We start from the raw sequence: 72,089 nt of genomic DNA, 5'->3' as shown, positions 1-72,089 counted from the left end.
ACTGCTTACTCAGAATGATGAGGTATTTGAGCAAGGGGCCTCAGAAGACCGGGTAAAACTAGTTGGCAAACGGCGGTGTCAGAACCCCCAGAGGGAAAAACTTGATTATCGAGGTCAATTCGAAAGATTTCAAAATTATACAGAAAAACAGCTATGTATACTTGTCTAAAGTGCCAATTCTCTTAGTCTTACGTAACATTGCGAAACGCTGGAAGGTTGCAAAGATTGTCTGGCCCCAAAAACCTGGGAACAATGGCGTTCGCAATAATAATACCAAGATTATTACATACGGATAGATTATTAGTTTTACAGAGTAGAGAAAAGACAGAGAAAATAGGAATAACCATATATAAGACAGAGTTGGAACTACACGGAAAACAATAAGCTAACCGACAAGCGCAGTGGACAAGCAAAGTTTTTTTTTTGTGGCGGCCACTATCTCCCCACATAACCGCCACGTGGCAAACACGTGGTTGTATGTGGTCCAAACACGTGGTTGGAACGTGACTGCCACCATGACAGTGTTTCCCATTTTGGTAATGGCCATGTGATACAACCATGGTAATTACGTGGCAGTAACTTTGGCAATTCACTTTCAAGTTTTTTGAATCGTGGCTACCCACTAAAAATGTTGCTTGGGAGGATGCTTCTAGTTCTAGTGAAGACAAACATATCACATATATAAGTACTAAAAATTCAATGTAGGTACCCATGCGCAATGTCAATTTGATTATTTATAGACATATTTTTTTTAAATGTTAACCATAGGTAACTGGTTCTAGTCTGATCCAAAGTTTGAAATTTTTACAATCAATGGTATCAAGTAGAATCACTATGGTTCACTTGGTTTTCAAAAAAGATGACTTCGTTACCAATAATTTGATACCACACACAACTTGACCGCATTTTAAATGATTCAAGGCACTCTAGTTTAATCAAACGATAAAAAAATTGACCATTAGACATAAAAGGGACAAGGTGGGGTATTGATTTACTCAGACTGCCATTTTGTATCAAAATAAATAACCAAAATTCAAAGTGTTCCATTTAAAAATCAAAATTTAAACCAATTTCTGGCTAAACGGGCAGTGACAAAAAACATTGAACAAAATCTAATCTTCAATTTTCATTTCTTTATGTTAAAAGCCAGGTTTGAAAACCACCCATGTATGGGCATGGCAAATCCGTGGTGCCATAGCTGGGGCTGGCTGAGTGCTAGCCATTGCTTCATCTACTGTAGCAGATTGTGGCCTTGAAATAGGCAGTCTGCAATCGAGGGTCTTGGCCTGAACTAAGATGAGGCAACCTCAATTAAAAAAACCCAAAGTTCCAAGATATAAGGTAGATCCAGGACCCAGCCGCCTTGAGCATGACCTAAAGATATAGATTTTGCTTTAATCAAAGAACCCTGAGCCCACCAGGTCAAAGGCTTAGGTGAATCTGGACGATTGTCTTGGCAGCCAGTTGTCCTGATCCTTTTAAGATACTCTTGAATATGCTAGAAAGATGAGGAAAGCTCTGGAAAGCGTTCTAAACGTTTCTAGGGCCTTAAAGGGCACTCCAGAACATTCTGTTACTCTTCCTAGGATCCTTCTACCAATTTCAAAACCCAGGAAACCACCTAATTCTGAGTGCTTCCACAGGCTTCTAGCCTTTTACATCCTTTCAAGTAGCATTGATGAAAAAATGAAGCAGGTCTTTGTCGTTGTGCGTCCTAATAAATTTGAAAAAGAAGACATGAGCACAACAATGTAGACCCCTCTCAATGTATCTAAGCCCAACCTTCATTTTTCTAAATACTGAAAAACCGCGAACCTGCAAATTCAGGCTTTAAAGTGCGAGTACAAATTAAAATACACATGGGGCCCCTCTATACCTTCGTACACGAGATAGCAGCATGAAGACATAGAGGATCTCATAGACTCACATGTTATTTCGTCAGTCTTCATCTCTGTCAAGCCAGCATAGGAACAAGTTCGTGAGCTGTTCTGATTTTTAAAGTGAGGTAATGTGTCACAGTCTGGAAGTTGAAAATGCCCTTTAGATTTAAACGTAATATTACGCTGCTTATTGTCTTCTATCAGTGCCCAATCAATATGGCAAAATTGTTGTTTGACGGCGATACAATCTTCGTAGCATAACGGCAATCCAACTTCTCTATTATTTTGCATGGAACACTCGGGAAAGGCATATAGGCATAGCAGCTTCTGCAAGCAGAGAAGAGTCAGTGTCGGGGAAAAAAGGGATTACACTACCTCGGCCGCACTCCGACACGGTTCCTTCAAACCGACAATCATTTGATCCCATAGCTTGGTAGTAATCTGCTCGTTTAACCAACCACCTGTATTATCCTTGGTTGCGTTGTACCACACAAATCCGGTATTATTCAAGTAACTGCTGCAAATTTTCCCATTGTATGAAGCGCAATAGCCATCAATTTCGGATTTACAAACTGTAATTATCAATAAAAGTATCACAAAGGCGGTAATCATAATTTAAATAATGCCGCATCGATGGCTCCCTTTTCAGTTTGTTAAACTTTCCAACTTGGAAGAAATGGGTTTCGTTTAGTTAGTTGAAAGAGCAGCATTTTTTACCCCAATTTTTAATTCTTATTAGAAATTATTGATAAAAATTTCTGACTAAACATGACAACAGAAAACTGCTGCCAGATTACAACAAACAAACCAAACCTACAAAGCATAGGGGTACGCAAGGGGCGCTTATTGTATTATGCCATGATGCTGCCTACGCCAATGAGATCAAAAGATGCATTTTAGCGGCGAGACCGTTATCTTATGCTTTCTCCCAATCATCCGATCGCTCGACCATTCACTCACTCACTCGATGGCTTCATGTCCCAACGATTTAAAAGAGTACAGGTGAACCAATTACGATGAAATTTTGAAGGTGGAATTATTTATCCAATTTATAAATCAGAGTTCGTGAATTGCAAATGTAGTCCACAAAATAAGGAACGCCCTTTTGACATCTCCGTTAGTTATGAACAGAATTACCCGAAATGTTGTATGTCGGCACCTTGAATAAAAGCAAAACTAATGCCAAATCAAAAAATTTGTTTTGCGCATGCGCAATCCGTTTTTTTGAAGATATTTGAATAACACGTCTTTATTTTTTCGACCTGACAGCTAAAATTATAGCTCCAAAATGCAAGAAGACAAAAATGGATAGAACGAAGTTAAACAACAAATTGCCCCACGAGGATAGAGCATGCAGCTCAGAATTGTGGGATGCTCTAAGAACCCAACCCACTGTACATTTACATATATCCATGCCCAAATCCGGATTCAGTCTTTTTTAGTACCGCAGTCGCGCTTTCACACCACTGCACCACACATATTAAAAAGAATACAAAAGAATAAGACGCTGCCTTATGGATTCGGGGTTGGGGGTGAGAATATAGTTTCGATTTCAAGCTCTAGACATAGTATAGGCTATAGAAAAAAGAATTAAAATGAGGGTTGCCCCTTATATTTTAGGCTCATGTGAACTTATTTATGGACAGGGGTTTGAACCCATACGAATTATATAGGTTCCGGTTCCGCACTACTTTGGTAGCAATATTTTTTTTAATTAAACACAATCAAATTGCTTGTATAGCAAACAAAAAACTTCTAGAGAATTCTCGAAACAGTATATCATATTTCATGGAAAGAATAAGTCACATCCGTTTTCATTTCTTATCTCTCTAGAAAATTCGCTACAATATCTACTCTGTCGATGGTAATTTCTATTTGAAATGTTATAGGGCATCGGGATATTTCACAGGTACACCATAAATAAAAATTGAAATATTAATTATATAAGTAATTAATGTTTATTCTAAAATTTTAATCAATTTGGAAAGTTAGCCTTAATTTTAATGTACAAAAGGTATTTAACGCGAAACATGAGGTTGTTTTTTTGAGCAAAGGTGGTCCAAACTTGGGGCAATCATTGACAGAATTGCTCTCATTTCTTTGTTGTTCGTCCTCACACGTTCTCTCTTTTGTGTTTTTAACGTACTATAACAGAAATTTAATTACGTGAATTATTATGTACATTTAATAAATTTATAACATGTAGTCTACATGCTGGTACGTGATAAATCTACATGATGTACATTTATCTCGAGCGCGAAATCACTACTAAAAAAAATCTAGGAGTATCATATTTCAAGGATGGAATGCGTCGCATCCTTTCATTTTTTATCGCCTTCATGGCGCCCCGATGCCTGGGATACTCGCTATAGTAACAGTGGAAAATCAAGTGATTCGCTGCTGCTTTGTAATAAAAACTTAGCGCACAGCTACTTTTATAGAGACAGAAGTGTCAAACTGACAAATACACAGAATTTAATTTTAGGATAAATAGGATTAGATAAATTTATATAATAGGGTGATTTGCAACGGCGTAGCGAACCAACGAAGAGCGTGAATAAAGGGCGGCAAACATTCTCTCAGCCCCGGGCGCCACGAACCTACGCTACCCCGCTGTTGATTTGGTTTAAATTTTAAATGCTTATCTTAAGCGGAAATGTGTGTAACGTATGTTTGTCTGCTTAAAGTTGTATATATGTCGTAGGCATATTGTAAAATCCGTCATTTTATAATACGCCTAGGCAGTTTTATGTCGTAGGCATTTTGTAAAATCCGTCATTTCTAAATTGCGGAGTCATTTCGTGAAATGCTGACCTGTGGGGTTGGGGTAGTTTTCCTTCCCCTTCTAGATGCGTAAGGGATCGCTCTTGAAGAGGGAAGGGAACCAATCGCTTACCTCTAGAAAGTACACTGCCCGCGTTTTATAAACTGCGTATTATAAAATGACGGATTTTACAATATGCCTACGACATATACACTGTGTGTCTGTGTCCAAGATAAGGATGTCTATCATGGGGATCTTGGAAACCATAGAAGATACAAAGATGGTCAACTTAGGGCAAAATTGAGTAATTAAAGAGTTATTACTATGGGGTAAAGAAAATCAAAAAATTGCAATTACTTCGGCAGGTATTCCAGAAAAACTGAAATTGCCGATTTTGTTTTTATTTTTTTCTGATGTTATTTAAACAGATACCAAAAAATAAAAACACTTTCTCATTGCTACTATTTGAGCTGTAAAAGACAGCGTCGAGATTTTCAATACAACGATTCGACAAAAAACACTATATTGAGTAGCATTTTTTACTACGGATTGGCACACAAAAAAAAACAAAAGAAACTGTTTCAACAAAACCTGCGCACAACGCCCTAATACTTAGAGAATACCTATTGTAAATTTTTCCCTTAATTTGACCATGTTCGTATTCTCTATATTACACATTCATATCTTGAACGCAGTTATACAGGGTGAAAAACCTCTAAGAAGTAGGCACTTTCCAAATTATGTGACACACGATTTAACAAACTTTATAACAAATATAAACAAAAAAACATAAAAATATTAATTTATTTAATCTATTTATTATATTAAAAGCAGCCTAATTTTCGTTGTCAAACACACTTAATATATACAGTGCACCTACAAACAAGTTAAAAGATTTGTACAATCAAACCACAAGTATGGATTTTTAAATTATTGCTAATCACTAATTTACAGTATTGTAATATAGAGTTCGGTTTGGCAAATTTTGAGTTCCACTATAATCGCGTACTTGAAAATCGAAACAACTTTTCAATCATTCCGCACTTTTTTGAGGTATAAAACTTAAAGCTAATACTACAATCACAAGCAATTCAAGAAGTACGTTTATTGCCAAAGTTTGGCGTATTGCGAGAAGTCGATTATCCTCTTATCTGCTTATCAAGTGGCTAGAAATGGAAGACTACTTATGGGCGGAATGTTTCGAAATGGAATAATTTGAAATGTAATCACAACTCTTTCATTTACAGATTTAGAATTTTTACATTACAGAGCATTTCCGAACATAACCTGTTTAGGGTATGCCGCTTTACTTTCTTATGTACCCAAATATCCACTTACTATTATATCTACTTTTCGGGACAATAAATTTGGGGAGTATGTAATTTATTAAATAATAAAAGTTAGCAAGTGGACATTTTGGTACACATCCAGTTTTTATTTCCAGATCCTGGGACCATACCTAGTTTATGGTAAAAAAAGACCTTGTTAATGAATTACTCTGTATAAAACGCTTTGGCAATACACTGTTATTACTAAAATTGTATCCCAACAAAACAAAATTGTTGTTATCCTATTGCACAAAGAATTTAATAGTACCATTCGTAACACAAGTCGTATACAACATAAGGCTAATTTTGACCTACCTATAGTAGCAGTACTATACAAAAACACCGACATCCATACCAAATTCTACGTAATGAAGGTAAGAGCTTATTTATCTTAACTATTGCTTTCATTTTACAACCGCGGTAACAATGCAACCTACGATTTCATCCCCGTACAATACCTAAACTACAAAATTTACAAGGTTAAATAATACTAAAAAATTTGGTACGAAGATGTAACAAGGATGACTGCACGCAAATGAACACACGTTGTATTGAAAATTTAACACCGGAACTAAATGCTTACATCACTTGTAAAATTTGGCTCGCCTCAAATGCGGTACCTGGCAGAAGAATCACAGGACTGGAAACGTGCCCGGCTTCGACGCATACCATATTCGGATACTCGTCGTCACCGAAATCGGCCATATCTTTGGCATGATCCACCCAAGGATTCCAGACCACGGTGTCCGGAAAGTTATACTTCTGTATGCGCATCTTTCTACCCGACACGACATTAGTTATAATATGTTCTTGGGGCGTATTTTGATAGATACGATCGGTCCACTCGCCGATTGTAACCACATCGCGTCCCTCTTGGTACACAGTGTTCTCGCGCGTTTTATCTATGAAAGTACAGCCATGTAAACCAGTTATTTGGCACCTTCGAACGTCAGGAACTTTAAAATACGTATGCAGTAACATGTTGAAGCTGAACGTCAGATCCTTATTCGGATTATAAACTGCTATGTTAAAGTGTAGCTCTTTCTCTCTCAAGATAAGGCGATAGGTTAACCTGAAACTAAAAATTGAACACATTAGGAAACGATCTACACGCAAATCAACAAAATGATTAATTCAAAAGTGTGGTGGGTAAAACAACATCCACGACGCATATTCCAGTTTTCCTGTGGTTAGTACAGATATCACCCGCACACCTGCACTTGCGCGATTCTGCCCAAAAGCTTTTCAGGTTTCCCATTTATGTCTAAGAAAAGGTATACCAAATTTGGTTCCAATCAGTTCAGCTGGTTAGAAATGAGAGTTTGACACACTTGCGCGATTCTGTCAAAAAGCTTTACAACTCTTCCTTTTATCTGAGAATTGCGTACCAAATTTGGTTCTTTGATTCAAACTCCTGGTGCTTCCAAACGCGCATTTCCATTCCAGTAGTTCCTAACACAATTTCTCAATCTTGATTTTAACTTCTTTTGTATTAAAAAATGCAAAAAAGATTTTCGCTTTGAGGCGAGCAACTTTAGCGCATTTTCCATGAATTGATGAGTACTTCTCAAAGGTCATCTAAATGTAACTGACTATTTATGTACACAAAGGAAACTATGGAATAAATATTCTTATATAATAACATTGCGCAGCCTGTAAACCTGATGTTTAAAATATGCGGTATGCTTGTCTTTATAGAAGCACCTGTGGTTACAATTAAATCTTGTAGCTAAACAAGTATTTTTAGCTTCCTAGGTCTAGCTAGGTGGCTATTGCGATCACGGTTTTTTTTTGACATGTTAAGATTTCATCAAATGATCATTTTAAGTATCTTTCAGAGAATACAAATTTTGTCCGTCTGTACGTATGTACAGGCTGTCCTCTTAATAAAGGTCATAGCATAGGCCATATCTATAGCACTGTTAACTGCACGGGTTGGGGAAAAAAATTTTGTTAACAAAAGCGGCTCAAAGAAATCGCTCCTAAGTTTGCCGCTAGAGGGCGCACAATTCATGGTTAAGTAAAACAATAATTTTTTCCCTACAATATACGCAACAAGCGTGCATTAAATAATACATGCTTCACAATCTTGTATGAATTTTGCATCATTTTGATGCAGCACATATTGCCCTAGCTTACTTTTTAAACAAAGGGCCACAGAATAAAGTATCCAATAACTATGTTTTGTATAGTATTTTTCAACTTAATAAAAAACAAAACATTTTATTCTAAAGAAAATAAACAGCGTCATTAAAATTAAATATTTCGTTATATTACTTTATTTGTTTAATTACCAGAGGTTCCCTCTCAATTCACCGTAACTTTTCTGATAGGTAACATTTTCATTCATTGAATATGCATTTACGTAACTAATTTAAATCCGTTGACCAATCACATTCATAGCAATAAGCAATTGGAGTTGTACTGGTGGAACCAGAAATTGAGATTGGGATGGGGACAAAAAGCAAAGGTATTTCATATTATTATTTTTCTATAACCTCCCTAAAAATGAGATTATAAAGTATAAATTAGAGGTATGATATAGTACTCATTACGTACACGCGTGCGTAATGAGAAAATTAGAATAGATCATGTACGTTTGTAAGTGATAATTATCCACAAATGTCAAAACTGTCAACAGACATCGTTTTGAGTTTTGCCTTATTTTCATTTCGAAATTCACAGAGGTCGAAGAAAAAGTATGGTACGTAATTCGGTTGTAATTTGCGTATTACAGGTTCATAGAATTGCCGCACTCTGCCGCATTTTTCTACTCACCTATAATACACACTATTACAACCTTATGACAGAATATTTGCCTAATTTATCAAATATTTTAAACAACATATGGATTAAATTAATTTTGTTTTCCAACGTACCACAAGGCTCTGTTTTAGGGCCTTTTGTTTTTCTCTATATAGAATGTGCTCAATTATTGTCCTGTAATTGAATGTTATATCTGTTGGGCAATTAAATGTTATTATTATTATTAAGACAAGAAAAATCTTTTTACTAAAAAATGTGATATGTGCGTTCTATTTATGACAAAGCCAATGTAAAACAATTTCATTCATGGCAATAAACTATTATTAAGCAGGCGAAAAAAAGAAACGTCAACCGTACTTAATAGCATGTTCCAATAGAAAAAATATTAAGTAGCTCATGTTTCAAAAACTAAAAATGTTATACATAAATTGTATATAGAATTGACAAATAATGCCAAAAATGAAATAATATATAGGTGTTCCATTTAAAAGGTTGGCATCAACTTCACCCGGAAGTACCACCAACTTGAAAATATTTACATAAATTCCTTTGACAGTAGCACATAACCAAATATTCCAATATTTCCTTTTTAATGACAGCCGGCAGTCGTCGAGGGACACCCTGTGCATTGAAGGTTGCACTTCACAGCTTTTTCGGATATTCCCATTTTTTGTACTGGCAAAAAGAAAATTCTGATCTGGACAAAATCTTAAGCTGAAGATAATGAACTTGAAAATATGAAAAAAATTAAACCAAGTGAAGGTGACGAACTACACCACCTTCACCTTTATGCACATGCACTTGAGATAGGAAAAGGTTACAGTGGAGAGATAATAAACAAAAAATGGTTTCCTTCAGACGCGCGTAACCTTCATCTAACCTAATTACGCAAAGACTTACGGATAATTCCACATTGAACGTGTGAAATCGTTGTCCATAATTGAAAAGATAGCCTCGACGTCGCCGCTTGCGAGCCTTTCGGGTGCTTTTTCTAAACTCCATCGCACTATTCGAGCAAAACCGTGCTGGGGACCAAAAGTCCAAGGTCCGAATTGAGCTGATAACAGAGTGTTAATCTTACATAATAAGTGAAGATTTCACTTACGAAATACAAAAGGAATTCCTCCACGAATGGCCTTCTTTCCGTCAAAAACTGCTTGCTTACTAAAACAGGCAGAAAATGGAACGTTTTTGACACAGAAAATAAACTATTCTTACCTCACAAACAGCTGTTCTTGATTGTTAACCCTCCAAGACACAACAGTAGCGCCTAAAATTCAAATTGTTATATGTACACAAAAAGTTTGGTTAAGTATTCAAACGATAAGTGAAATGCATGAAGGAGTAATTTGACAAAGAGACGATAGAAATAAATTACCGTGTAAATTAATTGTGCAGGTCGTATTATTTCCTCTGTCAAGAACCACAACACTGGTAGCGGCCATGACAAATTTCCAAGAGACGGCCTGAAGCCGGTGACGCGCCTTCGGTTGTCAGTTGCGTTGCCGCAAAAAGTTCACTTTTTCAATTTCACTACCTGCGCTCTTACTTCACAGGTGCTAAGTCCCTCTATTGGTCGTTAAAAAATTGTCGGATAATCATAAATTGAGCACAGCTTCGACCGACGACGCGACTATTATAATGTGCGCATTAACAGATCGTCTATCAAGAAGAAAGGACGCAACTAGTTTTTCATTCATCTTTACAAAAAACGAAATTATTCCTGGTCTGGGCGGAATCGAGGACCGCAGTTCGTATGCTGCCATCTTTAGATAGACGGAGATACCTCTCCATAGAGATCTGCATGAATGCTACCACATTGAAAATGTATTATACAGGATGAGACAACCATAATGAAAGTACTGAAATGAAAATACGTAACGACCAAGGACGTTAAGGTATTTTTAACCACTGCTTTCCTGCTGTGCATCCAAAGCACCATCTCACCTCAGCCCCTTGGTCGATGCAATGTACTTTTACACACTCAACTGCAGAATACCCAATCACCAATGGAGTACACGACATGGACTATCCCGATCTCAGATCACTTTGAATCGTCTCTGCCTGGGCCACACTCGAGCTACCCATCTCCATCATATTCTCTTCAGCTCCACCTGTCAGACACCAGTAACAGTACATCATATTCTTCTGGACAGTCGTGCCTCTTTATCACCCAAAGACAGAACTGGACTGGGATCATCACTTGTTGAAGTTCTGGGCAACACTTCAAACAATGGGAAGAAAGTGATACAATACCTCAAGATACATACCATCGAATGATATTCGTATTTTTAGTTATCATCACTTGTACCATAATTCACATTCTCCTTTACTGTTTTACATATTGTATCTTAAAAGTTCCATAATAACCCACAAGATTGATGCTTAAGTATCTTTAAATAAAAAAAAGTTGGACAACGTTTCTCGAAATGGATAAAAATTGCCCAGTATGATACTGTCATCATAGGCAAGTCATAGATCTTCTGATGCTACGCACTGCTGTTGGTTCTTTCAAAAAGAATGTCTATTTCCAGAACAGTGCAAAGAGTAACAGCCCTACTGTTGTATTGTGTTGGAAAGAAGAAGCTCAGGCAGATGTGTAGCAAGAACCCTAGCCTTTCAGAGATGTACTAACCCACTCCTCCCTCTTGCACGAAAGGTGTATGAAAAAGACGTGTCAATGGATCCCGGCAAAGATGACGACAGAAAAGATCAGGCAGCCTCCAAGTGCTCCGAGGTTTTCGTAATTAATAATAACATATAAATATGCTATTAATTATGTTTTTTTTTTGTAAATAAATGTTATACCTTAATTCTTGGTTTTAAAGTACTCGTATACTTTGTGCGTGCAACGTAAATGTTTTTGGTGTGAGATAGAGTTTCTAAAAATGCACGTTTTTCACGTTAGAGAGAGGGGGGTCATAAATGTTCCAAGATGAGTGATTAAGATAATTAACATCGAAATGATGGTAATATAGCAGAGCTGGGCAGTATTCGATTTTGTAAATACTTTTTAGTATTCATATCCTTTAAAGTATTCAAATACTTTGTAATTAAATACCTACTTTTATGGAAGCAGTATTTGTTTTTGTAACTCAAATACTTTCACAAATATTTAGTATTCGAATACTTCGCAAAGTATTTAGATACTTCGTAAAATTTCGAAAGAAAATTCAAAGGGCTGTAACTTTTGAACTAGTACCCCAATCTTGGAACTGTTTGAAATTATGGATTCTACAGGCCACATTCTATAACAAAAATTTTCCGGGTCGATCTGAGACAATTTTTTTTCAGGCCTCAGAAAAAGGCAGTGTATAACCTTCCTTTTTTACAAAAAATCGATTACACCAAAATTTCTCGGGAAAACACTTCTTCTTATTAATTTTGGTACGTAAAATCCAAAACAATTCGTACTTTTTCGATTGGACTTCTCTATCAAAAGTTATGGACTAGAAACCAATTTCGAAAGAAAATTCAAAGGCCTGTAACTTTTGAACTAGTAGCCCAATCAAGGAACTGTTTGAAATTATGGATTCTACAGGCCATATTCTATAAGAAAAATTTGTTTCCGGGTCGATCTGAGAATTTTTTTTCGCGCCTCAAAAAAAGGCAGTGTATAACCTTCCTTTTTTACCAAAAAACGACTGCACCAAAATTTCCCGGGAAAACACTTTTTCTTATTAATTTTGGTGCGTAGAATCCAAAACAATTCGTACTTTTTCGATCAGACTTCTCAATCAAAAGTTATAGACTAGAAACCAATTTCGAAAGAAAATTTAAAGGGCTGTAACTTTTGAACTAGTAGCCCAATCTTGGAACTGTTTGAAATTATGGATTCTACAGACCACATTCTATAAGAAAATTTTTTTCCGGGTCGATCTGAGACAATTTTTTTTTCGGGGCTCAAAAAAAGGCAGTGTATAACCTTCCTTTTTTACCAAAAATCGACTGCACCAAACTTTCTCGGGAAAACACTTTTTCTTATTAATTTTGGTGCGTAGAATCCAAAACAATTCGTACTTTTTCGATTAAACTTCTCAATCAAAAGTTATAGACTAGAAACCAATTTCGAAAAAAAATTCAAAGGGCTGTAACTTTTGATCTAGTAGCCCAATCTTCAAACTGTTTGAAATTATGGACTCTCGATCGATCTCGATCTCAGACAATTTTTTTTCCGGCCTCAAAAAAAGGCAGTACTTTTAAGTTATTCAAATATTTGAGAACAATTTAGAAATGTTTAGGGAAAGTTTCTATTGTCACAAAATCAAATATAAAAATCCGATACATCTGAATACCGAACTCGATAGTCTACGTAACTTAAAAACAATAGGGACCTTTCTTATATCCTTAAAACCATGTGTACCAATTTTCAAAGCGATCGCACGTTTCTAAACAAGTTATCATGCACATGGACAAACGGATGGTCAAAAATGGATCTGTTCCAAAATCGCTAGGATTTCAGAAATACTTTTGAAAGTATTCGAATACATTCTAAAGTATTTGAATACTTATTTTTTTAAGTATTTGAATACTTTTCAATGTATTTGTATCTAGTATTCGCTTGTGCTGGACGTAAAAGTATTTAGTATTCAAATACCTTTGATTTGTGTAAAGTATTTACTATTTAGTATTCAAATACTTTTTGAAAGTATTCTGTCCAGCTCTGTAATATAGTTATAGACCCAAAACCTTCATTTTTCGGCAATTTTTTTTACATTTTGAGAGACTTTGTCTAACTTTGATCAGCTGTATTTAGGTTAATATTGGGTCTAAAAATTCCATCCTAGTGTACTCCCAACAACTTGTAAAAATTCCATCAACTTTGAAATACTGTCCAGATAAAAAGTGGATATCGACTGGACTAATTATCATTAGGGGAAGGACGGGTGCAAAAAAAGTGTTTTCGTTCATAATTGTTAGTGTATTTTTGTATTAAAAAATACGCTATTATATTCGTTATGGCTGGCTGGTTGAGATCTCAGCAATTACAACAGCTAGAGACTTCAAATTTTCACTAAAAGCTCTCTGCTATAGTGTAGATGTGCAGGCTCTAGTCTATTTTGGGTTAGATTACGAATGAGATAGATAATTTTAAACTTCGCTAATAAAATACTGATCGGTATTACCAAAAATACGCTTTCATCATGCATATGCTGATTTACAACTTGTTTTATTAATTTAAAATGAAACAAACATTTTATAATATGGATATTGTTACCTACTGATTAAATTATTAAAGCATAAACAATTTAAATTAAACACGGTAAAATCTAAAAAAAGTTGCAAATGACCCCTAAGCAGCATTCGACCAGTGAAGGGGAAACTTTTGGCCATGCACAGACAATTAATAAAAAATTTAAAATTCGCATCATTTGAGAAAAAAAGTATTAAAATTATAACAGAAATGAATATATGATGCTGTTCTTGTTGTTCCATTCTTTGGAGGAGGTTTTAGTTTGTTTATAATGTCATCCATAGCAACTTCAGGTAGGTATGCCATCAATTGGTGGAAAATAAATTGTGGGTTAGTTTTCTTTTATTTTAGCTACTTTAAATTTCACTAAAACAAAATCCTCATCGTTAAGAGCATATTTGTTAAATTGTTTTCAAATTCATCACTTAAATCTTCATCAGATTACTCGTCTAGAGACAATGCTATGCTCTAAGACTAAGATGATGATTAATCATTGTGGTCTTCTACTTTAAATACCTTCTTGGATTTTTTATTTTCTTTTATTTCCATCTTATACTCAAATAGTTTTCTCTCTTTTCTTTTTATTTTCTTTCTCTGGCTCTGCTACGTCTAACCTCTCTTTTTCAGGAGTGTATATACTCGTAAAATTCTCGCTTATAGAAATTGTATGGATAAACCATTTTTGAGTTATAGTTGAAAAACCGAAAACAAGTGCCAAAATTTCGAGGTTTTTCGCTTTCCAAAAAAGCTAAAGCCGGTGGTTTCGAGTTGGCAAACTTAGATTCACCATGTCTATACCGTCCTTTGACATATAAAAAAATAAAATTCTTAGGGACAATTAATGCAAGGTGCAACTCCTCTCAGAAGTGGTCAGAGATGATACCTTTATGTGCCTTTAAAGTGGGGTTTGTGTATCATGTAAGCAAAATTAAGAAAGAAAATATTCTGTGTACTAAAAAATGACATAGGTACATCACTTACAAGCAACAATAGATCAATTGTTATGTCAAAATGACAAACATTTATAATTTATGAAGTGGGGAAGGGTTATTACTTTTAGGTGCTCTAAAAGGGTGTAGACAATAGCAAACAAGGAACAAAGATGTTTGACATACCACAAAAAATTACAGTCCTTACATTGAACGGAATGTTATTTGAAAGTCAGTTTTCTTTGAAACCGATAAGGATTACACTTTTACGCTTTTGTTGCTCTTGGGTATCAAATCAACCAAGGAAGTATCATAAAAATACAGCCCTTACAGTCAGTTTTCATAAAAAATTATAATTTTTGAAACTGGGGTGGGATATATGTTTATGTGCACTTAAAGGATGGCTTGTGGACCTTGTGAACAAAATCAAACAGGGAAATAATAAAATGACATGATGCTTTTTGAAGCGGGGGATCCTGTAAACAATATCAAACAAAGAAACCCAAATGCTTGAAGTATCACAAAAATTACAACCCTTGCAATAGACCGATAATTATATGTAAAGATTAATCTTCATAAAAAAATTGTAATGTTTGAAACGGGAAAGGGTTCACGTCTGTTTGCACTTAAAGGGTGCCCTGTGGACCCTGTAAACAAAAATGTTTGAAATACCATAAAAAATGACAACCCTCACAATAGACGAATCGTTATGTAAAAGTGGGTGATTATAAAAAATGTATAATTTTTATTTAGGTACATTTAAAAGGTAAAGTGTGGACCCTATGAACAAGATCATACACTAGAGCTAGACGAATCGTTACCTATCTATGTAAAAGTGTAGATTCAGAGACTGGTAAGATTAGTGATCTTATTAAACATAACCACATGAAGAATTATAAACCGATACGATAGAGTTACTGGTTGAAGGAAAAAATGGTTAAACGTTAAAAGCGAATTATTTGGAACACAAAAAGTAACTACCTACCTACCGTTCCGGTAATTAGATTATCGGTATAATTGCACAGGTATGTATCACAGTATAGTGCCACTTTTTTGCCTTTTATGTTATGTGCTTTACAACAATGTTGAAGTAGGTATAAACATACCCGGCGGGAATGCAAAATTTATGCGGCCTGTGAATATCCATAACTTAATTTAAATAATACATTTAGTTACATATATAAAGCAAACGCAAATATACAGTACTGCCTTGCCTGATACTTTTGTGAAGTGTTATACCGTTGATTTCCATGGAATCCTTAGAATTTGTGCCACGTCCAGAAACTGACAAAAGTGAAATTGTATTCACGTTCCACGCAAATTGCCATGATACTTCGAAGGGGATTTTGCATAGGTACGTAAATGAGTTCAATTGTGTTTTATTGATCACCTTCGGCATACTTATCGTGAGAGTCTCTCATTGAAACTTCGGACACTATCATTAAAATTGAAATCAAAGGAAATACGTTACTTTTTAACCAAATCGTATATGTATGCGCAAATCAAGATCAAGGTTAAAGTTTGCAAGTTCATAGTTGTGCTGATTAATTATTGATCATATCATAAATTTGTTGCTAAAATTATTACGTCTGTATAGGTGTACGAAATTTCGATTATATAAGACACCTCATTGCAGCTTGGTTGGATGCTTTATGTTATAAAATGATCATCCTAAAATCCTAAAACATATCGAAAGTATAAAAATGAATAAACGTGTAAACAAATATAGAAAACGAGCTCCTGTGTATGGCTACAGCATGTGCAAAACCAAATTTTGAACTTGGTGTTAGTTTTGATTTTATTTAAAGTGTATGTGTATGACATTTCATTTAATTGCTTCCATAAATCAGAAAATTGGCACTGCACATCATTCAAGTTATTATTTAATTTTTATTAGCATCTTAAAATTTATTGCAATTTAAAGATTACTTTGGGGCGCATATCTTTCGGTGTGCCTAGGGGTGCAAAAAATTTAAATCCGCCACTGCGGCTGAGAACAATGACAACTGAACGGATCGTGTAAAAACAAACCATTTTCGAACTTAATACTGAAGTGAAACGAGAACGAAACTGAAATTGAACTGACAACTAATATGACCGTGTAAAAGGCCCTTTACAGTGATCTATGACATGTTAATGTGTTAATAGTCATAGACACGTTTATAAGAAGCAACATCTACGCCTACATATACGAGGGTGGCGTTTTGTATATATTTCTTTTGTATTTGAATCACTTTATTAACAAGCGATTAGTATACTATTGATGCTTTTATTGTGTTCGTGTGTCCGTCCGCCCGTCTTTGCGCTCAATAACTCGAGAACGAACGCGAATTTTCGAATTCTGTTTGCGGTAAAGAATAGGGGTAAAAGGACGCTTGGCGTACACGTACTTACGCGGGTATATTTACTTAAATCATTACTCAGCTGCTTTATATGTTCAAGTGTATTTACAGTTGTCAAATGTAGCTCTAATTGGGGAACAAACGCAACATTTAAAGTAACATCATACATTAAGTGAGGTGGGAAAATGCCATGCCTTCAGTATAAAATGATCTCAAAGGATTTATTTAAAAATGGATCTGTTTAACCATTGCAATTATAGAGGTCAGAAATGGATGGGAATTTTTTTATTGGGCTGAGCATAAGTATATAAGTTTTATTTAGATGTGCGGTGAATAATTTAGAACCGAGGGTAAGATTGTGCTGATGACTATAAATGTATAGTCTTTTGAAGATATCTAGAGGATTTTCTAAAATATTTGTTCTCGAACACCCTAATCGGACCAAGCGTTTAAATAAAATAATAAGTGCGTGAGCGCAATCAGTGTCATTGCTTCATTTTGATTCAACTAGTAAGGGCGTAAATTTACTTGTACCGATGCAACGGCCTACTACACCAAATGCATAAAAATACGAGTACATGTGAATACTTTGTCATTTTTATTTGGCACACTGGATTCATAAGTGCACAGTGCGACAAAATTGTACAGGTAGGTACACTTCGTCATTTTTTAAAAATATAATTAATATACGATCTACAATATTATTAGCGTTAGTTACACAAGGAAGTGATTGTATATTTATAGTTGAAGCTAATGAGATATGCTTGAATGTATAAATAACGTATACCTAGGGTGTGCTCATTACAAAGTTAATTAGTATAGTTTTGCAAGATAATTACGAAACCGTAACTGATCTTGTATGCGTTTGAGACTAATTTTTGAGGTTTTATTCTTTTCTCAAGCCCTTGTGGTTTCATACTACGAATTTTTTTAAATTGAAATTGAATGACTTTGCTTGAATGAATAGTATTGTCGGGTAGGCGACAGCGGACCGATGTGGACAATAGCTTTAATTCCAAAATTTCAACTCCCAAATGTCAACAGTAATGGTGGTACAAATTGTATTTACTATTATTGTAGCTCTTTCATACATTTACGGATTTGTTCTTCTATCCTATCGGAGGATAGACATTTCTCTGATTTTTTTGATTGGCGACTGGACCAGTGTTCAAGAGTTCGCGTCAGAAAAATAAAGTTTACAAAACTGGGGTTTGCAGTTGGATCAGTGAGGTTTTCCAAAAAAGTGAGTCAAAAATAAAATTTGAAGGGTTTCGTTTTTGCGATTAGACCAAGCTAGGTCGTCCAAAAGCGCGCCAAAGTTTTAAACCGCGTGTTGAGGATTATGTAAAATTCGAGTTAAAAGTTTGCGAAAGAAAGTGAATCTCAGGAATATACATCCGAATCCTAGACAGTTACATGGAAATTTACTTGTGATGTCAAAGAAACCAAGGAAGCTTCAGTTGCGAGCATTTTACAATGAAAAATTAATTTACTTTTATTGTTCAGGGGAGCAGACGTTGCAAATAGACGTAGATACCTACTTCGAAACTTGTGTTGCACTAGTGTAATTAATGACTCATAATCAAAATTTTGTTGTAGCTTTTCTTTTGTAATCTCGTGTAATGGATACACAATTGATATCCTCGATTGTTTAGCGCATTTTTGCAAACTTATTTGTAAAAAGTAGCTTTTAATCTCACTTTGGCTGGCTGGCTGGTCGGCTGGCCGGCTGGCTGGCAGCAAATGTGGGCGCGTAGAAGAACTCTTGTAGAAAGGCAACGGGTGTACGTGTATCTACAAGGCCGTGTAATTTGTAAACCTTGGGACAGGGCTACATGATGTGGGGTTGGCGACATCTGGGCGTCATCCTCGAGCGTAGTATACTAACGTGAAGGTTTTTCAGTTTTTTCCTATCTTCTACTACAGTTTTGGTCCGATTCTTTTCAAATTGGTGTCGTCGGAAAGATGTTGTAAACGCGCACAACTCCTGCGTGGCGGAATTTTGTTTTTTGGCCTAGGGGCGAAATTAACGACCTTTTGCAAGGCGCGCGCGCGCGTCTTCGAGAGGTAGTCAACTTCGGGCACCTTTTACCTTCCGTTGCGAATTCTGTCACGCGTTTTAACGTTTCGTAAATCTCGAATGGCTGTCTCTCTTTCTCGTGTCGCCAATAGAAGCTCGAGCAATGAGAAGTGCCCCCCAAAAATTAAGTACTATCTTGTGGAAGGTTTTTAGCGAGATCCACCAAAATGTGGGTGTAATATAAGTATGCACCGAAAAAGGAAATGTGGTAGCCTCCGACAAGATCTAACTGATGGTGGAGAAAAATCTTCAAACGCGAATTGCGGGTGAACGGGACGTCGGAAGTGGGTACCGTCAAAGGGAATGTGGTAGCCCCCGACATGATCTTACTGATGGTGGAGTCAAATCTTCAAACGCGAATTGCGGGTGAACGGGACCACGGAAGTGTGTACCGTCAAAGGTGGTATCCTTCGACAAGCTCCTTTATTCATGGTTGAGTCAAAAGTGGCTAATAGAATACTGATCTGCCACACAAAAATGCGCTGAAGTCCCTTCGATCTCACACGAGGACTTTGATAATTTTTTTATCCTCATGTGGTTCGCCTTTGAATTTTTTTAAACTATGATTATGCAACTTAGAATGCACTAAGATGTAGTGTAAGTTGCCATAAGTTTATACAAATTGATGGTGGTATTTCCGTCTGCAATAATTTTAAGTGGTGAAATTTAGCTCGTTATTAATATCGCGATAAATTGTAAATTTATGCTAATTAAATCTTTGTGTCTATTTGTTAAACAAAATGTCTATACAAAGTAATACAATATCAAATTATGTGCATATTAATGCTACAAAGATTTGCATGTTGGTATCAACTTTCAATATTCAAAAATATGTCTGTAGACTTACTTACATACCATCCATATATTCATATGAACAGTAAATTATACTTGGGTATTTTTAAATTTACTACCCAAACTTTCACATTTTTTAAGATTTTCGTGTAGTAACAGTAACCTGACACTTCCTTTTAATTTCAGTGGACATTCTTATGAATCTATTGTGATATTATGATTGATGATCGAATGTCAAGTATGGCGCCGGGAGGAGTAACGTCGGACTCGCTCTCCGCCAATCCGTGTAAATATTGCAAAAGTGTGCCAAAAAACGGCCCTAAATGTATAAAATGCGGACTGACAATTCACCCGGGGTGTGTTAAATATCTAAAAAGCGCGAAAATAATTGACGAGAATCACCTAATTTGTTGTGAAAGTGAACAATTTAGCCTAAACGCATGCACGATAAGTGACCGTGAACTCGTTATCGACGATTCGGACAATGGAAAGTCCGTTGCCGCTTATAAAACCGAAATTATTTACTTGAAGGAAATTGTTAGTAGTAAAGATTATATAATTAATAATCAACAAGACCTAATAAAGTCCCTAAAAGACCAAATAGAGCTTTTAAAGCAAGTGAAACTAGTATCCCAAACTGAACGAAAAGAAGATTCCACGCCTACAAGAGCAAATCCAAAAATGCAGCTGCGAACCAATAATAAACCTTCTGAATCCCAAAAGACGACATACAGTAGCGTAACAGCAAATGCCAACATCCAGACGGGAAAAAATAAGCCGATCAACACCGAATCAAAACAACTCCAAGTTATGAAGGACATTATAAATTTGAATAGTGACACAAACGTCACACAGGAAAATTCATCGAACGATGGATTTGTATCGGTATCCCATAAAAAATCCAGTAAGAAAAAAAGCAATGATACAATCTTAGGCACACGTTCGCAGTGTGAAATTTCTGCTGTAGTCAGCAGAAGAACCGTCTTCATTTCGCGTCTCCATCCGGACACCACATCCAATCAGCTGACAGAATACATTAAAAAATGTGACATTAAACTACTGACCGCTGAGAAACTTGAAATTCAATCCAACTCGATCTCCGCATTCAAAATTGTAATTCCAACTACAGAAATGGAAAAGGTTTTCAAACCGGACACCTGGCCCCAGTATACAATCGTTCGTCCGTACCGAGAACCCAAGCGAAATTTTCAAACTGCGAATCTAGCACAAAATCCAACTTAACCTCGCCAACTCAAAACAATCGGGTATTCTCATTGTGCCACATAAACATACAATGCCTATCGAATAAAATAAACTCAATCGGCGTTCTGTGTAACGACTACCAACCAACTGTTTTGTGTGTTAGTGAACATTGGATAACGGACACAGATTTTTTTGAGTTTGAGCACATCCCCGGCTACAAGTGCCTTGCTCACTATTGTAGAAACTCGCGCGCGCACGGCGGTGTTGCAATATTCGTAAATAATACATTTGCCCAAAACTGCAAAATTATCAAATGCACATCGCAGTTTTCGTGTGACTTGGACATCGAGTGTGCCGCTATAGAATTTGGTAAGGGCACTATGTGTGTTGTGGTAATATATCGTTCGCCAAATGGTGATCTCAGCTCATTCTTTAATAACCTGTCTAACCTACTATTAATATTAAACGATAGGTACAAGACAATCCTCTTATGTGGAGACTTGAACGTGGATGCTTTGTCGCCGACAAGTAACTCCAAGAGATTAATCGACATAATTGAATCCTACAATTTACACTCTTTAGTTAATGTACCCACCAGAATTACCAACTCCACAAAAAGTGCACTTGACTACATTATAACAAACCTACCCTCCGCTTCTTTAATGGAATGCTTGGTATTTGATCCCGCTCTATCTGATCACACAGCACAAATATGTTCCTGGACCATAAATAACGATACTACGAATGGGAGACAAGCGCTCTTCATGAGTGAGCGTAGGTTTTCAAAATCGGCCCTAATGGAATTTCATGCCTTATTTACTAGGGCTCACATAAACATAAAAAATGACAACGACATCGACCTTGTCTTCGCGAAGTTTTGGAGCTCCTTTGAATGGTGCTTTAGTACTGCGTTTCCTATAAAAACTTGGTCAACACAATCTAAAAATCATTCAACAAACAAATTCGTATACTCCAATCATCTGCAAACTGCCGTGAAGCATCTCAAGCATTTGAATTGGATCCGTAAAGTTTCGACGCACCCTAATTTTAATGTAAGTTACCAACAGCTCAAGAAAGAAGTAGAACGGAAAATCAAACAGGAGAGAATTAACTTTTATTCGAAAGTCATAAATATGTCTGACAATAAAACAAAAACTCTGTGGAATAAAGTGCGCGGGAGATCTATCTACTCCCCTAACAAAAATATTCACATCCGTAGTAGTCACGGACAGATTCTTAAAGATCCTTATGAAGTATCTAACTATTTTGGAAATTTCTTCGTAAATTCTATCCAAAATTTGGTTAGCACAAATCCTATAAACCGCAGCAAAGACTTCACGAAACAACTAAATTTCTGTCCTAAGTCATTTTTTATGCCACCTGTGACCGAAAATTGTGTGTTGGATGTCATAAACGCTCTAGGTAATAAAAAATCGAAAGGTCCTGATGAAGTTCCTATCGCCATAGTGAAAGAGTGCCGCGTTGCTTTCGCGTACTATCTATCTATACTGATAAATGTATCGATACAATGCGGTAAATTTCCGACCCAGCTAAAAGTAGCAAAAGTTATACCAGTGTACAAAAAACTGGATCCAAAGGACCCGTCTAACTACAGACCAATTTCAGTGCTATCAGTGTTTTCAAAAATAATTGAGGAAATTGTGTGCGATAAAATCTCTGCATTTTTGAATAACAACAATGTCTTAAGTCATTCTCAGCACGGATTTAGAGAAAACCGCTCAACAGAAACTGCCACGATTGATTTCATCCAGGAAATTCATAAAGAACTGGACCGTGGGAGGGTAGTGATCGCAGCGCTCCTCGACATCTCGCGGGCTTTCGACATTGTAGACCATGAACTACTTGCACAAAAATTAAATGCAGCAGGCATTAGAGGAAAAGTTAACGAATGGGTGATTTCCTTCGTGTCGGATAGAAGCTTCAGAGTTCACATAAAGGGAGAGAAATCAGAACAATTTAATATCGATATTGGGACTCCACAGGGACGGACAAATTATTAATCTTGTTGAAAAAGCTACTTTTCTGGGAACTGTTATCGATAGTAAGTTGACTTTCTCTGACCATATTGACCTCGTCTGTATAAAATTAAAAAAAACTACACTATCTTTTCCTTAATTTAACTAATTACCTGGACAAAAATGCGTTACTCTCAGTTTACTATGCCAAAGTGTATTCTGCTTTTAGTTACAACATTATCGTGTGGGGACAATCAACAGAAGCTTGTAGAGTGTTTACCTTACAAAAACGAGTAATCCGGCGTATATACAATCTAAAATTTAACGAATCGTGTAGAGACACGTTTAGAAATAATAGACTTTTAACCTTTGTGTCAGTTTACTTGTTAAAAATTTTAGTGTACATTCATAAACACCGACTAGTTTTAAAACGAAACCGCGACAACCATGAATATTCCACTAGATCTGGAGATAATTTGTATCTTCCGAAATGCCATCACTCAAAATTCAAGAAGTCGGTCCAGTACGCAGGGTGTTACCTTTACAATGTACTATCACCTGACATCAAGAATATCACTAACACAAACACGTTCAAAAATGTGCTCAAAGACCTACACATTGTAAAGTGTTGTTACACAATCCAAGAGTACATGAATGTCATGTAAATAATAATGTTTGTCCAATATTTGTATACAATGTGTGTGTTTTATACCTATTGATTCTCTTTGTGTGACCAGCCTTATCTATTGTAAAAATAGCTACAAAGGTCTAATAAATTATTATTATTATTTGTATATCGTTAGCACAAGAACAATTTATACAAGTAGAAAACTAGCGTGTCACGTTCGGTTCGTAAATGGTAAATATTCTCTTGGTTTATATCAATATAAATCTACCATTTGGGATAAACTACTTCTGCGATATAATGCCCCAAACAAAAGAGTTTCTTTTTAACTGGTAAAAAATTCGAGAAATCCGCATATTAAAACTTCTACAATATCGCTTGGTCCTCCTTTGCTTTGGTATGCAATAAGAATAAGCCACTAACTACCTGCATAGTGTTCATTGGTTAATTACAATTTATGCAGCAAAACTGAACATATTAAAACATGGTTAATATGTTATAGGAAAATGGTTAAACCTTCCCCCTCTCTGAGTGATATCCCATCTGATTGCAAATAAATACCTACGAATTTCGAAATATTTACATATATTCATAAAAAGATGATCAATCAAAAAATCTGCTTTCTTCTACAACTTTCCGCATTAAAAGTAAAATTCTAGGAATTTAAAAAAATCAGTACTAAAGCTACACGATCTCACCCTCTCTTTCTTTAAAATAATGAAAATCGATTATCGCCCTTTTGCACCAATAATTTATAAACTTAACAATCTAATTTTTTAACCAGCTGGAAAATTCTAATTAATTAAATTTAGATTTAAACAAAAATAATAAATTTGGCTAGGTTGATAGAAGAAAGATCATATACAATAGAATCCTTCTAATATAACGTCCGAATCCTTGTTGTTTTTGATATTTGATTGACATTGAAATATATATACTTACCTTTTTTTTTCGGGTCGATCTGAGACAATTTTTTTTGGGGCCTCAAAAAATGGCAGTGTAAGTATAACCTTCCTTTTTTACCAAAATTTCTCGGGAAAATACTTTTTCTTATTAATTTTGGTGCGTAGAATCCAAAACAATTCGTACTTTTTCGATCAGACTTCTCAATCAAAAGTTATAGGCTAGAAACCAATTTCCAAAGAAAATTCAAAGGGCTGTAACTTTTGAACTAGTAGCCCAATCTTGGAACTGTTTGAAATTATGGATTCTACAGGCCACATTCTATAAGAAAATTTTTTTCCGGGTCGATCCGAGACAATTTTTTTTTCGGGGCTCAAAAAAAGGCAGTGTATAACCTTCCTTTTTTACCAAAAATCGACTGCACCAAAAATTCTCGGGAAAACACTTTTTCTTATTAATTTTGGTGCGTAGAATCCAAAACAATTCGTACTTTTTCGATCAGACTTCTCAATCAAAAGTTATAGACTAGAAAAGAACCCAATTTCGAAAGAAAATTCAAAGGGCTGTAACTTTTGAACTAGTAGCCCAATCTTGGAACTGTTTGAAATTATGGATTCTACAGGCCACATTCTATAAGAATTTTTTTTTCCGGGTCGATCTGAGACAATTTTTTTTTCGGGCCTCAAAAAAAGGCAGTGTATAACCTTCCTTTTTACCAAAAATCGACTACACCAAAATTTCTCGGGAAAACACTTTTTCTTATTAATTTTGGGGCGTAGAATCCAAAACAATTCGTACGTTTTCGATTAGACCTCTCAATAAAAAGTTATGGACAAAAAACAAATTTCGAATAAAAATTCAAAGGGCTGTAACTTTTGATCTAGTAATCTTCAAACTGTTTGAAATTATGGACTCTCGATCGATCTCGATTTCAGATAATTTTTTTTCCGGCCTCAAAAAAAGGCAGTACTTTTAAGTTATTCATATATTTGAGAACAATTTAGAAATGTTTAGGGAAAGTTTCTATTGTCACAAAATCAAATATAAAAATCGGATACATCTGAATACCGAACTCGATAGTCTACGTAACTTAAAAACAATAGGGACCTTTCTTATATCCTTAAAACCATGTGTACCAATTTTCAAAGCGATCGCACGTTTCTAAACAAGTTATCATGCACACGGACAAACGGATGGTCATAAATGGTTCTGTTCCAAAATCGCTAGGATTAATTTCAGAAAAGCGTACGTATCATGTGCACGACGTACGATCGCTTTGAAAACTGGTACACGTAGTCTTAAGGATATAACTGGTATAAGAAAGGTCCTGGTAGGTACCTCCTATATAAAAATATAATAATAATAATACGCTTTTACTCCCCTTAACTTGTATATAACAATAGAAATAAAAAGCTAACCCCATACAAAGTATATCATGATTTTTTAAGTAGTATTAAGCCTTTTATCTAGTTTACTATTTTAAATTAATTAATTAAGTATTTGAATACTTTTTACTGTATTCGAACACTTTTGAAAGTAAGATAATGAAATACTTTTTCAAAGTACTTTTTATAGTATTCGAATACCTTTGATAGTATTAGAATACTTTTGAAAGTATTCGAATACATTCTAAAGTATTTGAATACTCATTTTTTTAAGTATTTCAATACTTTTCAATGTATCTGTATCTAGTATTCGCTTGTGCTGGACGTAAAAGTATTTAGTATTCAAATACCTTTGATTTGTGTAAAGTATTTACTATTTAGTATTCAAATACTTTTTGAAAGTATTCTGCCCAGCTCTGTTCTTAATGTGCTATTTGTATTATGCAGTGAATTTCCGGCTGTGGGGTGGTTGTCTGGTAATCCGACAGGTCGTACACTATAGCTTGCGTTATGGTTACGTCTACCGGTTTGCAGTCGGATCTTGTACAAGAAATAGGAAACGACGATATGAAATTAAAAAGGTTGCCATTGGAACGTGGTAGTGGGTAAAATGAAATGAGTTCTGATTAAACGTAATTTATGCGTAATGGCAATTAGAATTACGTCACGCGTTAATGTGTGTTATTAATTTTCTATGTCGGAAATTATAGAAGTAATTTTGGTAAGTCAAAGATCTACTTTAATAAAACATAGTGCGTGATCGGCAACTTTCAACGACTTTATTCTTCCTGGTGGGTTATGTAAATGGGTGATATTTGCAATTCGTGACGTGTACGTATTCTTGTAGGGTCTAAGGGTGATTGGCCCTTAGGGACGATATATGCGTTAGCGAAACGTTGATTTCCCACCGTGCGGCACGTCAATAGCGTTTGTGTGGCATGCGCGTTGGTAGTAGCCGATCTAATAATTACTCAGGGTTAACTATATAATTTGTGGATAGGTAAGTAGAGGTGGCGATCCCACGATCCCATTCTTCTTTAGGCAGTTATGCGAATGCCATTATTGTCAATACATTTTGACCACGTGATAAAGTTCAACCGCGTGGTGCGCTGAAAACAATCTCACGAAATAGGTAACCCCACGTGCTTCTCGGTCTCAGGTATGTTCTAAACTTTTATTACCTGTATCGTCCCCGATTTGCGGTCAGTGTATAGACCTTTATCTGTGCCGATGGATGGTTTGCAACCCATTTCTTACCTACCAGTTAAATATTGTATCGATAACAGTAGTAGAACTGCATTTTTGACACCCTTCGTTTTCGGAATAGAAGTGCCCACCTGGGTTGACGGTCCGTCTCAAAGACATAAAGTGTGATGACAATAGTTATTTGTTTCATTAGTACAAAAAATGTCAGTTTTCGGGACGAGGAAGATAGTTGCTGGACGACGCGTTAGCGGAGTCCAGCAACCTTCCGAGTCCCGAAAACGCATTTTTTTGTACGAATAAAACATAAAATTTTTTCTCCAACCCCCTTTACTTCAAATTATATTCCAATTTAGATTCAGTTACAGTTTCACTACTATAGTATAAGAACTTCTGCTTTATTGTCCTCACGTGTCATGCCACTCTAGTTTTTAGGTTAACTTATAACCTATTCGTTTTTACCTCTTACTTCTCACCTCTCGCGACTTTGTAGGGAGCAAAATCTTGAGGTAGCATGTTCTGCCGTTTCTATAATCTCTGACGGAGTGCAATCCATGTCGCTATCAGTTTCAGTCATTTTATTGTATACACAATTAATATTGTTATATTTTGTATTGAAATAAAAAACTTACCATACCTACAGTTTTTTAATTAAAATTAATTGCAATTAACTTTTTCAAATTTTGAATTCAAAATGACAGATAATAGTGCAATGGGTCTGAAGTAGATGGCGTTACGCGCGACGGCGGGTTGTATACGTATTAAAATTACGTTCACCGAATATGTAAATTACGTTCCACATGGTTTAAATAAAAATAGCGAGCGTAAATCATTTTCAATACATGTACATACGTATAGGTAACATCATTATTTGCATTGAATCTGCAAAAATATTTGATTTGTATGTATAGAAATATCTTACAACCTGCAATGTAAAACGATCTCAATGTGACATATCTCCGTGATTGTAATTTTTTAATTGGCCAACTTTCAAGGTCAATTTCTTTTTGGTACTAGGACCAAAAGTATCCACTTTTTGTACAGTTGCCATGGTGAAAGCGATTAATCCGCAAAACGTCAATTTTAGGTACCGAACACTGTCACAAAATAGCGTCTTATTCAAGTGGTTGGAGAAAAAATATTTTTTTTATAATGGCGTTTGAACAAAGGGTGCCGTTTTGGTTTTGATCATATTTTTAACTTTAAAAAACTAATGAACTCGTCACACGAGCCTAAAGTAACGAATTTCAATCATCTGTAGCTAATCTTACGGTTTAGTGATGAGAAAAACTGTTTACATAAGAACACCACTAACAAATCAAGACAGCGTGGTATGATTAATGATTTTTAAGGAAAACTAAGTTGGGGCCTTGTAAAAAACGATTGATACGACACAAAAACATTAAGATGTTGAAACACAAAATAGATAGTTTCGCTTAATGAAAACGAAGAGCAAGGATTTTCCTGAAAATTACTGAGCGCGCTTTCTCTGCTTCTATTCTTTAAAAAAATCCGTGAAAGTTTTTTTTTAACAACTTCCTTTTTATTTCCGGAAATATAACCTCATCTTCTCCAGTCACAGTAACAGATTCTTTGCCGAAGTATATTTTAACGTACGAAAACATTATTGATCATCAAATAGGGACTACTGGAGTTCTATGGCATAAGCTAGTCGTCTTGATTTAATGCGTTCTCATTTAAAAAAGTCATTCAGTTTTTTTGTCTTTAAACCAGTGTTTTGCACCGATTTGCCTTTTATTAAGCGAAGTACCTAATCGTAGTAGCCATATTGGACATGCATGTTCAATTTGCTTTTATAAAAAGTACATAACGGTAAAATTTCAGAAAACTGGTCCACAAATTAAAAATTTACTTTTGCACATGCGCGAAAGCAGCTTTTGACACATTAAAATTTCAGTAGGATCGAATCATAAATAAAAAAGTTACTTCGCGCACGCATGTTTTTACATGTTTTATTTAATGGCTCGATTTGTATTTAGTAAAGGATGATACTGTTAAAATTTCAGTACGATCGGTTCATAAATAAGAATATTACTTCTGCGATACGGCCTACCGGTCGAGGTATCGTTTCCAAGCGGCAAGTAATACGCCTGCAAAAAAGTACGCAATTTGTCCCAATAAATTTTAAAGCTGGACAACAACGACAACGGACTTTTTTTTACGATGAAACCAATACTTTACCTACCCAAACATAGGTGCGGAAAAGTAATAATATTGCACTTTTAGTACTAAATCTTACTACTTTACGGAGGCGCAGAACAGAACAAACGCAATAATGCAAGAATGTTTGCATTAGATACATCGATCTGCTTGCAACATAATCATGATGTTATTATTATTATTAATATTATGAAAACAAGGAGTCTGGAATGAGTAGCAAAAGGCAAAGTCAAAATTGTGCATAAAAACTTGTATTTATTAACCACATTGATATCTGAAACAAAAACAATTTAAATAATATTGCACATCTCAGTAGCAAAATATGCAGAACAATCCAAAATATGCAAGAAAGTGTCTTTATGGCTAGCATTGCCGCATGTAATCAATGGAGCAGAAGATGAATATATGTATATTACCAGTAGAAGATGAAGTCAAACTTAAACAATCATCAAATCTTGTATTTCCACAGGTATCTGAAACAAAAATAATTTACATAGTACTGCACTCTAGTAATAAATCTTACTGACCCCAAAGCGTTGAAATGCGATTAGGGACAGTACAGAACCAAGCCAAATATGCAAAAATTTTCGCAATATACTCTATGTTCGCAATATAAGGATGTTGTAGCAGCAAATATATAGTTTTTCGCATGACATAACGAACAGAAAGTGAAGTCAAACTTATAATACCTACATATAAATCTTGGATTTCCGCTAGTATCTGAAACAAAAACCAAATACAACTGGATCCTCGAGACGTTTCTATACCAAGTTATCGTGCACACGGACAGACGTACAAACAGACAGCAATACAAAATTATAAACGATCTCGGTATAAATGTTGCTACCCCCAAAGTATTGAAATATAAGTAGGCGCTTTGCAAAATAGAAATGAGCGCATGACATATCGAGCAGAAGACATTCACCTAATCTTCTAATTCCATCTGAAACAAAAACAGTTTAAATAAAACGTCCACTATCAGGAATAAACTTTACTGCTTAAGTGCTTAGTGCTTCCAAAGTATTAAAATACAGTTTATGTATTAAAATGTTGAAACAGAAATAGTTTGTCATAATGAAAGCGATGGTACCAATTTAAATAATTATTCAGCCCGAGATATATTAATTCTCTCAAAGTCATAAAATATAAGTAGGCGCAGTACATACAAAACTAAACAAAATATGTATAAGAATTGTGCACTACACCGCTTGGTTAGTAGCATAACTAATACCAAAGACTAGGAGGATAGTCTTTGCTAATACTTTCTTGATCGATGCGAATTACGTCTCAAACAACACAATGGCTTTATCAGGAATTGCTCTACGACAACAACAGTGGTATAAACTCACATGGATAAGGGTAGCACCTTGTTGATTTAAAAAAGCTTTCGACTTACTCGATAGCCAGCTTTTATTAAATAAAGAGCTTTTATTAAATAATATTAACACTTTAGGTTTGTTTTAATTAAATTCAATGCTACTTACCTATGCAATAAGAAATCATAGTTATATTTAGGATTTTAGATAGTAGTTCCAAGTGTGTACCTAGATATTCAAATGGGGAGTACCACAAGGTAGTGTATTGGGTTTATTCTGTATATTAACGACATTACTGAACACATTAAAAGTGACTTCTGTTTGTTTGCTGGTGACCTAACGGTACTTTGTTGTTACTGATAATGGGGCGTTAAATAATCTTAATATTTGTCTTACTAAGTTGATGTCGTATGTACTTACCAATAAACTAAACTTAAAAAAATTCTCTGATTAAAGTCCCAACAAGGTTAACTGGGCTAGAAGGATTATACAAGCTTCTAATCCAACATGCGCTACTGTATAATGTTTTGGGACGACGGTATACCTACATAGTAAACGCATTTTTGTGCTACAGAAAAGAGCAATCAGGCACATATTTAATCTCAGTAAAGAGACATAATGCCTTAGTACCTTATTATTAATGAAATATTAACTTTCCTTTCTATCTCTATATTGGAATCGAAGTCGAAACTTGGTCTTGCGCGAAAAGTTCCTTGGACGCATTATCTATCTAAAAGTTGATTTCAACTGGTCCCTAAGATCGTGCGATTTGGTCCCATTCGACTTTTTTCTTTGGGGGTTATTTGAAGTATAAACTGTGTGCGGGAAAGCCAAACACCATTCAAAAGCGAAATGCGGCCACCATCCCATCGATCCAACACCGTAGAAGAGATGCTTTGACAATGTAGATAAACGGAAAGAGAGCATTTGAGTGATATTGTGTTCCACATTTCCAAATCGGACGGGAAACTACTTTTTGATTAACATTTGTCATGCACACACTCCATTTTTGACACCATTTACAAGTACACAGCTAAATATGCAAATATTCCCATTACCTCCCTAATGTTCACTAACTAACGGATTAGGCGGTGAAGCATGAAAATAAAGAATATGAGATGTGTCAAAATTAAACACCCACCAAGAGCTTGTATTCAACAACAGCAGGGGTATCTGAAACAAAAACAATTAAAATAATATTGTACTCTTAGTAAATATTAATAATAAATATATTAGTGCATATTGGCACAGATATTTACGTATATCTGTGATATTGGTAACGGAAATGTGATTTTATTCCTAGATACAAGTCGTGGTACAGTAAAACGTGTAGAGTTATGTAACAGATTACAATCAAATTGGTTGTGCAATAGCTTGTAAAAATATGTCACAGTAATTCTCTTTCTTCTAATTGCTAGCGGAACTAAATTACACATTTCGAGTAAAATTGCTTATGGATATCCTCTTTCTGGGTAACGGAGGTCTATGCGGAAACATATATTTCACAATTCTGTACACTTTCAATGTCGTTCTCGTATTTCTTGTACAGTGGATTGGATTCCAAATTATTGCTCCATATCCTAATTTCGCAGTGTATAAAGATTTAGTTGTAGCCGCAAGTACTTGCAGTAACTTTCATAGTTTTACTAACGATATCGTACAAACGATAGTCTATTGTTAAAAGTTATTCCTAAATATTTGACTCTGTTCAATATTCATCTCATATTGCAATATTGATAATTAGGTTGTATTATCTGAGAGTATGTCACTACTATGCATTTACCAATGGTCAAGTGTAATTGGTTATTACACCAGTTATAAGTTTTATTTAATTTATCATGGAGAACTCTCCAATGTAACGTATTATTTATTAATTAAAGTAAATATTTCTATATCATCATGTGGCGGGTAAATCATTGATTAATATCAACACTATAAAAAGACCTAGATTGGATCCCCGTGGAACTAACAAAAATTAAGTGCGGGAGATCTGCATCTTCTCTAACAAAGACATCTTCACTTTTCACTTTTCACGCTAAATTCAGTATTACTTATAACTAGATCCCATAGTCAACACTACAATAAATTGTAATTTCATTTGACACAATTAACGTATTGCATAAAGTGTATCAAGTGCCAGGTACTCATTGTCTAAGTAATTATCATCATTCACAAAGTGGAGTAGATTAAAATCACCAGTAATAATGATATTATCATTACATAAGTGTCTCTATAAGTTCACTGAATATAAGGTGTGCGAAATGAGAAATGACTAAGATCATTGAATAAGTAATAATTACTTATTCAAAGTTAAGATCTAATGCTTTATGTTGATGTCTGCTGGCATGCGGTCACTACACCACCCACAAAGCACCTGTCCAGCTAGCTCAAAACTAATCAAACTTGGACCTTAGAACTTTAATCTCACCTCGTACACTTCTGGAATCTAATATAACGTGAAATACCTGACATAAAATTTCCAAAGAATTTATCACACAAATTTTGATGAACACCTGAAATAAATGTTGAGCACAAATAGAAAAATCTGATATGAAAACTCTATCTGGGTCGCACTTTGGATGCGAATAAACACACAATTAATTGATTGACAATTACACATGAAAGAATTAAAACAACTGAAAGAAAAAAGTTATCATTATAATTATTTTTGTTCAATTTTTATATATTTCTGCGCGGCTTTTATTGAACAATATTTAAGTTTGCCCTGTATTTAGACTGGATAGTCTGTTTGGACAATAAATTATTATTATTATTATGGTCGGTGTTTCTCTTGTCAGAACTCAGGTCTAGCCTGGCTAACTAATCGCACGGATTAAAATCAAGTAACGATTAGCGTTTGTGTCTGTACTCTGTACTTCGCTCGTCTGGTCAATTATGTCGGGCCTTTAAAAAAAATTAACACACGCACATTAAGGAAATCTAGGGATAGTATGTAATTCATACTTACGAACGTAGCTACTGATGGGCACAATAGCCAACGCTATCAGGAAAAAGGAAAACAACAAAAAATAATTATAATAATTCCTGTAAGTTTAGCAATTTTGTTAAATGGACTTTATTGTGTAAGTGTTTCTTTGGTTTTGCGTTTCGGTTGAGTACGAGTGGGTTGTGATAACGTGGTGTGTTTCTGAGAAGGAAGAGTTTTGTGTTTTTTAACTGTGCTAGGGCATGTAACTTTATTGGGTGGGCCTGTCTTTGTAGTGCACGTTGCGTTAGTTGTATTTATTGTGTTTCTTTGTTCTTGAGGTTGTATTTGTGTGGTTGCTTGGGGTATTGGTGGAGATATTACAGTATGTTGTAAGCCAGTAGTTTATTTATAATTATTATTATCATTATAACTAATACATTAAGATATTAAGAAGTTAAAGAATGAAGACGCAGAGGTTAAGATGGCTCGCAAGAGAAGAAGTCAAAGTTAAACACTCACCAAACTTGTATCCCACAATCCAAATGGTCTCTGAAACAAAAACAATTTAATTAAGTAGATGAAGCATGAAAAAGAGCAAAAACAAAAGTAAATACTCACCAAGAGCTTGTATTCAACAACCCCACTGGTCCCTGAAACAAAAACAATTACCATTAAAATTGCATTCTGAGTAATAAACCTTAATTATCTCGACAAATTACAGGATTAACTATATCTACATAAATGTTTACATTACGTGGGCACTGTTTGCATTTTAACTATGTAATGGAGCATTAGATGTTCAATAAATCCGCGGGTATCTGAAACAAAAATCAGCTTAAAGAAAATTGCATTTGTATGGTAATAAAATCCTACTACTCCCAAACTACTAAAATACAGTGCAGTACGCAACATACCTAAGTGCGCTGTGTTCTCAGCGTAACCAATGGATTAAGCCGATTAAGGTGTTGAAGCAAGAAAGCAAAGCAAATGAGATGCCTAGTAACAGACAAAGTTCAAATTTAACTCCTTATCAAGAGTTAAACACTCACCACTCACCTGTGAAACAAAACCAACCAAAATAATATTGCACTCTTGGTACGTTAACTATCTCGAAGTATTAGAATATAAGTAGGCGCAAGATTAAATATGCAGGAATGTTCACATTACGTCGTTCTGTTCGCAACATAACTAATGGATTGAGAAGTTGAAAAATGGAACAATATTTATTTATATAAACATGCACCAAAATAATCGTATTTACTTCTTCAAAGTATTAAATTACATAGGTACAGATAACAAAAATATGTAAATATTTTGGCATTACATTTCTGTGTTTGTATAATAAGAAACTGCGCTATTCAGGCTTTGGCAACTTAAAATCGTCAACGAATGCAGATTATACTGTTCAATGGTTACACTTGCATACTAATTAGTTAAATAATATAGTGTAAATTTTTTTTTATTTACTTACTTGTTTAAAAATACTATCTGTTGAAGATGCACCCTTAAAGACGACAGCTCCCATTTAGTACTATATAATAGAAGTTTGTCCAATCGGTATATATATTAATTTACCATTTTTGAATATTGTAGGAAAAGAAATCCTAACGCGCAAATAATTTATTAGAGAACAAAAAGAAAAGGGTATCGTACGAATTGCCTCATTTTCCGTATTCAATTTCTATTCATTTCCTAATCATATACGACATCGTATAATTTGTTTGCTTTCGTTAGAAGATTTTAAATTTAGGTGTGTTTCCAAATACGCAGTGTACGCATACCCGTTTTGACTATAAAGAGATTTTCTTTAAGCAATTAAATGGTAATGTATGAATTTATGAAAACCACATCAGACGCCTGTTATAATTTTGTTGTTTTGCAGCGAGGATCAAATTCTGCTACTTACTGTACTTTTTATGCCGGAAACATTTGATAACAGCTTGTACCACGCATACTAACCAAATATTTAAAACGTGTTAAGAGAACGGTATAAATTTGTGAGTGGTAAATACTAATTTAATTATAGATCTCCCGTATATTTCTATAAGGAAATCGTTTTCGCGTTAATACAATTTACCGATCGAGTTCTTACGTTCATTTTAATTACAACAATCGTTTGACGTATACGTTTTCTTGAATTTGTCGTATAAACAGTTGTGGTAAACAATAATCTTCTAATTTATAAACATTTGTTTTGATCTGTTAGTCAGTGTGCGTAGTATAGTAGTAATTGTCAATATTGTAGGTCCAGTGATTCCTTGCATTATTGCAAATGTATTAAATCTGGAAGATGTTTGCACTGTTCACCATTGGGAAAGGGTAAATTTTGGTTTAGTGCACATCTGTCAAAGACAATTGCGGAGTTTTCCCTAAAATTACAAAGCCTCCCGTCACGTTTGTAATCAAAAGGACGCTTTAATAATTACATCCGTGCATGCTGATGAAATCTTGATTGTCACGTTAATATATTAACAGCTGCAAGTACATATGTCATGTAACTTATATGTTAAGTCTATAATTATTATTGACAGTGACGTAGTGAAAAACCAATCATCCTGAATGTATTGAAAATTGAAACTTAAAAATCTCCATTATAAAATTAAAGTACCTATTTGTTTAATCGCGCAACTAGAATGTATCAGTCGTTAGCAGCCATATTGTTTTATGCTTACAGATCTACTAAACCACTAGGAATTATATTAAAATTGGTTACCATGGGCTATATCAAACGTATAGTTTCCGACGTAAACACGTTACTGAATAATTTATAATTATCAATTAAAGTTCTATACAAAATAATTGAACAATTACCTATGCAATTAAGTATAATCTCTTCCGTAAATCACTTGCTATATGCGCACAGTATACAAGTAACGGTGCAAGTTTATATTTCAGTATACCTCTGGAGGTCGTAATGTTTGTCTGTCTGTCCGTTTGGATGTATGGGCCTCACTTAGGAAGCTCGAGAACAAAGCTATGGGGTGTAACGGCTTAGTTACATTTACAGGGGTTGAACGCCTGACTTGCATAAAATAAATTTTACCTCGAGTGTGCGCGTGGCGTCGCCTTAGTGTGAAACAAGCTTTAAATTGACTTTGATAAATTGCTATCCAAAATCCGCAAGACGATCCTTATTTGTGGCTGTACAAGCAATAAGAATAAGGTATATATGTCCCATGGGCCATGTGTAAAAATGCTGTAGGCCGGTGTTATAGATACAAATGGAACAAGCCAGCAAAATCTTTGATTTTTAGAAATGAGAAGGGTCCCCCGCTTTAAAATTTTGTTTTCTATTCATATGAAGAATAACAGTTGTGAAGCTTATGTAGAACAAATGTGGGTGCATTAAGAAACTCAATCGAAAATTCTGTTTAAAAAAATATAAACTTTGCTCTCTCTTTATGATTTTTGAAGGTAAAGCTTTATAACTCTGTAACTGCTATGGATGTAAATGGAACCAAAAAGAATAGATGAATCTGAAGCATGGCACCTCGTCTCCTGAATTGCGATAATTTCGAGTAAATAAACGGAAGTTTTAAAAAATCATCTAGAACTGTAGAATTATTAATTATGGGTGCAACTAGAACTACTAAGAAGTTTCACAGTTTTAGATAATCAAATGGTTTGTTTCGTATTATTGAACAGTAAAACTTGATTTACTTTCCGTTAATAGAAGGAAGTATCGAAATGTACCTATTCATAGGAGTGGGGTTATTGGCTTTATACTTTTGTTAATTTATTGCATTTGATCTTATTACAGGCAAGGTTAAATTATTTAATACTGTAGCATTGATGGTTTTGTTTGCTAAAATTCTAAAATAGAACTTCTCAGGTTGGACATCCGGTGGATATCATTTGCTATGAATTGTCTACGCTAGTTTATCGCCTTGTTTATCGATACATGTATTTGTTTATAGATAATTTTATATCAGTAATCAGTCTGTGCAAAATTTCCAAACGTTAGTTTTTTACCACTGTGTAGTGTGCGTAGCCAATCAAAACCGACGCGTAAGTGCGTTTTTTTCATTTCCCTGTTGTGTCTAAATATTATGCATTACATAAAGAATGGATGGTTGCCCATAATTATTGTTGCGATTTTTATTTCTGTTCTCTATTGTTTTAGTTTTTACTCTCGACCTTATGTAAAAAGGCAAGTGAATCATTTAATGGTTTCTTTTTTCTACCGATTTTGAATGATTGCCTCACCAGTAGCGCCCGAGTCGTTCTCCAATCTCAAGTCTTCTATTAGCGAATCAATTTAATATAAAATGATATACATGCCAAATTAAATAGTATAAAATAATACGAAGGTTATATCGTCAAGCTTGAAATGGCAAAGTGATCAATAAACGTTTCGACATTAACGAGCTCGTAAGCGCCGGTAAACTTTTTATAAAGAGTTTGGTTTTGTTTTGATGGGCACATCGGTTGGCTTTCGCTGTAACTCGTAAGTACCTTTTAAGAAAATATAGGATTTTATCTGTGCGACTCGTTCAATTAAATCCTAATTTGGGAAATAGTCACAATTACCGCAAATGGTTGGTGCTTAACTAATGCTAATTAGTCGTGACGATGAAGCAATGCATGCCATACTTCGATTTTCGTTTTCACACAACGTGCTTAATCAAGTAAACCTTTTTGAACAAGTGTGGATATTATTTAGCACTAACTAATAGAATTCGCAAGGTCTTCAATCAATTTAGATTAACTAAGTGTATTTATTAAAGTAATTGCCATGTATAATCTATTTTCAGCTTGTGTGGAATTTAACCCTGTATTTTCCCTATTTTTATCTGGTCTTCATAGGTATTGTCGAGGGTATTGTGCGGATGGGTTTACACAACCTTCTTTGGTAACACAGTATACTTGACGTTCAAGGAGGTGCTCGATTATGGAATCAAAGTGCGATAAAATTATATAGGTACAAAGAAAAATCAGGATAAATTACATGCAAATGAAACAGTTGTCTTAAATGATCTTGTAACAGCTGCAAGTTACCCATGGTGCAATACCCTTGAGTTTACCAATTCTAATACAACAACGGCTTTAAATTACTTAGTGGTGGGATAGTTTTGAGGATTTTTTAAACTGGTGCTTTTTTTAGCAGTTTTTTAACCAAGCACAAGAAGAAAATTCCTGTTTCACTGAATGGCGAATTTTACACTGTACAATTATTTATTTGAACATGATTTCGACTATAGAAAATCATAACAGTTTTAAGATACCGAATAGTTCACACTCAAATTTCCCCGGACTACTGTGGCGAACTGTTTCGTGACTCCCCCGAAAAAACCTCTAGTCTGGAACTACCTTAGCTGCCGGCGGTCCTACCCGAGTCTTTAATCCAACTGTCCCTTAGAACGGATGAATAATTCCTATTTATATTTTCTAGTTAATTGAGTAAAATGGTAGGGTTAGCCAATTTCAGGATGTACACAGAGTCATAATTCACGCTTCTATGTGCAACCTTGCTTTTTTATTTAATGTTTTCTGTGAAATCTATTGCGTTTTTTCCTAGTGACCTCTTTTTAATCACGTACCCCTCTTATAATGATATTATTTATGAGTTTACATTCGAATTATTTACGCTAAACTCATATCACTCACTACCATGCGCACACCTAGCAAAATTTCACTTTTATATGCACAAGAACACAATATTGTGCCTTGCTTTATTCCTTACATCATTTGAGTTAATATAGTACCTCAATTAGAAATTCCAAACATGTTGCAAGTCATCGACAAAGAATAGTACCTACTTGGTTCCTTTTTTATCTCTTAAGCCTATCATTGGAAAGTCTTTTTCCTTTCAATAAAGCCAGAATCAAAGTTGCAATATGCAACATCGTTTTTGGCTATACTACGAGAGAATCGATAACATTATTAGCACTATTTAAAATATTTCCGAAAATGCACGACAAAATCGAACAACAAACACGAAGTGCAAGAAACCGAATTAAAAAAAATTAATACGTTATCACTTAGCAGTGATGTAGCACCCTCTCTCATATTTAATACACTGGTGTGTATTTTCCGCAACGTTAATACAGTTTACTCTTAGGTTTATAAACAAAATATTTTCAGTAATCCATATCTTATTGTAGAGTTACAATAACTCATTTATAGTTTCTGAAAGCAGAGGTTTAAGAAAAATAGATGGGATGTAGTCTGGTCCATGAACTGAATCTTTTAGCGATTTGAGGGCGGAATTCAACTTGTTTTAATTGAAAGAAAGGTTAATTGAATCGGTATCGGGAGATTTAAAATTGGGAATGCTGGATTTATTTCGTTGTGTTGTGTTGTGGTTTTTTCAAGGAACTGCTCACCGATATTGGCTATTTTCTGGTCATCTGTATCGAGTTTACCTTCGCACGTTAGTGCCGGAATTGTATGTGTTGTATTTGTCCCATTCATTTGTGTCTGTAGTTATTGTGGTAACACACTGCTTCCACGATCCTCGTTTGCTAATTTTCAGTAATATTACAGAGAATTTCACAAGATTTCAGAATCGATATATTTAATGTTATAGTAGGAAATTGGGGGAAACGTTTCAATAAACTTATGAAGCTTCCTCAAAAGATTTCTAAAACATTCTTCCTCCTTAATTGTCATAGATTGATATTCGAAATATGTATTGTTATATTTTATTGATTACTGTTGGTCCACGAAAATTCCATCAAAATTATCAAACAGACTCCAAGTAATTAGGGAACCTAAATTGAATATTGGGATGCTTTAGCAATAATTATTCATGTATTTTACTTACTATTCATCTACATATATATACACAAAAATGGAGTGGTCTAATAATAATTATAATTATAGTATTTGATTTAACACTTACTCTGCATATGCAATTATTTAAATAACATTAATAAATATAATTCAAGCTTCTCTACTCTTTCAAAAATACTTGTTCATGTAGTGAATTTACCAATAATCAGTCATACGTTTGATTGACACCAAATAACGTTAATAAAAACAGTTCACGCGCCCCTACAATTTATAAAAATGTTTTTTTTCAATATTCTTGGCAAAAGTAATGGGGGAGCGTAAGTTTAATTATTCGTTTATTTTACTGAAGCTTCCTCTATAAAATATGAAATGAGTTTGCTCTACGAGAACAATTTTTTTGAAATTATGCTACGGCTTCCTAACCCTTAAGCATTCATTAATTAAAATTTGCAATTACACAACCAATTGAATATCTTAGAGAACCAACACTAATGTCGTGTGCAACTTTGTCCGTCTTTGTCATAGATCATTCCGTATATAATTTTATCATTTCAACGACAATTACGTACAATCGCGTACAATGCAGTAATTATTAATTGCGATTCAACTTCATAGGTCGTAAAATGCTAAATCATAATGAAACAGGACGATATTAATAGCGGATACTAAAACAGTGTGTTATGTGTGAGGGTGCGGAGGGGTGAGCCTAACATTATTTTACTATTTTAATACCTCTCATTTCATTTGCTGTGTCTACATTGTACGTACGAATGTAGGTATTTCAAGGTATTTTTTAAGTGTGGGGAAGTACGATTTTATGATATTTTAATCTTATTTTTACTACGATTATTACGATGTGTTGTAAGCTTGTTATTTTTGTTGCAATGTTGATATTATTTGCACTAATATAATATTATCGTGCGTTTTTGACATTCTTATAACTACCGGTGAGAACTAGCGTGAGAATCAAGTTTAAATATGCCCAACAACTCTTTTAAAGAACTCTTTCCTCTGTCCACCTTTACTGTCAAACTGTGCACCTTTACAAAATTAAGTGGATTAGTGTATGAATGACGCTTCAATGTCGAAAACGTGATTACGGAGGAGGTACAGGACACCCTCTATATGTATAACTGCAAATACAGAGCAATATGCATGAACTTTCGCACCCACCATTTATGGAATCACTAAAAGGACACGTTTTGATGTCCTTTTTTGTCATTAAATAATGCATTATGGGGCAATGATAGTGTATGACTTTATAACTGGCTACTTCTGAAAAATGAATACAATGTTCGGCGAGTTTATGCAATAAACTCGAATTTAGCGTTTTTCAAATGAAATCTGTGAAGAAGCAGCTCGTTAAACAAATTGCAGGAGTCTAGCTTTTGATTTTAATGAGTTTAATTTTATCTATGGGTTAACATTTTATAGTTATGGGCATGGATGTTTTCTAATAAGGTTGCTATTAAAATCATTGCATGTGGAGTTTATTACTACAGTCTACAGCTTCTCTATACGAACATGCCATTTGCGTAATAGGTAGATAATGAAAAGAAGCATCCTGCTCTTTCAATTCACAATTAAGTACATACTTGTAATAATCCATAACTGCAAGTTATTGGCCATTTCAAGCCACATCCAGTGATTTTTTAAAATTATATTATTACTTACCACTGACAAACACTAAAGATGGTAATCGTAATTTGAATACAAAATGTTTCATTAACATCTCACACCATAGAAGTCTAATAGGCGTAAAATAGAATAAAAATGTCGAGTTTGATTAAATTTTTTTAACACGGTTTAACTGTGAAAACTTCGCGGTACAGGCAATGGTGACTTTTCGCTATTATTTACCGGATGTCTTTGCGAACTCGAATGGCAACTGATGTTGGCTTGCCATTAGTTTAATGTTTGTACTGCTGAAACGATACACCATGAGAACATAATGCTCCTTAACAATATTTGAGTGTTCCGAATCGGATCATGCGTGTCGCTTCCCCAAACGTAATTCCTTCAAGGTCCAGCCTTGCAAATTTAAACTCCACAAGCACACAAATTGAATGAGTTCTCGGGAAAGAGTGAGATTTGTAACGGAATTGCTGAAAATAAACTGTTTGCAAAATGCTGACCAAGACCGCAATATTCCTAAACAAGGAGGCGATTTGAAAGTTACTCTAGTTTATATACATCCATGTAAGCTTAAACTAAAAAAAATGATCAATAGACACACCTAAGCCACAGTGTGAAGTGAAATAAAAACCATAAATAGGCATTTAAATCCCAGAAAGGATTAATGATAGCTAATTATATCCCTCTGCTGCTGCTCGAAACTCAAAAATAAACTTAAAAGTCACAGCATAATGGAGCAAGAAATATTTCAAATTTAAAATCAATAAAAGGATTGAGGAAATGAGGATGTGTGGAAGAGTGCAAGTAAGATGTTTCATCACCTTCTTTCACATCCAAACTTTTGATATCATGTACTGCGAAATAAAAAATCAAAGTATGATGTGCAAAGTACTAACAAATTGGATGTAATTAATGTATGACTGCATATTATATCGCATCGGCACTGTTACAAGGTTAAGCGATCATTATAAAAAGTACAAGGGACAAGGACGGATTTTGCTTTGTGTTGTTATGGGAGTAAATATTGTACCAAGCTATTCGCTTATTCCCATGGTTATCAAGGACAATGGCAGGGTTTAATCCTGTGGTGGGTCCATTTTAAAATGTATCGTCTCTAATCTTTCAGTCCATGCCAAAAATCTAAAACGCAGAGAACAGTTGTTTCCAAGATTTGCATAGGGAAAGGAAGTTGACTCCACATTTAAGTTAAGCTGAGTCAGTCTGTTTACGTCAGAGTTCCAGCAAGTCGCCGTTTCCGTTTTAAAAGTTTTTGTTAAATAATTGAGTTCGTCGTCCAGTCTATGAAAGTGTCACATTGATGTAAAATTTTCGTTAGTACCCGTTCAACCAAATGTCAATCACAAGTTAATAAAAATGTGAATTTGTTAAAGCTCTAAGTTTTTCGTGAAAGTGAAGTTTCGTCAGTAAGTGCGTTCCGTTGGACCAATTTTAATCGTAGATATTTCTGTCCAAATTAATATTCAGGTTCAATTCTATTCAATTATTATGCCAGATGTACCAAACCGAATGCTTGTTTCAATTTCCCAAAATGATGTTACTCCTGACCTAGTGGTCCAACATGAGCGAATAAAATATTGAAACTTTACATTGGAATAGCCAATCAATCAATCTCAACGCACCGTTTGTAATAAAAGTGTACACAACAATTAAACTGACGCATTCTTCCAAATTTGACTCAAATCATATTTCAAGTAAAGGCGTATATGGCAGAAGATAAAAGGGTTATCATATTTCGAATGATAAAGTGAAAATGATCTTGGCATCTTTTAGTGGCTCTTAAAATATAATTTTAATGATCCAGGATAAGTGAAAGCTTCATCCTACTGTGAGTGTAGGCTGCATGTAATGGAATAGTAATAAGCGGAAGATAAAACGAGTAAGTTAAAAGTCAGAAAGCCATGTCTACCTCTATTTCTTTTGTACCATCACTGCCACCACAATAACCACTACACTTTTTAATGATCGAATAAACTTTTCAATTCATCCATTCGGCAAAACTGAACTACAACTTGGTGCATGATGAATGCTGAGACAGTAATTTCGAGAGTGAATGAGCCTCAAATTCCAAAGAATCGATTTTCATGTGATATACAACCAACCAGTTTATGCAATTAGCAATTATCATGCCATACGTACCTACCACATTTACTGTATAATCGAAGTCAAAAATTATTTATGGTTTTTCTCTTCAATTATATAACAATGTAATGTTGTTTTTCGCGATGGCAATTTATAGACGTATATGTGTCGTTGTGGTGTCTTTTTCTTATTTTACATCTATAACTTAGCGTTCAAATAACGCTTAGACCAGTAAAGTAAATTTATGGCTGTTATTTTATGACCGAATATAAAACTCAATTCTACCTTTATAGCGTGTCCGATAATTTTTGGAGGAGATACTCGGTCTCATTTGTATACTTTTTATAGCGACAAATTTTATTTGTTTATGATGAAAACCACCACTTATTTGGGCTCGGAATTTCAGTGAATTTTGCTTGATCTATTGGTGTTAGCACACATTTTAATAAATTTGGGACTACCTTCTGCTAAAAATTATATTGGAATGGGGAAGCGTCTATAACAATATACTATTCCAATATAATATACACAGACTCTTTTAAGACAATACCATTGAATAATAATTATTATTCAATGACAATACATGCACAGTGTTTCTATGTATCCTTTTAAATGGGCTACATCAAAGCATCAGTACATAATATCTAAATTGATCTTATTCAACACAAAAACCAGATACTTAATAAGTTTCTCATTGTGATGTATAGAATGTCAATGCGCTCAAGTTGTCTGATACTGCTAAACACTAGGGAGGTTAAAAATTGCTTTTATCCTTCACAAGTTCATACTCGTATTGTTTTTTACCAACTACCATACCCAAGAGAAATTACAATGAGCGCAAGAGAAAAATAACAAAAAAGGTTACTGGACCTTTCAGAAAAATTGGTTTTGTTTCTTACCACCGCCGAAAGAAGTGCAGGTCTATGTGGCTATCCTTCTTCAGTGCTGTTTCGTCAAGTTTTCCGCTGTTGGTAGAGCTCGCGCATCTGAAATAACAAAAGAAATTACAATGAGTGCAAGAAAAAAAGCACAACAAAATTCATAAAGATATTAGACGATTCAGAAAAATTGGTTTTGTTTTTTTACCACCGCCGAAGGAAATCTATTAGGTCTTTGTGGCTATCTGCTTCTTCTTCAGTGGCGTCCCGTTAAGTTTTGATTTCCGCTGTGCCTAGAACTGACGTATCTGAAATGACAAGAGAAATTACAATGCGTGCAAGAGAAAAAGCACAAAAAATTCATACGGATAAATAGTTGGTTATGTTTTTTATCACCGCCGAATGAAATCTAGGTCTTTGTGGCTATCCCTAGGGCTGGCTATCCTTCTCCACTCGCGAGGTTTTGATTTCTGCTGTGTTTGAAAATAACGCATATAAAATGACAAGAAGAATTGCAATTAGGGCAAGAGAAATGGCACAAAAAAATACACAAGCAAATTAGACATATGAGAAACATTGTTTTTGTGTTTTAACACCGCCGACAGAAATCCAGGTCTCTGTGTCTCTCCTCAATGCGTAGAAATAGCGTATCTGAAATGACAAGAGAAATTACAATGAGTGCAAAAGAAAAAGCACAAAATTCATAAAGATATTAGACCTTTCCAAACCTTGTTTTTGTTTTTAGCCACCGCCGAAGGAAATACAGGTCTTTGGGACTATCTTTCTCCATTGGCCTCTTGTCAGGATTTGATTTCCGATGTGAGTGAAAATAACGAATCTGAAATGACAAAAAGAATTGCAATTAGTGCAAGAGCAGAGACACAAAAAATATACACAAGCAAGTTAGACCTATGAGAAAACTTGTTTTTTTTTACATCGCCGAAAGAGGTCCAGGTCTCTATGACCATTCTTCTTCAGTGGCGTCCCGTCAAGTTTTTGTTTTCATTTTGCGTAGAAATGACGAATCTGAAATGACAAGAGAATTGATATTAGGGCAATAGAAAAGGAACAATTTATACAGTAGCAAGTTAGACCTATGAGAAAAATTGGTTTAGTTTTTTTTACGCGGCCGAAAGAGTTCCCGGCCTCTGTGACCATTTTTCTTCAGTGACGAGTTTCTATTTCCGTTGTGCGTAGAAAGGACGAGTCTGAAACAGAAGAATATACAGTGAGTGCACGAGCAAAGCACCACACATTTACAAGGATATTGGATCTTTCAGAAAAATTGTTTTTTTTACCACCGCCGAAAGAAGTCCAGGTCTCTGTGGCTATTCATCTTCAGTGGTGTCCCGTGAAGTTTTTATTTCAGCTGTGCGTAGAACTGACGTATCTGCAATGACAGAGAAATTACAGTTAACGCAGGAGAAAAAGCATCAAAAATTCACTAGGATATTAGACTTTTCAGAAAAAATGGTTTTGATTTTTACCACCTCCGAAGGAAGTCCAGGTAGAACTGACGTATCTGAAATGATAAGAGAAATTACACCGAGTGCAAGAGAAAAAGCACAAAATATTCATAAGTATGTTAGACCTTTCCAAAAAATTTGTTTTTGTTTGGTTACACCGCCGAAAGAGTTCCAGGCCTCTGTGACCATTCTTCTTCATTGGCGTCCCTTCAAGTTGTTTTTTTCCATTGTGCACCGAAATGAGAAATTGCTGTCCTGTCAAGTTTTTATTTCCGTTGTGTGTCGAAATGGCGAGTCTGAAACAAAATAAATTAATTACAGTGAGTGCAAGAGAGAAAGCACCAAAATTCACAAGGATATTGGACCGGTCAGAAAAATTGGTTTTATTTGTTACCGCCGGCGACGCCAAAATAAGTCCAGGTGGTTATCCTTCTTCAGTGGCGTCTCGTCAGTTTCTGCGATGCGTAGAAATGACGAATCTGAAATGACAAGACAAATTACAATTCGTGCAAAAGAAAAAGCACAACATTCATAAAGATATTAGACCTTTCCACCACCGAAGGAAATCCAGGTCTTTGAGACTATCTTTCTCCACTGGTCTCCTGTCAGGATTTGATTTCCGATGTGAAAATAACGAATCTGAAATGACAAAAAGAATTGCAATTAGTGGAAGAGCATAGACACAAAAAATACACAAGCAAATTAGACATATGAGAAAAATTGTTTTTTACACCGCCGAAAGAGGTCCAGGTCTCTGTGACCATTCTTCTTCAGTGGCGTCCCGTCAAGTTTTTGTTTTCATTTTGCGTAGAAATTACGAATCTGAAATGACAAAAGAATTGCTATTAGGGCAAGAGAAAAGGAACAATTAACACACTAGCAAGTTAGACCTATGAGAAAAATTGGTTTTGTTTTTTTACGCCGCCGAAAGAGTTCCCGGCATCTGTGACCATTTTTCTTCAGTGGCGTCCTGTCAAGTTTCTATTTCCGTTGTACGTAAAAATGACGAGTCTGAAACAAGTGAAGATACAGTGAGTGCACAAGCAAAGCACCAAACATTTACAAGGATATTGGACCTTTCAGACAAAATATTTTTTTTACCACCGCCGAAAGAAGTCCAGGTCTCTGTGGCTATCCTTCTGCACCGGCGATCTGTCAGGTTTTGATTTCCGCTGTGCGTATAACTGTCGTATCTGAAATGATAAGAGAAATTACACTGAGTGCAAGAGAAAAAGCACAAAATATTCCTAGACCTTTCCAAAAAATTGTTTTTGTTTGTTTACACCGCCGAAAGAGATCCAGGCCTCTGTGACCATTCTTCTTCAGTGGCGTTTTTTTCCATTGTGCGCAGAAAGGCCGAATCTGAAATGAAAAGAGAAATTGCTGTTAAGTCCTATCAAGTTTTTATTTCCGTTCTGTGTCGAAATGGCGAGTCTGAAACAAAAGAAATTACAGTGAGTGCAAGAGAGAAAGCACCAAAAATTCACAATGATATTGGACCGTTCAGAAAAATTGGTTTAATTTGTTAGCGCTGGCGCCGCCAAAAGAAGTCCAGGTGGTTATCCTTCTTCAGTGGCGTCTCGTCAAGTTTTGATTTCCGTTATGCGTAGAAATGAGAATCTGAAATGACAAGAGAAATTACAATTAGTGCAAGAGCAGAGGCACAAAAAATATACAAGCAAATTAAACCTATGAGAAAAATTGTTTTTGTCTTTCACCACCGCCGAAAGAAGCCCTGGTCTCTGTAGCTATTCTTCTTCAGTGGCGTCCCATCAAGTTTTTATTTCCGCTGTGCGTAGAACTGACGTATCTGAAAAGACAAGGAAATTACATACAATGAGTGCATGAGAAAAAGCACAAAAGATTCACAAGCATATTAGACCTTTCAGAAAAAGTGGAAGGAAAGGAAGGAAATCAAGTCTTTGTGGCAATCCTTTTCCACTGGCGACCCGTCAGGTTTTGATTTAATAATAATAATAATATATATTTGATCTTTTAGCCATTACTTGGATGAGATAAGTCACAGTGTATATCAACAAACATCAATAAGATTAATGACAAACAATTAATAAAAAAATTATCACAGTATATTTTTTTTAGTTGACACAATTTCTTGATCACAATCCGATTTTCTAAATACTAACAAAGATCACAAGACAATTTAGTTGGAAGTTAAGTATTCACTAATCTCATAAAAATTTTCCGCGGTGCGTGAAAATAACGCATCTGAAAAGACAAGAATTGCAATTAGTGCAAGAGCACCGCCGAAAGCGGTTCAAGGCTCTTGACCATTCTTCTTCAGGGGCGTACCGTCAAGTCTTTTTTCCATTGTGAAATGACGAACCTGAAATGACCTGAAAAATTGCTCTTAGGACCAGAAAAAAGGCAAAAATTAATAGGTACACAAACAAGTTAGACCTATGAGAAAATTGGGTTCGTTTTTTACCATCGCCGAAAGAAATCCAGGTCTCTGTGGTTCTTCTTCTTCAGTGGCAAGTTTTTATTTTCGCTGTGCGTCGAAATCACGTATCTGAAATGACAAGAGAAATTAGAAATTACAATGAGTGCAAACTAAAAAGCACAAAAAATTCATAACGATATTAGACTTTTCAGAAAAATTGGTTGTTTTTTACCACCGCCAAAGGAAATCCAGCTCTTTGTAGTTATCCTTCTCCACTGGGGTCCTGTCAGGTTTTGATTTCTGCGAAATTTCGAATCTGAAATGACAAGAGAAATGGCTTTTAGGGCAAGAGAAAAGGAACAATGAATACACAAGCAAGTTAGACCTATGTGAAAAATTGGTTTTGTTTTTTTACCACCGCAGAAAGGTGTTCAGGTCTCTGTGGCTATCTTTCTCCATTGGCGTATAACGTATTGTCAGGTTTTGATTTCCGATGTGCGTGAAAATAACTGAATCTGAAATTACAAGAAGAATTTCAATTAGGGCTAGATAAGAGGCACAAAAAATACACAAGCAAATTAGGCGTACGAGGAAAATTGTGTCTAGAAGTGGCGAATCTGAAATGACAAGATAAATTACAATTAGGGCAATAAAAAAAGGAACAAAAATTTGACCAATGAGAAAAATTGGTTTGGTTTTTACCACCGCCGAAAGAAGTCCAGGTCCCTGTGGTTATCCCTCTTCTGTAGCGTCTTAAGTTTTGATTCCCGTTGGGCGTAGAACGGACGTATCTGAAATGATAAGAGAGATTACAACGAGTGCAAGAGAAAACGCACAAAATATCCATAAGGATATTAGACCTTTCAGAAAAATTGGTTTCTTTTTTTGCCGAAAGAAGTCCAGGTCTCTGTGGCTATCCTTCTCCACTGGTGTTCTGTCAGAAAGAAAAGATCTATTCAATTTTTGAAATATATACAGGGCGTTCCATTAAAATTTACCAAATCTCCAATTTTTACTTTGCGATATTCAGTTGTTTTTTTGATATTCATTTTCTGGCGATTTATGATAACCACAACTGTTGTATTTAAAGTTAACATATGTAGAACAACCCTGTACACTTAGGTGGGAAGATTACTCGTGTAGCTTTCGACGATGTTATTTCAATGGAAGCCTTCCGTCTACTGCACTCTGCTACACGTAAAAGGTTGCGCTGCGATTGGTCAACGGTCTTCCGGGTAATAATCTGTCCTGTAATCTATTCCTTCAGCGGAAATACTTTCTGTCGGTGACCGGGTGCGAACTGTGTTTTCCATTTTTAATGAACCATCGGCTGCAATACATGAACACCAACAAATTTGTGAACTTAGAGCAAACCGACTTAGAGCCTCTATGTCATACCAGAAATATATGTCACATGGAACCGACACTTCAAAATACATACGTTCAACATGGAAAATTTTCAAATTATTTCCGAAAACTTAAATACAAATTCAAATTTGTGTTCAACGATGTGAATAATGTTTACCGTTGTAGGGGGGCCATTTTCGAAGTGTTTCTGGCAAAATTATGTTTGCCCTCAAATGCGGTTTCGCCATTTTATATATTGGTAGCACACAAAAAACTAATTTACACACAGAAGTGAGATTTGTTAAGTCATTACATGCTAGAATTATGTGTTGTGAGAACCCTGTACAGTGTACAGGCAACGTAAAAAATTTACGAAGAGGAAATACTTTGATTTTCTTTATCTCGACTTGTGTCCGTCTTTTTATATTAAATTGTTAAGTTCATCATTGACTAACATTCAATTATTTGCAATTTGTTTAAATATTTGCACGGTAAGAGAAAGGATAGGAGGATAATTGCTATCGTACCAATTGTATACCACTTAATCATTCTAGAAAGGACTAAGGAGATTGTTATTAACACCTTAATTATAATAATCAATCAATCGTGCTGTACTAGCTGTTATACAATAATATGGTTCAATTTAAAGTTTTGGGAATTAGTTTTTAAGATTTAGTTAGGTGTGACCTAATCCACTTTATATATGTAATTGGGAACCACCCAATCAGTTTCTTATGATTCCCTACACGGAAATTTTGAATTGTTTCCCGATTTACATAAATTTCTATTGGTCAAAGTCCATGATTTTTCATTCAGTTATGATGACAGAAAATGGCTAATATGATCTTATAATAACCTTCAAAATTGATTTATGTACATTTTCCTTTTAGTTGCGTATTCGGAATATGTATCCTGTATAGTGTAATCCTTTATTTCTACCCAACGTAGCAAATCATATAATGCGGAAAATCGCTTCTATTACGTTTTGATTGAAATACTGAACGTGTGGATGTCATTGTTCGTAAACTATTACTAGCATGCATGAGACGAACTTAAACAGAAAACAATTACAGAATCTATTATACGCGCAAACAAGAACGGCTGATTAATTAATAATAAATAATTGAATACTCAACCGTCATGTCCAGTTGTTCATCGTGCAGATTAATTTATTATCGAATGTTCAATACGTAATCCGTTATTAGTAACATTAAATATACGATATTCCGGTTGTAATTAAAATACATTTTGAAGATGGCTTATTTAATTAACTATTCAAAATTATATTGTAATCTAGTTGTTCCCGAAGGAAATGACCCTCGTTAAATTTAGCTTAGCACCGTTATAGAATCAAATCTTTTATGAGCTGTTCATATGACAACACATAAAACGAAATAATTTATACGGGTCCATTATGAGGCTTGATCTCTACCGGGACACGTCATTCTTTGCATTTCATTGTCAGTAAAAGGTTAGCTACATTTCCTTCTAATTTTTTTACCACGTAATCCAATGATTTTGGTGTTGCCATTATGAAGCAACAAAATGGAAAGTAATGAGTAAAAGTGTACATTCTCAGCATGTGGCAGTACCATAATACTTTAGTGTACATAATTGTACCACTTTTGGTATAGTCCAAGCTCGATAGTGACGATTGACCACCACACCACAAAGTAGAGCCATACAACTGATTTGTACTTCAATACAGGAGTGGAATTGGACGATGGAAGACCATTTTTGCTAAAGAAACCCTCTCGTAATTAATTAGCCATTTAGGGTGTACCTTTTCCAAATAGTTTGCTTTATGGTAATTTGTGATACAACATAAGTACTAAAAAAATTATTAAAAAATGCAAAAATCAAATACGGTAGAAGGTAGGATAGTTTGGATAATGTTCAAATGAGCAACTATTTTAATGGATTTTCTATAAAAAAATATTTGATATATCATTAAGTACCTGGAAAAAAGTCGCTTAAAACGCTACGTGTTTCGCTTCAATTTGATTATTATTTTTGGTCCGCGAAAGTCGCTATTCAACTGTTCCAAAAAACGTCGCCGAGTGTTGCACAAAAAATCACCATGTGCTGTGAAGGATTTTTCTACTTCACGCCGCGAGAGTAAATCTTCGAATGTCGCGTACAAAAAATCACCTGGCGCTATAAAGATTTACGAGTGCTATACTAACCACGCGCATTTTTGGCTCAATTATTATTTGGAAATGAAATTTTATGCATATATACAGTAAGGTACATAATTTTTTTTTTCTAAAACATTCAATATACATTTTGCTCTAAGGTAGAGGCGTTCACATAATTGTTTTATAATGTCCCCAATTTGTCTTAGAATAAACTTGTGTAAGGTTCGCCCCTGAAACTTTGGCGATATGGAGGTAAAATAGTAGTGGACCATATAATTAAATTCTCGAAATAGTATTCTCCTATCATTTCGGGTTTAAGCAGTAGTGATTATACATTTCAAATTGTATATTCCGAGGTATATTCAATCAATATAATCAAGTATATTTTTACACTTTTACAATTGAAAAATATGCAGAGAAAGGCAAATGAAAATTACGACTGACCTGTCATGCGTAGAAAAAACTTATGTGGAATGCTAAAATGCACAACTGGAAATTATTTTATGTTATACAGGGTGTTTTAATTTCCTGTAATCTTGAAAAATGTAATTTTTGAAATGAAATGCTATACTGAGTTGCACTTCAAAAAAGTTAGGCATCAAACAATTTTCAAACCTATAGTGTCAAATACTTCAGGATGCACGGCTGGCACAGGATTATTGATGGAGATTATACGAGTAAATTCAAAATTCGAGATTCAATATAACCTAAACATCGAATTTGACTTTTACCCCTTTTAATATCTCAATTCCCCAAATTGCTGGTTTCATTCTTACACAATTTTTTCTCGTTGATGGGAATTCTTATTATTATTTCTAACAATTCTTTCTAAATAACTTCCATTATTAGAACGATCTAGTGCGCCCCAACCCTTCCACAATAATCGAGTGGCACTCAACCGTTTCAACTGTCCTAATGCATCCATCATATATTCTTCCTGGGGTTAGCTGGTTAATTAATCCAATATTTCATCTACTGTCACGCGTTCGGACCGTTGTGGTTTTCTCCAAAATTGACTGTTTCACACTGAGGACTAGTGGAGCTTCTGGTTCCTGTCTTTATAATTTACCGGCTGTGAAAATGGTGATCTTTTTTCCCTAAACTCGTCGATTATTTCTTCTCCCTCTTCTCTTTGGTGGGTCGTAATTGCGTCCTCCTTCTCCTGTAAGCTTTCTGTTACGAAATGTTAACGCCCTATAGGAAAAATGTGCGTTTGCCATTTGCAACTGCTTTTCTTGTATACCTACATGTTATATTTAAACTTCCTTTATACCATACCGTTAAAAATCAAATTATTTCGGTAACGTTTGCTATACAACGTGATATTTTGTAGATGATTGAAAATCCTATTATACGTTACCGACAACACAAACTACAGCTGGCTATTGTGTATTAAACCTTAATAGCACTCTATATTCGTTAAGAATAGTAAAACTGATCGATATTAAAAACCTATTAATATAAACTTAATACGGATGGTGTGCCTTTTATGTGCTGCTATTGTACAATTTTAATAGCGCATAATACACTGTCAATATAACAATTAACTAACTCGATTAAGATTCAGGCAGTTAAATTGTTGGAGGTATAAATAACTACGTGCCAAAATTGGTACCATAAAAATATTACCAGTAAATAAATAAATAGCCGATAATTAAACAACCTGCACGACTAGTTAATAATAATCTTCGTCTTTTATTAAGGTGTTATACCGTTTAATGCGACTAAAAAATATCGCATCCAGGTGTCCTCTATGGTTTTGCTAAGGTGAAACTACATTCTATGAAAGTTCTTTTGCAATAGTAATAAAAATGTAATGGACACATTGATTGATATTTTATTGACTTCATAATAAAGCGAAGAAAGTATTCAAATTCCTTTTCCTTGCGTTTTCTCATAGAGAGTATCTTACACTTCTATCATTTTACGCCCTTTTTACTATATAATTTGCAGTGATAATTAACACAGCTGCGAGGTTCACAAATTTTGCGTTTAAGTCATCATGACTTGGTTTTTCGGGTATACTCGTTGGACAGGTACCACACAACGAATTATTAATAAGGGCGTCGGCTCTTTTGTAAACAAAATTATACATTGGTGACAATATGCCGTCAAGGTTGGCAATATGAAGTTGTCTATGTCAATGTTGGTTTGAAGAAAAATAGTAGATGCCAAAGTCACATACCTCATAGGTCACAACCTACTATTTTTTACTGTAAAGATACCTACTTAGTCCTGACATATGTAAATCTTTGATTTGGTTATTTAAATTTGTGTTCTGTTATTGATTGTACTGCCCAGTGTTGAGCAACAGATACGTATTACACTTTACAACAAAACTGGGACTAGAGGAAACCCATTTTGGAAGTGGTATTTCATGATCTGAAAGCCATTTTAGGCCGTGAAAGATGAAGTCATCTTCAGAAATGTGGACCATAAACAGCTCCTAAGACTTATCTATGTTAACAATACCGTCGACAAAGTTTAATTTTCCAACCCCTTTAGCCTACATCGAACCCCTGACCATTACTGAAGATGGAAATTTAATTTAATCAGGATTGTGTCGTGCATCAAGTAATTGTAAGTTGTGATCCGAACAAAACAGAGGCACAGTTAAAATAAAATTAAACCCCTTTAGTTCCATACTTGTTGGGAAAAAATTGAGGGAGGGAGCAACTTAGCAGGCTTAGCTCTCAATTGAATTATTTTTATTTAGAAAGAGTGCCTAGTTTGGTAGCAGAAAAGCCCTAAGAGAAAACGGAAATGTTCTGTTGCGACAAATACCTAATTCTAAAAAACCGTGTGGCTATTGGTCTTAACGTGCTCTATTCTAATAAATGATAAATGCCAGGCAATGCTATTAGGTTAGGTTAGTACTTCGTAAAAAAATCCAAAGGGCCCTTGACTTTTTTCAAAGTCGCATATTTAAAAGGCCGGTGTCGTTGTAGAGTTAGAAATTGATTTCTTCAATGACTTTGAATTTTGATAATGTGCTAAATCTCATTATATAAACTACCAAAAATCTAAAGACGTTAATAGGTGGGTTTGAAGGTTTTGAGAAGGTTGCGTCCATTTGCTATGCCTGACGAAACTGAAAACGTAGACAATATGAGGTTTTCAATTTGATAAAACAGTAGAAGAGGTTATGGCACGTACGAGTGCACTGAATTTGAAAACCTACCTACTACAAGTAAATACCCCCAAGAATGTAAGCTGAAAGAAATTGTAAAGACACTTATGTAAATTTTTGGAGTTAAGTAAAGTTCGCAGACACGCTGTTGTACAAGCTTACTTAACAACCTTATTATGACTCATCACAAGGTTAAAGACACGTACGTAAAAATAAATTGTTACAAACACAAATTTTCAGTTTGGACTCGCACGACAAATTTACATATTATGAAAATCCCATTGGAAGGTAGATCTGTGCAACTAGTAATAATTAAAAATGCACGTAGACATCCTATTAATCACAAGACGCATGACAAACTTGCAATTTTAGAAAAAATCATGGTTGAGCGTCGGTACTCGGTAGTTGAAGATAAATGCTCAACGTAAACTACAGAATTTTGGATCCACAGTTACTAAATCAATTAAAATAATTTCTGCACTTGATTTATGAGTCACCGAATGACTAATCAAGTGGATAATGCTATTTTGAGAGATCCTGAAGCGAGTAAATTTAGTTTTGTGTTCCACCTACCGACAGAATCACCCTTCCATTACGTCATGAATCCTGAATAAGGCGACAATTTTGGAAAGCTAAACATGTTATATAATTGATTCGAGTGGGTGGAAATGGGAACAGCGTCAATTCGACAGTTCCCTATTCAGGTTTTTTTTTATTTTTAATTTATAGAGCAACTTTGCAATGACCTCGAAAAATCTTTTGTTTAAGCTGACGGGAATTGACCATACAGTTGATGCAACAAACGCCAGATGTAAAACTTTAGAAAAGTTAACCTGTATACAAATGTAAAAATTAATAACGATACTGCGATTTACTGTTATTGCTATTGATTTTCCCGCTAAATAAAATACAAATTTGGACTTACTAATGGGCAATTTGAATTAATGTTTGTAAAGCTGACGAATTGAATAAACCAACACCTACATTTGGGTGTAAATGAACGTTTATACAAGTGCCCACTTCCAATTATAACGGAATCGTCTGTAGGTAATCAGGCCGAAGTGGGAATAGTTCCTAATTAATAAGTTCCACTAACAACTTGAACATAATTACAAGAAAATGAAAGTGCGTTGTTAATTGAAAGAATTCTAAAATACAATCTTCTTTATGTCAGTATAAAGCAAAGAACTAGAAAAATAACTGTTTCCTTTTTTTATTAAGGTAATCGACTCCTTGGATAGAACTAACATAAATTTAAAAAAGAAGCTTTAACACCTCCTTTTTTTCTAAGACTACCTAAAGTGTAGTGCATGACAAAATCGCGCTTCCGGTCCCTTTAAAGTTCAAGCGAATACACAGATATACGGTATCTTCATAATGAATGCCCAATCTTACTAATTGACGTGGGTCGTGATCGTCATGTTGAAGAAGAAATTAGTGTTACGTAAATATTAAACAGCTTTTTAGTGGTCGAAATTCAACTAAAAATACTTTCAACTCGGTGTGAAAATATGGCAACGCGAGCTTTTTGGCTCCGTTATGGAACCGCGATCGCATCTTCTTACTCCTCCCAGATAGGATTAAAACCATCAGAATATATACAGCACCAATAATGTTCTTTAACAAGATAATAACAGCTTATCAGTTCGATTTAAAGTAGTTAAAAGCAAGTGGGAACTAACGAGTCACGATTTTGCTGCTTTTTAATAGTTTTAAATACTAAACACGGCCATAAATAATCTACCGGAATATGTGCTGCTGAGGTATTCACCAACCGTCTTGCTATAATTTTTCAACAGTATAATGATATTTCGCACATTTACGTTTAATTTTTCTATACGTCAAACAAATTTTTAACAATACAAAGAAATGCAGAAAATACGCAGTTTATTTTCATTTAAATACGCAGTTTATTTTCATTTATAAAAATTGCCTCGGAGTGTTGTTTAATGGGGAATTCACATTACTGAAGATCTACTGACAATTCTGCGTAGCTACATTTGACACGTACTAGGAGAATCCCCAAATGACATCTAATCTAATAGAACCCACTCCGACACTTGTTTTTAATACTACATATTTGTATTGCATATTGAGTACCAAATTCGATCATATATCGATCAATATCCGGCTACAAGGGATGATAACCAGCACGCCATATCGGTCTCAGTCAGCGGTTAAGGTATTTGGAGGAACAGCACACATAGGCTCCCTTGGGAGTTAAGTTTCTACGTCTATTTGGACCAATTTTTGTCAATTTTCTTGTATAAACGGTAGTCTACCTAGAAGCCATCCCTATAGATCTAAATGTCCTTCTAAGTCTAACAGCGAGGAAAATACTGGAAGTTGGGCAAGACCCGTACTGACCAGACGGGATTCACCCCCACCTAGCACGTGATCTTGCCCCCCACCCCCACCACCGGAACCTATGGTTCATGGTTTCTTACAAAAAATATAAATTTACCTACTCAACATAGGGCATACGAGTGTAATATATCTTAAAAATAACCGCCCTCCGAATGGTTAGGTATGTAAATATATACCTAAGTTTTTATTTAAAAAATTATATTTTTTGTAACGAGAAGAAGGTATACCTTTATGTGCAATTAAAGCGTGGTTTGTGGATTCGGTAAACAAAGTCAACCTAGAAAGCAAAAATGCTTGAAGTACCACAAAAATTACAATCCTCGCAATAGACGAATTATGAAAAAGCCACTTTTCGAAAAAGTTGGTATTTTTTCGACTCGAAAAGGGTAATTAAAGAGTGTCTTATGGACCCTGTAAACAAAATTAAAAGTAAAGCAGACATATTTGAAGTGCCATAAAAGTGACGACTCATACAATAGATGAATACAGAAATAGTTATGTAAAAGTGAGTTTTTATTTAAAAAATCTTTTTGAATTTTTGAAACGGAAAGGGGTTATACTTTTCAGTGTACTTATGGGCTCTGGAACTTGTAAACAAAATCAAACGATAAAATTTGAAGTACAGTAAAAACGACAAACACTCCAATAGACGAATCGTTATGTAACAGTGTAGCTCCATTTACTGATCGTATCGAACAATTTAACCACAGAGTATTGACGTACAAAAATAACACAAAATCATTTGTAAATTAATAACTTTAAAAACATAAACTTACAGTTATTTTAAATAATAATTTGGTGGTCTCACCTAGAAGAATACCTGCCACCTTTGCTGCTTCGTCCTAATACTCCTAATTACGAGTCTGGGATTCGGCCGCAGGTCGACCGTACGGATTTGTGCTAATCCTCAGCCCTCTACAGTTAAAATAGAGCAACGCTAAATAAACAGTTTCGTAACAATCAGACAGCATTTGGTAAAGGTTGAAGAGAAAGGATAAACGTCCGCACGTAACTTTGGGTTCGTTCGGTGTGGTGTGCTGAGGGCGGTAAGGGTGAAGGCGGGGGTGTGACCATTCGTCTCTAGTTCTTGCGTGTACGCAAAATACCGTAAGATTAGTCCCAGGTTTGGAGTGTTCTGTTGTATAGGTGTGAGGCATGGACATTAAATAAAAGAGAATTATAGAGACTGGAAGCATTCAAGATGTGGATTTGAAAGAGGCTGTTAAATATAAAATGAAGTGATAAGGTTAGAAATGAGGAAGTATTAAGAACAGCAGGAAAAGAAAGACAACTGTTAAGCAATATTAAGGGAAACTGGATAAGCCACGTGTTGAGGGGTGAAGGAATGTTAAGGGGCGGATTAGAGGAATCGATGGAAGGCGGAGGGAAGCGAAGATGAAGAAAAAAGAAATGGATTGATGATCTGAAGAAGGGCTATGTGGGGATGCAGAGAGAGGCAAGGGATCGGGAGTTATGGAGGAGCCTAAGAACCTGCCAACTGGCAGACAATTTAAAAAAATTATCAAAGTCCTCGTGTGAGATCGAAGGGACTTCAGCGCATTTTTGTGTGGCAGATCAGTGTTTTACCACTATTGACTCCACCATCAATAAGATCTTGCCGAAAGCTACCACGTTCACTTTGTCGGTACCATTTTCTCACTTACCGTGCACTCGCAATTCGCGTTTGAAGTTTTGACTCCACCATCAGTAAGATCTCGTCGGGGGTTACCACATTCCCTTTGTCGATACACAGTTCCGACGTCCCGTTCATTCGTAATTCACATTTTGGTAGATTTCGCTAAAATCCCGGCATAAAATCGTATTCAACTTTTGGGTACTTCACATAGCTCGACCTTCTATTAGTGACACGAGAAAGAGAGACCGCGATTTCGCGCTGTAAGAAACTTTTGGGCGCCCAAAGTCGACTACCCCTCGAAGCGCGCCGCGCAAAAGGTGGTTTATTTCGCCCCTAGGAAAAAAAAACAAATTCCGCCACGCAGGAGTTGTGCGCGTTGACAAGATCTTCCCGACGACACCAATTTGAAAACAATCGGAGAAAAACTGTAGAAGAAGATAGATAAAAACTGAAAAATCTCCAGGTTAGTATAATACGCTCGGGGATGGCGTCCAGATGTCGTCGACTCCAAATCTTGTAGCCCCATCCCTAACGTCTTAATTACACGGCCCGATAGTTACATGTACACTCCTTGTCTTTTTACAAGCGTTTTTCTACGGGCGCGCATTTACTGCCAGCCAGCCAAGCCAGCCAGCCAGCCAAAGTGAGATTAAAAGCTACTTTTTACAAAAAAAAAATTTTGCAAAAATGCGCTAAAAATACGTCCGAGGTCGAAACGGCACGATACCCCAAGGTAGGTACGTAGCTGCGATTTTCCATGTCGTACGCAGGAGTGTTCCAATAAATTGAGCCCATGGGTTGCCGTCTACATTCTCAACAAATTCAAATGAAATACTTTCCTTTTGCATGAATATAAAACAGTAATAATGAAACATCGAATAAACATGGTATAATCAAAGAATAATTATTAGTTACTCTTTGGTATAATGTAAACTTGTAAAATTATCATGCATTTTAATTAGTAGATGCCATTTGAATCAAATAATAAATCAAATACGCATGAAAAACGTTCATAAATTTGTATATCAAACACACCCAAAACGCAACCCGTAAACAATAATCCCCCAAGATGAAGTCTTGTTTGGGCCCTGAAGTTTATGGACATGGTAACTCGATTTCCACCCCTTTTTTTTAATTTTGAGGATAAAAGGCCCTTTTTCTGGCTAAACATTCAAAGGCACAGATGCCACTTCAGCCCAGTTCAAGGACAGATCATTATTAAAATCGACCCAGTCGTCTCTACTGGAGCGTGGTCAGCGTCAAAGAGCGGCAACAACCAGCAACAGCAGCAGAAAATTTAAAACAAGCATTGTATTTATAAATACAATGGTATTAAGTCTTCCTATAGGGTAAATTTCATTGTCTAATCGGGCCGCATAAATAAGCTAAGATTTCATTTATATTACAAGAACAAAATAATTTTAACCAAAAATCATACATTTCCTGAACATTCAGGCGTATTTTGATTAAAAATCGGTTCCTAAAGAATAATGAGGGAATATTTTTTGTTATATTTCCAACCTGTGGATTGCAGTTTGGAATTTATCCAATCCGAAACGGGAAAAAAACATGACAAATCTTTGAACATCGTTAAACTTAACGGAAACGCCAACAATCTTGTTCTTCTGCTTTTATTGAGTGCAGAGTGTATTCCAAAATTAAGCGACTGTAAATAGAAGCCTTTTGCTTCCGCTTTCAATTTTTGAAACGGCAAACTTGTGTGAATCCCGAGAAGTTATGTTAATTAAAAGTTATCCGTGATTAAGAGAAATATTTTAATACCACATTTAAAGACAGTAAAACAACTTTTTATCTAATATCTGAACACGACATCTTTTAATAGGGTCAATTAAAACCACGAAATTGACCTAATTGTCACGATCAGATCTTTGAGATTTATTTATTTGCTATTCCTACATATAATCAGTCAGAGCTAACATTCCCACATTAATGTCGATCATCGTAACCCTTTGTGCACTTGAATTATAATAGCAATAGCCGGTAATTGATCAATTTGATATGTGCGCTATGAGAATTTTCTCAATACCTTGGTACAAATTGGGAAATTTCATTTTCGCTCTGATGTGTGTGGGAATTGCCAATGAGATAAAACTTCCTTTAAAGGAAGTACGTATGCTTCGTGGTGTGGAATTAATAACTATAATAAGGCTGACATGAGCTTTAGATGTTATGTTATGTTACCTTGGTCATAAAAGTGACATTTATTTTAGTGTTTTTTTCAGAAACATGCTCGAGCTATGGAAGAAGAAATTTACTACCGCGCAGTATTCTATGGAATATCGCCGTCCGACAGTATTCGTGCTTTCACAAGTAAGTACCGTATTTAATATTAATTTTAATATTTGAAATGCTATAGAATATTCAGCTACAGTAAATATATTGATGAGTCTGCTGTTTTTTATTAATATTTATGACCAAATTAACAGAAAATTAATGTTAAAATGATTTTTATTGAGAAAATAAATGTCAAAATTTGTACACTTCGCTACAACCTGCCTCTAGCACTTAAATTAAACGACGATCTTAATTTGTTCGAATAATTATGACTGCGGACAGGGTGAAGTTTTTATTTCTTAGTTATAAGTCAGGTTTGTATAATTTTTAGACCACTTTCGTTGAATGGCTCCTACGCCACAGCTGTTGAGTGAAGATTTTGATTGGGTTTTTACCTAGGATGCAGTCTAGAGGAAGAGATTAATTTTCAATGTTACCATTATTGGTATCATCAATACCTTGCAGATTTACTTTTTTTTACAGGACATTCTCCAAATGTCTTTCCATGGACCTTTGATCCAAAGTGCAGAACCTAACGATTCGGACGGCTTTCACCAGAGGCTCTCTAATTTGATTCCGGAGTAAAACACATTTCGACTAAGCATCGCCCACAGCGCCATGCATATTCGATACGTTGATGTTTTTGCTCCATTGGAAGCAAATGAAAAACTTATCACCAACCTTAACGCACTTTTAATTATTGACTTTTCATGGGGATTACTTGGGTACATCACCTGGAGAACTTCAGCCACAAATTTATTTCAATAGAACAGAGTCTGGATAACAATTCCCAAGCCATTTTTGAGCATGAACGTTGCTCTTCTAATGAAAAACAATCATTTGTTAATAACAAAAGGTCGGTTTTTCATTATTTTCAAAAATCGCAATTACTATAATCACTACCTTGGATGTCGGGCTTTATTCGCTGCTATCATTTAATGTACACTTTACGGCGGAGTTGTCAAGCATAATGTGACCTTATAGCTTGTTCAATACCTATACTTGTTGGGAAAATAATTATTCCCATACAAAATACTAGGACATACGCATAAAACAAAAGTAGATACTTAATTAACCTTGTAGTTACTTAGCAACTTGAAATCCTAAAAAAACATTAAGACGGTGTTGTTGGATTTTAAATTATAATTGTCTAGTAATTTTGGTTTTATGCCTTTATGACCTTCTGAATGAAAGTGTTCCCGTTATCTAACTCAATAAGAAGTGGATGAATCATCGTTGTACATCGGCTCATTTCCCAATTTTAAATAACATTTAAGTGCTTAAGCTTGACCATATTTTTCCAGTTTTAAAGATCTTTTGTGGTTTGAAGCTTTCTCTTATGATTTTCACCACTGGAGTAGGAGAAAATTGTTGGTTATTTTACTGCGCGGAGGTCTTTTGCTGGTAGCTGCTGTTAGGAATTAGCTAGTGTTTAAAATTTATAAATAGACAAAATGGTTTAGCCGTAAATACGACACATAATGGTGTAATCATTTATTACCTTACATTCTGTAGACACCATGAAGTCTATTAACTATAAATTGTATTATTTTTAGTGGCAAACAAGTTCCAAACCAACTTTACTATATTTAATCTATAAGTGGGCAATAACCATATTTTTTATTGTCAGTTGGGTGGTGTCGATCATTGACATACCTCATTTAAATGAGCCAAATTTTAATCACGCAAAGTGGTTAATATATCTTACTAATTGGGGTTTTACGATGTGTACGATACAATCACTTTTGAGTACCACTATGGTAACCATATGCTATTCGGTTCCATCGCACGATTCTGGTAAGATGGTCTATGTTCTTACAATCGAAATCATTATTTTCGTTTCAGAAACATCGACCAGTCAAGATCATAAAATCCTCGGACTATATAAAGTCTATTGGGTTACGAACATTATTGCAACAGATATAGCGTTTGGAATCACAATCGTTTACTGGACTTTACTTTATGATGGTAGGTAACTAAAAGGTTGTTTAATCTTTGTTAAAAGTTATTAACTCTGTTCCGCATTGTTGGATTGAATTCTGGGAGAATTCCTGTTGTAGGAATAAACGCATTGTTTTAGTATGCAATCCGGAAACGAGTTATTATTTTACTCACACTTAAAGTTATTAATATGGCTTTAAAATTCTTACGTTATTTACAGCGAAATATGTGCCGTTAAGCGCTGTGAATATTATTGTTCACGCTTTCAACTCTGTGATAATGTTCATCGAATTATGCGTAGCAAGGCATCCCGTACGATTGATTCATTTTTACTGGCCATTAATCTTTGGAGGTTGCTACATTTGTTTTACTATTATATACTACTTTTCGGGAGGAACTGGCAAGTACGTACTTGGGATAGAAATTTAACCCCCGCATAAAATGTCAAGTTGGTTTTAGGGACCAGACGCCGGCAATTTACCCTATTTTAAATTGGAGCAAAGGAGAGATGACAGCAATCGTATGTGTAGTTGTGTGCGTCTTCGTGGTCTTCCTGCACATTTTGACATACGGTATTTTCAAACTTAGAAAGGTCTTCCACAAAAAGTGGTTTCAAGTAAAGGACGAAAGGTTGAGCTTAGAAGTTGGAAAAGATAATCCCATTTCGGTACTACCAAATGATTTAGTCTGAATTTTGTCACTAGAATATACCAAGTGTGCCAATACCAAAGCGTACCTAATCAATATTCCTGCCTAATATAGTGTGCATAGCTTTTGCAGGTTGTAAACTTCATTTCAGAAGTCCGTGTAGTGGAGGAATGTGCCAGAGCACAGTCAAAATTCAAACCGGGCAAATAGGAAAACCACGCTCGATAGCAATAAAGGGGTCTTAGACAATAAATAACGATCATGGTTTTCTGTTTTATATGTACACGGGCGTGCAAAAGTTAGATATAAACAAAACATGACACGTTATGCAATATGCCTAGAGGTGTATGCAGCAGTCATGTTAATAATTAATGGTTCTGCCAAGATGTCCAACGTAAAAGTAAGTACAAATCATTAGAATCGCATTCCATGAATTTATGCAAGTGGATGAAGTATAATTATTTATAATTAACACGTATAATCACTGTTCTTAGGTAATTATTAAAATCTATGAATAAACACGTACCGAAACCCCAAAGTATGTTTAAATGGTGCGCTACTGGAATATAGCGGTAATCATATTCCTCCACTGCACGGGCATCTGAAATTAAGTTTTAGTAAATTACCTAAGATAATGTGGAAAAACTGAACACAATGGGCGATTTTTCCAACGCCTAATATGCGTTTAGTATCATGGATAAGGGATTATGGGTCATGGCTGATGTGACATTCCTTTTTATATGATTACCACTAAACTGTATGTAACGTGTATTTTTAATACACTTAGCAAATTTGTATAAATTTCTTTATTAATAAAAAAAGATTTTTATTCTGGTGTAATTAATTTATAAACATATAAATTTGCATTGCAAACAACAAGAACCATTACCTACACCTAATTTACACGTATTAGGTACATTTTCGCTGAGGGTCGTCTCTTCTTGTTACTACAACTGAGTAATAAGAGGTGTTTCAATGTCACATTAAATTTGGAAACACTGACCAAATTTAAATAGTAACTACATTTTCATCAAGAGTGTTTTCCATTTATGTAAAAATTAGGGTTGGATTTTTATAGCATTGAAAACGGAACATTGTTTCAAAAGAAAGAAATGTATTGAGATTCAAAACTTCTCATTACGTTATTCAAAATTGGGTGACATTTGTACTTTGCAAACAATACTGAAATTGTACAGTATGTCCTATTTTGGTTGAAACTGCAGTGTATCTCAGCTAATTTGAAAGATAAAGACGGAAATCACGGTTTATGCGACCCTGCCAATTTTTGTAATTTTTTTCAAAAACTTTTTGAATTTTTTTGAATTGCTCCATTTAAAAAATGAGGTTAGATCCGATAACTTTTTTACCTGACTCCGTATACTTATATTTCAAACGGCAGATTATGTAACAACCATTACAAACAAACGTTTGTACACTAAACAACTTTTGTCCATAACTCAGTAATAAAAGACAAGGCCAGTTTGGTTTGCAACATCGAGTATATCTCAAAATGTTTTCAAACTTTTATATGATCAAAAGGAAGCTCTTTAAAAAACGTAGAAGCTATATGCAACAGTTGCAATGTTTGGTTATTCGAGTACTGTGAATTATCATCATTTTCAACAGTGACGCCAATCAACAAGCTACAAACGTATTCGATGTTTCACTAAAGAATGGCTGATTTGGTCTTTTTAGCCTATTTTTCTTCAAACATTTCACAATTTTTTGTATTTTTTAAAATTTGTTTGAATCCCTTGAATCTTTTTTTATCATATCTGATGTCATATAGTTTTGAAAAGAGAATTTTGTATGCTGTCTGTTTAGACTAAAATATACACGGTATTCCATTTAAAAAATGAGGTCCGATAACTTTTTTACTCGGTGACCGTATACTTATTCAACAATCATATTTCCGATAACTTAATAAGCAAAGAAATTATAGACTTTTATCCAAAAATCGAAAAATGCAACTTTTTCCCCTAAGTCAAAGACCAAAGACTGTAGGTTTATTTTCAACCCCCTCTGGTTACAACCCTGAAACAAACTCAACGAGGAAACAAAACATATTCAATGTACTGCAAAGTTACAGCACTGTAGCTAGACGAATTGTTCGGTAAAAGTGCAGATGATTGACTAATATAGCTAAACACCTTCAAAAGCATTTGAAAAACAAAGTGGCCACAATAGCGCATTTTTTTTATTTTTGTGGAAATGAGCTAATAAAACAGAACAATGCAAAAATTATTTGTAGATTTAAAGCGAGAGATAATGATCTGATGGTCCTCGTTTTTCGTAAGCTTCCACCTAGAAGAATACCTGCACCCCTACTTCATCCTGGCCTACCTTGGTGATATCACGCGAACTAAAGACAGCCTAAGCTCGCTGATCTATGCAAGTGACCCTCGGTTATGGGGCCATGATCGGCGTTCTGCCCATAGCAGACTATTCGGCGTAATGTCCATGGTCGGTGACTTGACCATCGACATAATCGGGTCAGCGTATAGTGGAAATTCTACGAACAGTCCAGGCACCTCCGACGTAAGGGAAGAAATGACATTTCTTGCTTCCAAATCGATCACTTTCAGCTAGTTTTATTTAATATCGAACCAGTATTTCGCACTTATTAATTTGAATGGGCACCTTTAATATTGACCGATTTTCTTAAATTCATGCAAATACGCACACGACCCAGACTATACTAACTTTGGTATTATTTGCGGAAATAAAAATCTACTCGGGGGGTGCGTCAAGGTTTGCAAAGAACTTTGTGAATGTGCTACCCACCCACATAAAGGAAGTACCAGAAAATACGAAGTAATCTATTTTAATTTTGAATTGTTAAATAAGAGATTTCAATGAGCGAAGAGCAACGAAACCTGATTTCAATGACCGACTTTTTGTACTAAATATAAAATGTGGCCTGCGCAAGATAAAACAATTTATATCGAGAAGTTATTTCAATAACGGCGTAAATTTACGAAAGGAAAACGGGGATATGTTTGTATATATAAATAATAATGGGGTACGTAGAAAGTCAATTTGTAATTGTAATTTCGTCGCCGAGGTGCGCGAAATTAATTCGTCAACCACTTTGCGTTAATTCCGGTTTTGATAATTTGAAGGTATTAAAAGTACAACAACGCATGATACTTTTGCGATATTGTGGGATTATCGATGAATAGTAATGAGGTAGACGAGGAGCGGGTACCGTTTTAGTGCGGAGTAAATTAATAAAAATTCTTAATTAGATAAAAGAATGGAGTTGGTGATTGTGCGTGGCGTATACTTAATCGAGTTCGAACAATCAAATTTAATCGATTTCCTATGATAAACGATATTGGGGCACGGCGGGCAAAGAGACGGGTATCCGCTACCATTGATTGCACCGCACCTCGCCGTCAGTGGCACTAGAACATCGGTAGTGTGCAAATATCTGTTGTGCGATCGAACTTCGGTCTGATAATCGTAGTATTGGTATCGCAAGGTTGTATTGTGTTACGGGCTCCCCGGTGGACGCTTTTGCGGATGTTACTATCGAAGTCGGAGGTGTGCTTTACAAACCTATTTAGCTTTAAATGCTGGTAGTGCAATTGAAATACCAGAAGTGCCGTCCTCTTTCTCGTGAGAATTCTGTCAGGCAACTTATATTGATTCGGAGGTCTCGTTCTGGCACAAAGGAGCGGCGTTCTGACCTCTCCGTTTCAGCTGCCAATCCGGTCAGCTTCTTGTCTCGACGGTGCTCTGTCTTCGTCCCGTCGAGGTTTAGCCGAACGGTGTGTAAGAGCAAGCAAGTTTAGGGAGATCGTTGCGAATCGCTGGTGCGGCACAGGCAGTGGAGCGAGCCGGGGAGAAGCCGGTGCTGTTGCCACTGCCATAGCAACAACATGCAACGCGCGCAGAAGTGCAGTGCTCATTGATGAAGAGTGCATGTGCGAGCCGCGATCTCATTACGCGGCGCATCCTTGAACCCGCCGGCCAAGTGCCGGCCTCTGATATGATGGTGTACCCGGACCCGCAGTGGAGCTGCCCCACGTCCTCGATGTTACAGCTGTATGATGACATGGGTTACCGCGGTAAGTGCATCATCACAAAATACGACAAACTGCATACGCTTTACGTAACCGTTGCAAATTTGCTAGCTCGAACGAAATACGGCCCCCGGTAATTATAAATGTCCTCTTGAAGCAGTTGCGACAAGAACGGTACACTTGTTGTCAATATGCACCGTGTAAATTCAATTAAAATAGCTGGCCGCGACTGCGGGTGGGAGTGACATCCATAGTGTATCTTGCATGTTCGCGATGTTTAACAGTGGGCGATGCGAGCGGGGCGCAGACCGCTGAGGCATCTCACATGACATAGCCAGACAGCAAAAAGTTGTGTATGCAGCATAAATTTAGTTTGAACTGTAACTTGGACCATTAAAAGTTTAAAAACTGGCTTCGAGCAGACGCAAAGGTTGCCGCTGAATTCACTGCCACTTATAATCAGCAGCACACAATGCTTTGTTTTGGCGCTTAACATTACAAAGATGTCAACGGTAGTCGCGTTTATACATTTGCGTTAACAATACGTTTATTATTTACGAGTCCCGTTTACTATCAAATCAGTCAGTTAGATTCATTAGCGATGAGAGCAGGTAATCCGTTTTAGGGGATGCGTTCTGAGGCTGTAACTTCTTGTTGCAGTGAACGTGGTGGAGACCCTGCAGGAGTTCTGGCAGATGAAGCAAGCCAGGGGTGCCGATCTTCGAAATGGTGCACTTGTTATCTACGAATCCGTACCTTCGAACGCCCAACCTTACGTATGCTACGTGACCCTTCCTGGAGGATCCTGCTTTGGAAGCTTTCAGGTAACGCTCTAAGTAAACATTTTCAAGTCAAACATAGTTCGTGTTTTTTGTCAACATCGCTTACCGAACCTGTTAATGTATTTGCTTTTTTAGTTCACACTCACGTTAGACTTTCAGTTTAATCGTATTTTTTCCCCTAAAGAATTGTCCCACGAAAGCAGAAGCTCGTCGTAGTGCGGCCAAAATAGCTTTAATGAATTCCGTATTTAACGAGCACCCTTCTCGGCGAATTTCTGACGACTTTATCGAAAAGGCGGTTGCCGAGGCGCGGTCATCTTTTAAAGGCGACCCGGAAGAAGCGGACAACCCCAATACCGGAATTGGTGCGTTTCGCTTCATGCTCGAATCGAATAAGGGCAGGACGATGTTAGAATTTCAAGAGCTGATGACTGTGTTTCAACTTTTGCATTGGAACGGAAGTCTGAAAGCGATGCGGGAACGTCAGTGCAGTCGACAGGAAGTGGTAGCGCATTATTCCAATCGCGCCCTTGACGATGACATGAGATCGCAAATGGCACTCGATTGGATTGCGCGTGAACAAGAATGTGAAGGTGCTTTACGACGGGAATTAAATCAAGCCGAACGCGAATTGGAGTCAGCTCGAATCGCGGGTCGCGAACTTCGATTCCCGAAGGAAAAAAAGGATATCCTGGTCTTGGCGCACAGTCAAGTAAATATGAGTTAACCGGCTTATAAGTGTTACTTACCGTGATACCGCGCCAAATTAATGATGCACCAGGCCAGTCCGCATTCATTGTATTATATTTCCCATTCTTTGCATCATTATGTTAATGTTAAATGAGACTGTTTTTGTTATTAAAAATTGGTTATTATACTTTATGTTAATTTTGTAAAATGTAAGTTTTGGTTGCCATTGTTTGGTTTTTATCGATCTCTTGCTGCAGTACTAACGCGTACTATAGAATAAAAAGTGGATGTAGCATCAAGACGCTAATAATTTTCGAATTATCATTGCTATCGCCATTGTGTGTAGTCACTATTTTTGATTTTATTTATATTACATAATCTTCTAATAAAACTCGTTTTGTAATGTTTGCAAGCTTTATTTTTCCTCTTCCACTTATTTTTAAAAACCGAGTTAGTGGGTGGATACTGGATATCGTGGTCGAACCAAATAATTATAGCGACATAACCGAGAAAGTTGGTAAAGTGCTTTTTACTTGACCTAATAATTAAATCTACCATTTAATGTTTGACAAACAGCGCGACCATTGTTCACTGATTGACTAACCGTAGCCTTTTTGTCGAGAAGAGAAGTGGCATTACCTACAAATGCAATTACACACTTGGCTTTTTAAGTGATATTTACATTCCTAAGTGTTTATCGAAACACTTAAAATAAATGTTTAAAAAGGTTCCGCTTCGCTTTGTATTTCCAAGAGAGAAGAAAGTGAAAAATCTTCACGTTATACGGAAACTTATGTCATCAACTTTACGCGTAAGTATATAACTTTGATCTTTGCCACTTTCCTCATTAACTTTATGTAGTCACATTTTTCCCGTTATTACATCATAAAATTAACTGCTTTTACTGTTAATTAAATGAATTGATTTTGGTGACATTTACAGATCCAAGTGAATTCACACTTTTGTGATAGACGCGAGCTTTACATCATCTCCCATTACCCCAGCATGCTGAAAATTTGTTCATCTCTTTCAGAACGCATTTTAAACATTCAGAGTAATATAGTCAGATGCATGGCACTCTAATGTTGTTAATCATTTAATTTTATTATGTAAATGATTGAGTTACCGGCACATCGACAGTGGGTAATCTCTGCGATAAGATACTTCGGTTTCGAGACGTACTTATCAGCTCTGGGGTCTTGTGGGGTTAATTCGCCCCCAGAAAACCAATAAAAATGTGTCAAATGTCGGAATTTTGTCTTTTAGTAAAGAGAAAACATTCCTTCAAGGTCGGTTCATTTTTAACCGGTTTGACAATTTTAAAAGGAAAATTGGCATTGTATAAAATCATAGAACAGTGGCTACTTCTAATAGTTTAGTACAATTTTGGCACTGGATTATACGGTTAAGTTAATATGCATTTGAGGGCTGTAGCTGAAGGCCGATTTTGATGGATTTTAAATTTTAATATTCGTAAATATTTTAATATTGTCTTTATTTGCCATAAAAGTGGTCGAAGACGGCATTTTTACAGCGAAATTGTCACAATATTTTCGTAAATTTCCGCCAACCGTCGTCGGTATCTTTTGAGCGACTTTTTTGTTTATATTATTCGTTTAAGATCTTTTAATTACCTACCATGAGAGTTTTAGCAAAATCTTTGAAGCGATGTATTCCTTTTGCTCCAGAGTGACGTGTAAATGTTTTCTTTCCTTCCCTTCTTCTTCCCTACCACCACACTACGATTAGCTCTTTTCGTGTACTGGGGGCTATTCCATACCCCCGAGACCTCCCAGTGCTACGTTCTTGCTCGCCAAATTAACCCTAAGGATTGTTGCGGTAGTTTTTCATAAGGGACTATAGAATATTTCTTTCCTGGCCAGTATTCGATAGTCCACGAGCTCTTGGTGTTACTTTTATGGATTGTGGATTATGTGATATGCACAATTGCACACTATAAGTTTTGGGGAAGAATATAGAACCGAGGGAACTAGGGGGAAAGAAATACCCCCCGGTAAAAAAACGTTTCAACCTTAACTTTCCTATAAAACATACGAAAAGACGGTGATAATTCTG

The 72,089-nt window shown here is 35.5% G+C and overlaps 3 protein-coding genes across 17 annotated transcripts in view; 1 reads left to right on the top strand and 2 right to left on the bottom strand.

Moving 5' to 3' along the window:
• The window catches only part of LOC116165784 (tyrosine-protein kinase transmembrane receptor Ror2), a 9,915-nt gene extending 7,209 nt beyond the window's left edge, over positions 1–2,706 (bottom strand). The window contains exons 1-2 of the mRNA XM_031480463.1: positions 2,256–2,706; positions 1,928–2,207 (exon numbers count right to left, since the gene is read on the bottom strand). Coding sequence (XP_031336323.1) covers positions 1,928–2,207; positions 2,256–2,492 — 517 coding nt within the window. The 5' untranslated portion in view covers positions 2,493–2,706. The remainder of the gene's footprint in view (positions 1–1,927; positions 2,208–2,255) is intronic.
• Positions 2,707–5,430: 2,724 nt separating this feature from the next.
• LOC116165614 (glucose-6-phosphate 1-epimerase) lies at positions 5,431–10,444 on the bottom strand. Its single transcript, XM_031480203.1, has 5 exons — positions 10,117–10,444; positions 9,957–10,008; positions 9,844–9,902; positions 9,639–9,795; positions 5,431–7,050 (listed from the first exon to the last, which is right to left on the bottom strand). Exons 1-5 carry the CDS (start codon positions 10,181–10,183, stop codon positions 6,552–6,554), a joined length of 834 nt encoding a protein of 277 aa, XP_031336063.1. The 5' UTR covers positions 10,184–10,444; the 3' UTR covers positions 5,431–6,551.
• A 5,513-nt stretch (positions 10,445–15,957) lies between these two features.
• LOC116166284 (protein limb expression 1 homolog) lies at positions 15,958–70,420 on the top strand. Of its 15 annotated transcripts, none has more exons than XM_031481173.1 (6): positions 15,958–16,215; positions 61,873–61,960; positions 63,481–63,721; positions 63,770–63,892; positions 64,086–64,269; positions 64,325–65,342. In XM_031481173.1, the coding sequence occupies exons 1-6, from the start codon at positions 16,112–16,114 to the stop codon at positions 64,554–64,556; spliced, it is 972 nt and encodes a 323-aa protein (XP_031337033.1). In that variant the 5' UTR covers positions 15,958–16,111; the 3' UTR covers positions 64,557–65,342. The 15 variants fall into 15 exon arrangements, with proteins under 15 accessions (XP_031337033.1, XP_031337045.1, XP_031337036.1 ...); XM_031481180.1 differs by lacking the exon at positions 15,958–16,215 and adding an exon at positions 17,833–17,851; XM_031481178.1 differs by lacking the exon at positions 15,958–16,215 and adding an exon at positions 27,215–27,326.
• The last annotated feature ends 1,669 nt before the right edge of the window (positions 70,421–72,089 follow it).

The sequence above is a fragment of the Photinus pyralis genome, unplaced genomic scaffold (genome assembly GCF_008802855.1).
Source record: "Photinus pyralis isolate 1611_PpyrPB1 unplaced genomic scaffold, Ppyr1.3 Ppyr1.4_LG3a, whole genome shotgun sequence".
Taxonomy (NCBI): Eukaryota; Metazoa; Arthropoda; class Insecta; order Coleoptera; family Lampyridae; genus Photinus; species Photinus pyralis.
This window is presented reverse-complemented; position numbering and strand designations above follow the sequence as displayed.

What these genes read in the sequence shown, in the direction of transcription:
- LOC116165614 (XM_031480203.1), bottom strand. Translation starts at nt 10,183, where the DNA reads ATGGCCGCTACCAGTGTTGTGGTTCTTGACAGAGGAAATAATACGACC. An exon ending in CAAGAACAGCTGTTTGTGAG is followed by an intron (nt 9,903 to 9,956) that starts GTAAGAATAGTT and finishes TGCCTGTTTTAG; the next exon opens with TAAGCAAGCAGTTTTTGACG. An exon ending in AGGAATTCCTTTTGTATTTC is followed by an intron (nt 9,796 to 9,843) that starts GTAAGTGAAATC and finishes CTCTGTTATCAG; the next exon opens with CTCAATTCGGACCTTGGACT.
- LOC116166284 (XM_031481173.1), top strand. Translation starts at nt 16,112, where the DNA reads ATGGAATCCTTAGAATTTGTGCCACGTCCAGAAACTGACAAAAGTGAA. An exon ending in CAGTATTCGTGCTTTCACAA is followed by an intron (nt 61,961 to 63,480) that starts GTAAGTACCGTA and finishes TATTATTTTTAG; the next exon opens with TGGCAAACAAGTTCCAAACC. An exon ending in CTGGACTTTACTTTATGATG is followed by an intron (nt 63,893 to 64,085) that starts GTAGGTAACTAA and finishes CGTTATTTACAG; the next exon opens with CGAAATATGTGCCGTTAAGC.